This window comes from Nyctibius grandis, chromosome 2 (genome assembly GCF_013368605.1).
Source record: "Nyctibius grandis isolate bNycGra1 chromosome 2, bNycGra1.pri, whole genome shotgun sequence".
Lineage (NCBI taxonomy): Eukaryota > Metazoa > Chordata > Aves > Nyctibiiformes > Nyctibiidae > Nyctibius > Nyctibius grandis.
The window spans coordinates 96,352,777-96,424,865 of NC_090659.1; the positions used below are offsets into that span (position 1 = coordinate 96,352,777).

At 42.1% G+C, this 72,089-nt stretch overlaps 1 protein-coding gene across 2 annotated transcripts; it reads left to right on the forward strand.

Moving 5' to 3' along the window:
- The first annotated feature begins 15,329 nt into the window (after positions 1-15,329).
- RNASEH2B (ribonuclease H2 subunit B) lies at positions 15,330-55,473 on the forward strand. 2 transcript variants are annotated; one of them, XM_068425214.1, is made up of 11 exons: positions 15,330-15,462; positions 28,158-28,229; positions 31,191-31,298; positions 33,589-33,665; positions 36,265-36,385; positions 41,627-41,691; positions 44,399-44,504; positions 47,528-47,606; positions 48,564-48,606; positions 53,316-53,396; positions 55,350-55,473. In XM_068425214.1, the coding sequence occupies exons 1-11, from the start codon at positions 15,399-15,401 to the stop codon at positions 55,455-55,457; spliced, it is 924 nt and encodes a 307-aa protein (XP_068281315.1). In that variant the 5' UTR covers positions 15,330-15,398; the 3' UTR covers positions 55,458-55,473. The 2 variants fall into 2 exon arrangements, with proteins under 2 accessions (XP_068281315.1, XP_068281316.1); XM_068425215.1 differs by having other exon boundaries at positions 36,268-36,385.
- The last annotated feature ends 16,616 nt before the right edge of the window (positions 55,474-72,089 follow it).

Sequence of the window (72,089 nt, forward strand, 5' to 3'; positions counted from 1 at the left end):
TGACCAAAATGGCAATTTTTCTTGCCACAGAATGAAACTGTGCCAAGGCACGTGTAGTGAGATGATCCTGTGTCACGGTTTAAAGCTGGGCTGGCGATTAAACCTGCGGCAGATGCCCTCTGTTATCCCCCTCCCTCCCCCCAGAGGGAAAGGGAAAGGGAAAAGGGAGAGAGACTTCTGGGTTGGAAAATTAAAACAGTTTTAATAAACTATAATAATGAAAAAAAAGTATAATAATAATAATAAAAATAATCAAATATATACAAATATATATACAAAACCAAGATTGAGCTCCCCTGAAGTCAGCCACGTCACCACCGGCACTGCAGGGCAGGCTCCGGGAAGGCCCAGCCTGGGCCTAGCGATGGTCGAGAGCTGGATTCAGGAACGCACGGATCGGGATCGGGGGCAGCAGGAAAACAGACGGAGTCCTCCCTGGACACCGGCCATAGCAGAAAAGGGGCGAGACCCTCGTGATCCCCCCACTTTATACCGAGAATGACGTGTATGGGATGGAATACCCTCGTTGGTCAATTTTGGGTCACCTGCCCTGTCTGCTCCCCACTGCAGCTGCGACCCCCCCCTTCGGCTCTTCACTCGTAAGCAATGAGGAATTCAGCAGTGACCTTGGTTTCTCTCAAGAATAAGTACAGCAAGAGCCTTTCTGCACAACATCCCTACCAGTGCCTCAGTGATAACTACAAACTTCGAGCGTTATCAGTCCTGGAAGCAGACACTGTCTGCAAAAACATGCAGTTAGTTAGAGGAGACTTAGCTGAAAGTAAAAATCACTGAAAGGAAAATCGGTCTGGTTTAGGCCAAACCAGGACATTCCACCCCTTATTCCATACCATTCACGTCATACTCAGATCACCACTAACTTTTCATTTTAAAATATATACAGATAACATTAGTTTATGATTCATCTCTATACAAAAAAAAAAGTTCATCAAGTTCATTTAGTTCAGGATTGTGGGTTTCCATCTGGCTAGGAGTCTCCCAGGGTAGGAGAGATGATATGAGCTTTGTCACAGTTCGTGCCCACGGGTTGCAGGTTAAAGATGTCAGTCTCGAGGAGGTTACTGGACGCCACTTGCAGCTAGCTCCGGTCTCATCACCACTGCTTCAACCTGAAAGACACTTATGAACACTGTTAGTATTATGCAGCAATTAACATCATGCAGTTCAGAATTAAGTATTCTCACCCAAGATCAGATCACCTTCAGGGACACATCGGACTCCACCATCCTGCAGCATCACCCACCAAGTACATCCAGGTCCTTGAGCAAAAGCAATCCCATGAATGGGTTTACCTTTGCCCGTAGCAGGAAGAACCCAGACAGTTTTTCCCAACAGATTCCTTTCATGCACCACAGGGACTTTATCCCCTTCTATTGTATGTAAAAGGTCTGACTGAGCAGGGCCAGCTCGGTTGATAGATCCTCTGGTGTTAACTAGCCAGGTAGCTTGTGCCAAATGCTTATCCCAGTTTTTAAAGGTTCCACCCCCCATTGCTTTTAGGGTAGTTTTTAACAGCCCATTATACCGTTCAACTTTCCCAGAGGCTGGTGCATGATAGGGGATGTGATATACCCATTCGATGCCATGCTCTTTGGCCCAGTTATCTATGAGACTGTTTTTGAAATGAGTACCGTTATCCGACTCAATTCTCTCTGGTGTGCCGTGTCGCCACAAGATTTGCTTTTCGAGGCCCAGGATAGTGTTCCGGGCAGTGGCATGGGGCACAGAGTATGTTTCCAACCATCCGGTGGTCGCCTCCACCATGGTAAGTACATAACGTTTACCCTGGCGGGTCTGAGGGAGTGTGATGTAGTCAATTTGCCAGGCCTCCCCATATTTATATTTCAACCACCGCCCCCCATACCACAAAGGTTTTAACCGTTTGGCTTGCTTAATTGCGGCGCATGTTTCACAATCATGGATAACCTGTGCAATAGAGTCCATAGTTAAGTCCACCCCTCGGTCACGAGCCCATCTGTATGTTGCATCTCTCCCTTGATGACCTGAAGTGTCATGAGCCCACCGAGCTAAAAATAGTTCACCTTTATGTTCCCAGTCCAAATCTATTTGGAACACTTTAGCAGCCTGATCTGCTTGTTGGTTGTTTCGATGTTCCTCAGTTGCCCGACTTTTAGGTACGTGAGCATCTACATGACGTACCTTCACGACTAGTTTCTCTAGCCGAGCAGCAATATCTTGCCACAGTTCAACAGCCCAAATAGGTTTACCTTTACGCTGCCAGTTGCTTCGCTTCCACTGCTTTAACCACCCCCACAAGGCATTTGCCACCATCCATGAGTCAGTATAAAGATACAGCCTTGGCCACTTTTCTCGTTCAGCAATGTCTAAAGCCAGCTGGATGGCTTTTACCTCTGCAAATTGACTTGATTCACCTTGTCCTTCTGTGGCTTCTGTGACTCGTCGTATGGGACTCCATACAGCAGCTTTCCACTTCCGATGCTTTCCTACAAGACGGCAGGATCCATCGGTGAACAGGGCATACTGCTTCTCATCCTCTGGTAGTTCATTATATGGTGGGGCTTCTTCAGCACGTGTCACCTCCTTTTCTGGTGGCATTCCGAAGTCTTTGCCTTCTGGCCAGTCCATGATCACTTCTAAGATTCCTGGGCGATTAGGGTTTCCTATTCGAGCCCTCTGTGTAATTAATGCAATCCATTTACTCCATGTAGCATCAGTTGCATGATGAGTAGTAGGAACCTTACCCTTGAACATCCAGCCTAGTACTGGTAATCGGGGTGCCAGGAGAAGTTGTGCTTCAGTACCAATTACCTCTGAGGCAGCTCTAACTCCTTCATATGCTGCCAGTATCTCTTTTTCAGTTGGGGTGTAATTGGCCTCAGAGCCCTTGTATCCTCGACTCCAAAATCCTAGGGGTCGACCTCGAGTCTCCCCTGGCACTTTCTGCCAGAGGCTCCAGGTAGGACCATTGTCCCCAGCTGAGGTGTAGAGCACATTTTTAACATCTTGTCCCATACGGACTGGTCCAAGGGCTACTGCATGCACAATTTCTTGTTTAATCTGTTCAAAAGCCTGTTGTTGTTCAGGGCCCCACTGAAAATCATTTTTCTTTCTGGTCACCTGATAAAGAGGGCGTACAATCTGGCTGTAATCTGGAATATGCATTCTCCAGAAACCCACAACGCCTAAGAAGGCTTGTGTTTCCTTTTTGTTAGTTGGTGGGGACATGGCTGTTATTTTGTTGATCACCTCTATCGGGATCTGGCGACGCCCATCTTGCCATTTAATCCCTAAAAACTGGATCTCCCGGGCAGGCCCCTTGACCTTGCCTCTTTTTATGGCAAAACCAGCTTGCAGAAGAATTTGAATTATTTTCTCCCCTTTGTCAAAAACTTCTGCTGCTGTATCACCCCATACAATGATGTCATCAATATATTGCAAATGTTCTGGAGCTCCACCCTCTTCTAGTGCAGTCTGGATCAGTCCGTGGCAAATAGTAGGACTGTGTTTCCACCCCTGGGGCAGTCGATTCCAGGTGTACTGGATACCTCTCCAGGTAAAAGCAAACTGTGGCCTGCACTTTGGTGCCAAGGGAATAGAGAAAAATGCATTAGCAATGTCTATAGTGGCGTACCACTTGGCTGCCTTTGACTCCAGTTCGTATTGAAGTTCTAGCATGTCTGGCACAGCAGCACTCAGAGGTGGTGTAACTTCATTTAGGCCACGATAGTCCACAGTTAATCTCCATTCTCCATCAGACTTTCGCACTGGCCATATAGGACTATTAAAGGGTGAGCGAGTCTTGCTAATCACTCCTTGATTTTCTAATTGTCTAATCAGTTTATGAATGGGGATCAGGGAGTCTCGATTGGTGCGATATTGTCGTCGGTGCACCGTGGCAGTAGCAATTGGCACCTGTTGTTCTTCAACTTTCAGCAACCCCACAACAGAAGGATCCTCTGAGAGGCCAGGCAAGGTAGACAGCTGTTTAATGTCCTCAGTCTCTACAGCTGCTACACCAAAGGCCCATCTATATCCTTTTGGGTCCTTAAAATACCCTTTCTTAAGGTAGTCTATGCCAAGGATGCACGGAGCATCTGGACCAGTCACAATGGGGTGCTTTTTCCATTCATTTTCAGTTAGGCTCACTTCGGCCTCCAATACAGATAACTCTTGAGATCCCCCTGTTATTCCCGAGATACTGACAGATTCTGTCCCTTTATGATTCGATGGCATGAGGGTGCACTGTGCACCAGTGTCTACCAGGGCTCGATACTTTTGTGGTTCTAATGTGCCAGGCCATCGAATCCACACAGTCCAATAAATCCGGTTATCCCTCTCCTCCTCCTGGCTAGAGGCAGGGCCCCTCTAATTAAAGATTGGATTCGTGCTGCTCACGGGGATTGGACCTTCATTTCCTCTATTCACTCTTGGAAAAAAAGGATTTGAGGCCCATCTACCCTGACTGGAGTCCTGCTCATTGGTAACTGGAGCAGCCATCCTCCTAGAAAAATTCTCTCTGGTATTTCTGTTAGCTTGCAACTCACGTACTCGTGCCTGTAGGGTACTGGTAGGTTGTCCATGCCATCTGTTCATGTCCTCCCCATAATCACGCAGGGTAAACCACAGGATACCTCGTGACGTGTTCCGTTTCCTTTGAGCCGGTCCAGTAGGAGGGCGTTGCCTCCTAAAGGCTGCAACGCGGGCCTGTGTAGGTAGAGAGTCAAGTTTATTCTCGATCCTGGACAGTTTGTCTGACAGTTGTTTCAATGTGTCTTTGTTTTCCTTAGTCAGTTTTTCCACAGCCGAGACACGGGCCTGCAGTGGGGAAGAAATACTATCTTCATACTGTCGCATATAGTTAGCCATTTCGCCCACACTAGGTCGTGCCATAGCATCTTCTCCCCAGACTAATATTGACAATGTAGGGGCATGTGTTGGTGGAGCACTCTTCACAACCTTCCGGAACATGGATCGGTTGCATTCCACTTCATCAGGATTTACAGGATCTACAATGTCCTGAGGGTGTTTATAAATGATCTCTTGCACAGCTAGTTCTCTAAGGTAGTTAATACCTTTTTCTATAGTGGTCCATTTACTTAGGTGGCTCATAACATCATCTTTATAGGGATACCTGCTCTTTACAGCTGACAAGAGTCGCCTCCAGAGACTGATACTGTTCGACCTTCTTGGAAGCATCTTATCAATACCACCATCTCTGGACAGGGATCCCAACTGTCTGGCTTCTCTGCCATCCAATTCTATGCTATCTGCCCCATTATCCCAGCATCGGAGCAACCAGGTAATTATTGGCTCACCGTCATAACGACTAAAATCTTTTCTTATATTTCGCAGTTCTTTCAGGGATAAGGAGTGGTAGGTTATCTCTACTTCCGAGTCCGAGTCCTCCTGTGATTGTTCTGCTTTAGAAGGACCTTTCTTGTCCTTCTTGTGTAATGGGCCTTCTTTAAAAAGACGATCAAGGAAACCCCCCTCTGTGTCAGGCCCTGACTCTGACTGAGAAGGGCCCTCACCTGGGTCCCGTGCTGGCTCTGCCTTAGAAGCCTCTGAATCATCATCCTTCACTTTACTAGTTGATTTCTTTCGGTGTTTTCTCCTGGTTACAGGGGCAGCATGATACCTCCCGCTGTTGCTGCACCGACATCTAATCACATAGCACACCAGTAACACATTCAGGACACCCAAAAATAACAACATGCCCTGTTCGAATTTTGCAGGAATCAGCTTGGCAAAAAAGGAGCAGATACTATCAAAATCAGTTAAAAGACGCCCGGTGTGCGCAGCTACGGATTCGCGATCAAAGCTGCCCATCATTGTATCATAGAGATAAGAGATCGGAATAATAACTGCCCGGTTTATCATGACATAAATCAGTATCAAAACCCACACCAAAAAGACACATTTCGACCAGCACGCCCTGTTAAACCACATGAAAGCACTAACACACAGCGCATACGGCAAGTAAGGTATCATTACACATAACTCTAAAACAAGCTTTATAAAGAAAAGAGGTAACACAAGGCTCACAAATAACATTATCATCTTAGCTATCTGTTTTAATTTCCAACCCCTCGTAAATCTCAAAGGAAGAAATCTGATACTCTCTTGGCTGAGCTCTCCGGGTCTCCTCCCACGGGAGCTGGGATTCGACTTATCAGAGCAACCTGTCGGAGCTTCTCTCGAGCCCCACGTTGGGCGCCAATAAATCTGTCACGGTTTAAAGCTGGGCTGGCGATTAAACCTGCGGCAGATGCCCTCTGTTATCCCCCTCCCTCCCCCCAGAGGGAAAGGGAAAGGGAAAAGGGAGAGAGACTTCTGGGTTGGAAAATTAAAACAGTTTTAATAAACTATAATAATGAAAAAAAAGTATAATAATAATAATAAAAATAATCAAATATATACAAATATATATACAAAACCAAGATTGAGCTCCCCTGAAGTCAGCCACGTCACCACCGGCACTGCAGGGCAGGCTCCGGGAAGGCCCAGCCTGGGCCTAGCGATGGTCGAGAGCTGGATTCAGGAACGCACGGATCGGGATCGGGGGCAGCAGGAAAACAGACGGAGTCCTCCCTGGACACCGGCCATAGCAGAAAAGGGGCGAGACCCTCGTGATCCCCCCACTTTATACCGAGAATGACGTGTATGGGATGGAATACCCTCGTTGGTCAATTTTGGGTCACCTGCCCTGTCTGCTCCCCACTGCAGCTGCGACCCCCCCCTTCGGCTCTTCACTCGTAAGCAATGAGGAATTCAGCAGTGACCTTGGTTTCTCTCAAGAATAAGTACAGCAAGAGCCTTTCTGCACAACATCCCTACCAGTGCCTCAGTGATAACTACAAACTTCGAGCGTTATCAGTCCTGGAAGCAGACACTGTCTGCAAAAACATGCAGTTAGTTAGAGGAGACTTAGCTGAAAGTAAAAATCACTGAAAGGAAAATCGGTCTGGTTTAGGCCAAACCAGGACATCCTGTTACCTGAACAGAGGGAGGTGGATGTCACATTTCAGTCAAATCAGGGAATATTTTTGGTCACACAGTGCAGAAGCACTATGATTTGCTTTGGTGGATCAGAGCACAGATACTTCATCACTGGTTTATGCTCTGTTAAAGTATGCTAAGAATATACCATTTGTCATTTAAATGAGCTTATTTTAATGTATAATGAAGCATGATTCATGTTTCCTTATACAGTTTTACTAAGCTTTTCAGTTTTCACAGAATCACAGAATCAACCAGGTTGGAAGAGACCTCAGGGATCATTGAGTCCAACCGTTGCCCTGACACCACCCTGTCAACTAGACCATGGCACTAAGTGCCATGTCCAGTCTTTTCTTAAACACATCCAGAGATGGTGACTCCACCACCTCCCTGGGCAGCCCATTCCAATGTCTAATAACCCTTTCTGTAAAGAAATTCTTCCTAATGTCCAACCTGAACCTCCCCTGGCAAAGTTTGAGGCTGTGTCCTCTTGTCCTATCGCTAGTTGCCCGGGAGAAGAGGCCAGCTCCCACTTCACTACAACCTCCCTTCAGGTAGTTGTAGACAGCAATAAGGTCACCTCGGAGCCTCCTCTTCTCCAGGCTAAACAACCCCAGTTCCCTCAGCCGTTCCTCGTAGGTCAGACCCTCCAGACCCTTCACCAGCTTGGCTGCCCTCCTCTGGACTTGCTCCAACACCTCAACATCTTTCTTGAAGTGCGGGGCCCAGAACTGGACACAGTATTCAAGGTGCGGTCTCACCAGTGCCGAGTAGAGAGGGACGATCACTTCCCTAGACCGGCTGGCTACACTATTCCTAATAGAGGCCAGGATGCCATTGGCCTTCTTGACCACCTGGGCACACTGCTGGCTCATGTTTAGCCGGCTGTCGATCGGCACCCCCAGGTCTCTTTCCACCAGGCCGCTTTCTAACCACTCTTCCCCCAGCCTGTAGCGCTGCATGGGGTTGTTGTGGCCGAAGTGTAAGACCCGGCACTTGTTCTTGTTGAACCTCATGCCGTTGGTCTCGGCCCATCTATCTAACCTGTCCAGATCCCTCTGTAGGGCCTTCCTACCCTCCAGCAGATCGACACTTCCACCCACCTTGGTGTCATCTGCAAATTTGCTGAGGGTGCACTCAAGCCCTACGTCTAGATCATCTATAAAGATATTGAACAGCACCGGCCCCAGAACTGAGCCCTGGGGAACACCGCTAGTGACCGGCTGCCAGTTGGACTTTGCCCCATTCACCACCACTCTCTGGGCTCGGCCATCCAGCCAGTTTTTAACCCATTTAAGAGTCCACCCATCCAAGCCCCGGGCAGCCAGTTTGTCCAGGAGGATGCTGTGGGAGACAGTGTCGAATGCCTTACTGAAGTCTAGATAGACTACATCCACAGCCCTGCCCTCATCTACTAAGCGGGTCACTTGGTCATAGAAGGAGACCAGGCTGGTCAAGCAGGACCTGCCTTTCATGAAACCATGCTGGCTGGCCCCGATGCCCCGATTGTCCTGCATGTGCCGTGTAATGGCACTCAGGATGATCTGTTCCATCACCTTGCCTGGCACCGAGGTCAGGCTGACAGGCCTGTAGTTCCCTGGATCATCCTTCTGACCCTTCTTGTAGATGGGCGTTACGTTTGCTAATTTCCAGTCAGCTGGAACTTCTCCAGTTAACCAGGACTGCCGGTAGATAATCGAGAGTGGTTTGGCAAGTTCATTTGCCAGTTCCTTCATTACTCTGGGGGGAATCCCATCCGGGCCCATAGACTTGTGGGTGTCCAACTGGCACAGCAGGTCACTAACCGTCTCCTCCTGGATCATGGGAGGTTCACACAGCCCCCCGTCCCTAACTTCAGGCTCTGGGGGCCGAGTTTCCTGAGGACAACCGGTCTTGACATTAAAGACCGAGGCAAAGAAGGCATTGAGCACCTCTGCCTTTTCCTCATCCCCTGACACTACACTACCCTCCTCATTCAGCAAGTGGTGGAGGCTCTCCTTGACCCTCCTTTTGCTGTTGATGTATTTGTAAAAGCTTTTTTTGTTATCTTTGACTGTAGTAGCCAAATCAAGCTCTAATTGAGCCTTGGCCCTTCTAATCTTCTCCCTAAACGACCTGGCCACGTCCCTATAGACCTCCCAAGTTACCCAACCCTTCTTCCAGAGCAAGTAGGTTCTCTTTTTTTCCTTAAGTTCCAGCCTAAGTTCTCTGTTTAACCAGGCTGGTCTTTTTCCCCGACGGCTTGTCTTCCTACAGACTGGGACAGCCTGCTCCTGAATATTTAGCAATTCCCTTTTGAAGCATGTCCAGCCTTCCTGGACTCCTTTGCCCTTCAGGACCGATTCCCAAGGGACTCAGTCCACCAGCTTCTTAAACAGGCTAAAGTCAGCCCGCTGGAAATCTAAGGCAGAAGTTCTACTCTTGCCCCTCCTTACTTCCCCCACTATCGAAAACTCTAACATTTCGTGGTCGCTACTCCCAAGATGGCCACCGACCCTCACATCTCCCACTAGTCCTTCTCTGTTCACAAACAACAGGTCAAGCAGGGCCCCACCTCTAGTGGGCTCATTTACCACTTGCATGAGGAAGTTGTCCTCCACACATTCGAGGAACCTCCTAGATTGCTTCCTCTCTGCCATGTTGTATTTCCAGCAGACATCCGGCAAGTTGAAGTCACCCACGAGTACAAGGGCCGGGGACCGGGCGGCTTCTGACAGCCGCTTGTAAAACGCCTCGTCCGCCTGCTCATCCTGGTTGGGTGGTCTATAACAGACTCCCACCGTAATGTCCGCCCTGCCAACCTTCCCCCTGATCTTCACCCATAAACATTCAACCTTGTCATCCTCACCATCTTCCTCAATTTTGACACAGTCTAAGCACTCCCTAACATACAATGCTACCCCACCACCTCTCCTGCTTCGCCTGTCCCTCTTAAAGAGACTATAGCCATCCATAGCAGCACTCCAGTCATGAGAGTCATCCCACCACGTTTCTGTGATGGCAACCACATCATAACCTTCCTGCTGTACAGTGGCTTCTAGCTCTTCCTGTTTGTTGCCCTTACTGCGTGCATTGGTGTAAACACACTTCAGCTGGGCTAGCGGCCTTGCCCCTGACGCAGGCCTGTCACCCCTAGGTTCATTTGTGGCTGCCCTGGTCCTATCGCCCTCCCCCATCGAACCTAGTTTAAAGACCTCTTAACCAGCCCTGCCAACTTCTGGGCCATAACCCTTTTCCCCTTCTGATTCAGCTGTTCCCCATCCGGCATAAGCAGGCCTGGTGCCATGAAAGCCGACCCGTGGTCAACGAACCCAAAATCCCACCTACGGCACCAGTCTCTTAGCCACATATTAATCTGTTGTACTTTTCCCTATTTTCACCAAACACCGAAGGAATTGAAGAGAATATAACCTGCGCACCTAACCCCTTTACCAAACGCCCCAGGGCCCTGAAGACCCTTTTGATAGCCCTGGCACTTCTCTCTTCAGTCTCATCCCTACCCACCTGGAATACTAATAGTGGGTAGTAGTCAGAGGGCCTCACCAATTGAGGAATCCTCCTGGCAACATCCCTTACCCGAGCCCCAGGGAGGCAGCAGACTTCCCTGTGAGTCGGGTCTGGCCTGCATATGGGGCCCTCCGTTCCCCTTAGCAGTGAGTCGCCTATAACAATTACTTTTCTTTTCTCCTTTTTGGAGCTGGTTGCAACCCTCTTACTCGGTTGCTTCTGTTCACGTAGTCCCGTAGAGGGTCTTTCATCTAGATTCGTGTCTTCCTGACACTCAGGAAGACGCTCAGGCTCCAGCACCTCATACCTATTCTGCAGGGGGACATGGGGAGGGGAGGAAGGTCGGCATGGGATTCGCCTGCCACCCCGAGCAGGGGCCTGCCTCCATTCACCCCCCTCCCCTAGGTCTCCTCCTGCTCCTTGTGGAGGAGGAAGAGGATCCTCCACTACCCGGGGAGCATTAGGCCAGTCCGTTTTCCCCAGGACAGGCAGGGAACAGCACTGCCCGCCATCCTCTTCCTGGGATGCTCTTGTACAACCTTTCCACCTCCTCCTTGAGCTGGGCCACCAAGGAGATCAGGTCATCGACCTGTTCGCCCCTCACACAGGTGAGGTCTCCGTTACCCTCGAGTGCCAGGGCCAGGCTCTGGCACTCCCTGCAGCCTTCCACCTGCACCTCCGCATGCTTCCGCGGCAGGTCCGTTTGGGTTGCCATGTCTTTTCTGGCACCCGCAAGGGACTTAGGGCCCCGCCGAGTGGAAACCATACCTGCCTGCCCGCCTACCCTGCTCGCCCGCCCTGCCTGCGAGAACTGCTGCGCAAACTGCCATGCCCCTGGGGCTGTGCCCTCCCCCGTCCTGGGACACACCCAGTCACTGCTGACTCCCCCTGTACCCTCTGGGCAGGGACTCGTCCCTGTCCTCCAGGAGGCTCTTTATCACCCGATCACAGGGGGTGGTGCTACGCCCCCTCCTCTCCTGATTCGTTGCCGGGAACTTCCGGGTCTCGGGGCTGCTGCTCGGGGCGGGGCGGGCAGAGTACGGAAACCACCGCTACAGCCCGATCTCGCCTCCACTCACCTCAGTCGCTGCCGCCGCTGCCGCTGCTGCCGCTGTTGCCAGCTGACAATATTTATCTATTGCTTTTCTTTTTTTGTGTGTATCCACCACTAGTTGTGAGGATAAAGGGGTGTGATTCTTGCCTAACGGGAAGAAAAATAAGGAAAAAAAAAGACTGAATAAAATATCTTCAGTTTGTTTCAATGTCACACGTATTTTGTTTTGAATAAAACCAAACAAACCAATAATTTTACCTGTGATGAACAGAGAACAGTATTTCGAACTAGATAACTTAAAATTCATCATAATTATCCTGGTACCTCAGCTGAAGGTACGCATACCAATAGGCCTTTTACTGGAGTGGAATGTAACACTTGCATACACACAGCTCACCCTGCAATGTGCAGATGAATGGATTTAAAGTTATGCTTGTAAATGTTTGAACCACTGAAGCATAAAATAGACAAACTTGGCCTATAAGAGTAATTTGTTTGTTGAAACACTGTAAAATGAAACATAATCATAAGTGGAAACATTTTTGTCTTTTAAATGACAACCTGACTTCACAATGAATCACGCTTCTTTCTAAACATTGTTTCGTTTCTCACTCCAAGCAAGATTTAAAAGTTGCTTCACTTAAAGCTTGTGTAGGGGAGGAGGAAGGGGTAAATTCCGCAGCTGGAGGTGGACAAAGGTAGCATTTCTTTGGCAGCAGCAAGTAAGTCATTTTTGTTTGGCAAAAGGGGATGCTTGCATTTGCACAGACATTTGGATTATTAGAAGCAGCCCTAGCAGAAATGAACGAATGGACAGCGTGCAGGTAAAGTCCGAATGCATATCAAATGGCTCTGAAAAGTGTAAAATGATTGTCCTCAGATAGGATGCAGTCCCACATTGCATGCATTTAGCTCTCTGGATGTGGTGAGTCATACGGACCCAAATGAGAATACCCATGTGTGTAAAATTAAGACCCGAGTATTAACAATGATATCACCACAGCAGTTCAGGTCAGTCTAGTGTTTTAAACTTCACCATTTTCTTTCTGGGAGATATCACTAAGGTTTAAAAGTGTTGGCAAGCCTGGAGGGAAAGTATTTAATTCTTAAGCAAATAAGATTACAGCATCATCAGCTCCTGACAGAAATCTCTAATTAGTATATCTTTTGTTTATAATGATATAGTATATCCTCTGTTTATAAAGCAGATAGTATATCACAAGTGTGCATAACAATGGAAAGTTTTAAATATTTAATATGTATAAATTACTGCATTATTTTTATTCCAAACCTGATGTCATTCTAGAGCCTTTTTCAGGCCCATTTGAGAATTTCCATTTGGGGCATTTTGAAGTATCTGAGAAAACCATTTCTATCTGAAAGTTCCTGGAAAAGGACATTATAGATCCCAGGGCCAATATGCATCTAGAGATTATGGGAAATGCTCATAAATCAAAAGGAACGAACAGCTGGAACGTCCATTCAGTTCAATTGATGTTAGGAGTACTCAGCACCTCTGGAAATTAGCTTGCTTACCAGGTGCCTAAATAAGGATGGATCAGTGCTCTGAAAAATGTGAGTTTAATAAGTCGTTTTTGTAAATGTACAGCAATGTTTGCTATAACATTTCCATCACACATCACAGCCAGGGAGGAAATAGGATGTCTGGACCAACTGCAGATTATGCCTCCAGACTTGACCCTGACCCACACACACTGCACCTGAAGGCTTGCAGGTTGGATTCCTGGCTTTTCCAGAGCTTTGTTAAGCTCAGCGGTGTACAACAGCCTGCGACTCGTTGTCATTTTCAGGACTGGAGGCCAAATCGATGTTGTTATTTATGGAGAACCTTTTCTCCATATGGAAGGCTTTACTTCTAGGAAGGTTTCAAACACAGTAATCGGCTCTCTTCTGCTCTCCCAGTGCTCTTGTACAGATTACAGTGGAACACTCGGGAGCCTCTTTCTCTCTTTGCTAACACAAGTACTGAGGAGGGTTTTACAAGACCCATCAGTGAATGCTGCAATCCAGGCATATGCTACGGCAAATTGCAATCAGTTTGAAAGCAAGTGATTTCAGTGGGGACTTCTTCAAAACACATGGTGCGGTGTGGTCTTCGGCACTTGGTTCTTGCCCTCCTTCAAGCAGGGAAAAAAAATCAGGAAAATTAAAATAAAACAAATTTAGATTAAGGTAATCTCAGAGTTATGAATGTATATGCTTAAACTTCAGGAAATTCTTTTTTTCAGCCTTACATCAACTCAGCTGTTTTGCATATGGTGGCCTTGGTTAGTTCTGCTCTGTTTTGGGGCATAGATGTTAGTATGTTTTTGTATTTGTTTCATATCTCTGAGATTTACAACTGATATGTATACTTTTCATAACATATAATATTTGTCTCCTAAATATCTGGGATGGTGGCAATCAACCCATTATTGTGTTGGTAAAGCTAAGTTTATGTATGTATGTATGTATGTATGAAAATATGCATCGGTGTGGATCTTATTTTGTGACTATGGCTCCTTGGTGCGATCTGAAGGTATAGGACCTATTTAACAGGATCATATTATACACGGGGAGGATGACTGTTACGAAGGGACTCTGGCTCTACCCATGCCCAGCCTTGGAGGACCAAAGTTCCACAGAATGGCAGAGGCTGGCAGGTGCCTCTAGAGAGGGTCTAGTCCAGCTCCCTCCTCAGGGCTAGGCCAGCTACAGCGGGTGCTGAGGGCAATGTCCAGTCGGGTTTCTAACACCTCCACGGATGGCAACCTCGTGGTCATTCAGGACAACCTGCTCTATTGTTCGATCACCTGCACACTAAAGGCATTTCTTCTCATGTTTAAATGGAACTTCCTGCGTTTCAGCTTGTGCCCTTTGCCTCGAGCCCTGCCAGTCGGCACCGCTGAGAGGAGCCTGGCTCCATCCTCTTTACTCCCCCCATGAAGTATTTATGCATATGGATTAAGATCCCCCCCTGAGCCTTCCCTTCTCCGGGCTGAACAGCCCCAGCTTTCAGCCTTTCCTCACGTCAGATGTTCAAATCCGTTTATCACCGCCGTGGCCCTGCATTTCTGCCTTTAGGTCCAAACTCATCACGCCTAATCCTAGCTGTGCCCCGTCTCAAGACAAAGCTTTCCTCAGAGGTGCTGCCTCCTGCCAGGGTTTGGCGGCGATGGGGCAGTGGCAGGCACCGCTCAGCTATGGCCGCCCGAGCGCCTGCCACAGAGCCTTACAAAACGGTCACCCTCCGGCCTGCGATGGGACAGCGTTAAAAGGAAGCCTTTGCCTGCCAGTCCTCACGGTGTGAGGGAGAATGCGTGTATGGGAAAGCAGCCCTATTGCCTGTCCGCTCCTGGACCGAGAGGGGGAAGACGGGCGGGGATGCGAGCTCTGAAGCGCTCCCTCCCTGCCTGCCTGCCTGCCTGCCTGCCTCCCTCCCGCCCCGGCGCTTCCCGCCCCACACGCCCAGCCGCCCGCAGGCCCCTGACGGGGCGGGGGGACAGAAGAGGCTTTGACGCTCCTCGTCCCGCCCGCAGTGGCTTGTACCATTCCCTCCACGTAGGAGGGGGAGGCAGGAGGGAAGCGGCAGCGCAGCCCCAGCCATCTCAGCGCCCTGCTGCCGCCCCCTCCCCCCCTTCCGCCTGCGGGGTGGCGCCGTCCTGCAGCCGCGCCGGGGGCTGCGGGGCGCGCGGCCGCCAGGCGGGCAGCAGCGCGCGGCGCGTCTTCGCGCGTCTGCTGCCCATCCCGTGCGGCCCCGCCCCGGCCGCCATGTTGCGGCGGCGGCTGCGGGAGCGGCGGCGGGAGCGTGGGCGGCGGCCGGCGCGTACGGAGCATGCACAGCGCGAGGCGGCGTCCCGGGGACGCGCACCCTGGCCAGTGGGTGCTCATTGCACCAGGTAACCCAGCGGGGCCCCGAGGTGGGACAGGCTCTGCCGCAGCGCCGATCTCTCTCTCATTCTGCACCGCGCCCCGCTGACTGGCCCTGGCGGTGCTTGCCCGCACCGCGGCGGGGCTGGGCCGTCGCTCGGGCAGGTGCCTTTCTCCGGGGGCTGGGACAGGTCCCTGGGCTGCTGTGTGCAGCTAGCCCCAGCCGTGGTGTGGTAAGGACGTTTTGAGACAGCCTTTACACAAGGCCCTACAGAGTACCCCCCTCTCCTCTCCAGCGGCCCTGTTTCCCGCACTGCATCTGTGTGTTTTATTTTTGCGTGTCATTAGGGTTTTCCAAAGGTCAGCTTGCCCCTGCTTTGCAAGCAGCGTTGTGAGCCCTGGGGAGAGGAGTTGTAGAAGAGAGGTCTTGTCATCGAGGTCCCTGATGGAGCCTCACCATCATGTCCCTGCTGCTGGCAGCCCACCTTGCCTCCATCCCCTTAGTCCATTCCTGCATTTTTTGAAGGAGACAGTTTAGTGCCCTAAGCCTCAGCTTTAAAACAATCTCCTTGGAAACCATAAACCCTACACCAGAGTGAGATCTCAGTTCCTCCTCTCTATGGGCTAAAGAAGCAGACCTGCACATGGCAGCTCTGCAGATGCAATATGCACAAGGCCTTAAACACTGTATAGGCTTAGTTTCTGTCACTTAGTGCTGAATAAATGGAAGATGCCTTTTCCCCTTTACGTTTATTTCTGCCTAGTATCAGGTTTTAAAATTTTAAATTCACAGATCACAAAAGGTTTTTGTGTCGAAGAGGATGAGTAAACCAGGATGTGCGCAAACTCCAAGACACTAAGGAACGAGGCATTTCATAAGTGCTTTTTTTTTAGTTTCGTTTCCTAAGCAAATGCAACTTACACAATTATCTGTGGATCAGCTTTTGTACTGTCTGTTTCTTACCCCACCCAGAACTTTTGAGTGTTTAATTTCAACCAAACCTGATAAAAAGGAGGAGCTCATTGAAGTAATTTTATGAGCTTTGTGAAAATGTCTGTGATGATGTGAGAAATGCTATAAATGGCACCACTGAAGGAAAGATGTAGCAAGACCTTAGTTCAGCAATGGTTGAAAACAAGGCAGGAGCTCAGTCTTGAGACGTGCATCTATAAGAAACCAGGCTTCTCTAGTTACATGAGAATCAGAACCAATTGTTATGGTTTCACTGATTCCTCTCTTCCTCTGATTTTAACTTTTCAGTTCCACCCTTTGGTATCTGACATGCTTGATGCCTAAGAAAGGAATTTATAAGTGAGGAATTCTTTTTTTTTAATATTGACTCTCTGCAGACTAGGATTTAAAGCTGAATCTTGCATCAGATGACTGGCTATGCCAACAGATGTCCATACTGTGCAAATATTTACAAATATGCTTAACTTATGCATGAGTAGTCAGTTCTGTGCAGTAAGTTAAAATTCTTCAGTAAGTGTTTGCAGGATTGGAGCCAGAGCTTGTAACTTTCATGAAGCCAGACAGTTTGTATTACCAATTATGCCAGCACAGCTCTGACAAAATTTATGTAGTACTCCAGACCTGTAAGAAAGTTTATTAAGCCTTAGTAGAGCCTGAAAGCACATAGTGATTAAAAAAAAAAGTATGTGGCTGATAATTTCAGAACTCCATGGCTAATGAGACTTGCCAGTCATATGAATAGGAATGCTGAAATGAAATAGATTTAATTATTTTAACTTGGTTTTAACTTTTTTTTTTTCAGAAAAGAGATTTTTAAAGTCTATCACTTTTCAAAGTTTTGCATTTCTAAACTGCTTTCTTGAATGGATCTCAGAAGTTCTTCATTGGCAATTTAGCAGAATTTGTAGTAGGAAGACCTGATTACTTTTAGGAATGAAGATGGATGCAGTTGGATTTATAACAAAAATGCTTTTTCTTTGAATGTGTTAAATTTTATTCATATGGCAATCTATATCTTCATTATACCCACATGGCATTACACTACATACATGCATAAAAATGGCTGGTGTAAATAATCCCCGGATCTGGTTCTGAATGTGAGATTGATACCATTTGTTAGTAAGTCTACCAACACCTTCTAGGTGTAAATCTGTTTATCTTCTTGTATCTGTGGTCATTATCCTTTGCATAGTGGGAGGAAGGAGAAAAGTGTGTTTTAATGCTGTGCAAGAAGCTCCAAAACTTTTCTTGTAATAAAGGCACTTTCTAAGGTCCCAGTTTCAAGTGCTTAAGTTAGTTTGAACTGCTCACCTAGGTAGTCTGCCTCCTCGAACAGCTTGTAAGGTTAATAATGTATACCGTCCTACACAACCTAATAGCATCCCCACTTGGATATATGCCATTCATCTTGCTTTGACTGTGACATCTTAAAAGTTCCCGTAGGATGGAGATGGTGACTAGTTCTGCAAAGAGGCTAGATATCTTAGTGTAAAAAAGAATGAGGTCTGTCAGAAGTGTAGAATAAAAACAATGAGAGCTGAAATTTGCTTTCTTAAGTACCAGTATTTTTCAATCATTCAGACTGTTAGAGGTTCAACAGTAGCTTCCTAGAACAAGGCAAAGATGGCTGGAGTTCTGAACTATGGTGCATGTCTCTGATTCCTTAGTTATTACATTGTTCTGAGAATCTGTCAGATTTTGCGCAAGTCTCTGACCGTGGTTTTGCTGCTTATGTGATATGTAGAAACACTTAACTGTGTAAAAAGCACATGTAAGAGAAAGCTGAGATTCTTTCTGACTTAGACGTCAGCAACTGACAACATTGGATTGACATCTGGAGCACAGCAGCTGAAAAGCAGACAGATTTCATTTTCTAATTGCCGTAGAAAGTGAGCAAGAGTATGCTTGTCTGCTTTGGTATTGAAGGTTATAAAATTATTACTAATTTCCTTGTTTCAGTACACTTTGATACACTATGTTATATTGCATAGACAATAAATTGCTGCTTTGCTGTTCAGAGCATGTTTGATGACTGAGGAGATAAATTTCAATTTTGTTTCTGATTCCTTAATTTTTATATTGATTTCAGTGTTCTGGAAACAGCTGAGAAACAAGGAATCTCCTCTGTCGGCTAGAACTGCCCATGTTCTTTGTTAAAGTCATGATTATGGCTAGAAGAGTAATGCAGCTGAGTGATTGTTTCACCAATGATGCGTGTTATCCCAGCCCTCTTGAACTGTTCTAGGCCACAGTCTTTGTCACTTTCTGTTGCAAGTGGTTAACTCTATCATTATATTACCAGTACTGTAAAACTTTGATCATTAGTGTCCATCTCATGCCTACACGTCATAGAACAGAGCTGCAAACCACAGAGCTCAGCAGGTATTTTGCATGGATTATAGAGGTGGGTGAAAGTGGGAAGGGGGAGCAGAGTTGCCTGAGCTCCGAGGCAAAGTTGATATTCAGTCAGCAGGCCAGTCACCCTGTGCTTCATTTCAGTCAGTCTTTGCTTACCCTCATGCTTTCCTATGGCATTCTTTCCTTGTTCACTGTTCTTAGCAGCAGCCTGATGACAGTCTTTGCTCTCACCAGCCCTTTGCCACACCAAGACACTCAGGCTGTTTGACATGGGAGAGTCACATAAGGAAAGTCCTGAGGAGGAAGGGGAAAGGAGAGCCTCAGACAGTCATATCTGGGCTGGCTGGTAAGCACCTTCTAGGTGAGGTAGCAAATTTTACCTTCAGAAGTAGTAGCCTGCCCTTGTGCTGGTGAGAGCTCTTGTGATGGTGTTTCTGCTGATATTTATTTTTTTCCATGGAGACAGGGTGATTTGATTTGCTAATACAATCATCTTTTTGTTTCGTTTTTATAAGCATTATTGTTCCTGTGTTAGGGATTGAAACACCAAAGGCAGGACAAAGGCAGAAGCCAGAAGTCAGGAGGAGAGGAGTCAGAAAGTGTTGGTCTGATGGAGAAGGTAGGATGAGGAGAGAGTGGGAGCCATGTTAATTTCTCCTGAAAGGCTGGAAGTTGCTGGTGTACATTGTGCGGCCTTATCATGAACATTTAGAGGAAGGTTGATAAATGGATGTGAATAGTCGAGAGAGAAAATGATGAACAAACAGGAAGAGGGTAGATGGAGGGGTTGGTCACATGGAGGGAGGTGATGAAGAGAGAAAACTTGGGCATGTGGGTAGGGGTAGAGCTGTGCTTGCTGGGCTTGAAATAGTCTCAGCTCTTTGGACAGTTTCTCCAGTTGCAGATTAACTATGCTGTGGATATGCAGGCACCAGATTTGGCCTAGAGCAGACTCGGCTCAGCACTAACAGTTTATTAGTTCAAGTGCTGTGCCATGTTAGCACATCTCTGCTGTTTCCAGGACCAGCTTTGCAGTGCAGCTGCTTTCAGACGGTGTCTGAACTAATAAGTCCTGATGGACCCAAGCTGGCTCTGTGCAGAGCCACTTGGGTGTTTCTGTGCTGTGTTCCATGTTCCAGGGGATTTTATTAGCTTGGCTGGAAATCCAGATCTGAACTTGCTTTGTGCAGGCTAGTTGACGTCGATGGTTAAGAAGACCTCCTGAATCTGGACTTCTGGAGGAATTACAGTACAGAGACACCAAAGTGCTAATAAGTCCTAAAGGACTCACGTGGAGTTTGGTTGGTGGCTGAGTTTCCAGATTGTGCTTTTCTGCATTTCTCGTTGTAGTTGGATCATCAGGGATGTTGTATTACCCATGTATCCGAGCCCCCCTTTACCCTTGAGAATGTAGAGCTTCCTGTACAGGCTTCCTGTTGTATTAGCCTAGCTACTGAACAGTTACAAGGTAGAAGAAGTAGCTCCTGAGAATTAAAACCTGACCATCTCACAGCTAGAAAGTTGCTAATGTAGAGGAGATTCTGTCTGTGTTTACTGAGTATTCATGTACATTTTTTAAAAATCCTACTACCTTAACCAATGAGGTTTTTTTTTTATAATCTGCGTATAGGAAATTTCTACTTGCTTTGTGAGTTGGGCCCATGGAACTACCATTTTTAATGTTTTCTCTGAACATCGTAAGAACTAGACATTATTTTCTAGACAGAGAGATAATACCGATACCCCACCTAATTGTAGGGTTCTAAGGGCAGGGCTCTGGAAAGCCCTCAAATACTAAGATGAAGTTGCTGTGCATGACATAGATCTGATCTGGGCTCTGTATAACAAATAAGCATTCTTATGTAATGGGGTCAAACTGGTCTTACCAGTAGCAACCAAAATCACACTTGCTGCTTAACAGGATGGGTGTGAAGGGCAGTCTCTTTTCAGTACACTTTCTCAGGGATAGGTGTTATGTCAGAACTGGAACTTTTTATATCCTTCACTGGTTTTAGCAAACAGGTCAGGAATTGAAGGCAGTTTTCTGAGTCTAGTGTTCCACTCTACACCTAAAGTTAAGACTGCTGTATTTAGTTTGTTCTGTGTTTGTCTGTATTAGGAAAAGAAGTAGGGGTTAGCTGCAAGCTGAAAATTATTTTCAACCTTTATTTTTCTGAACTAGACAAGTTTAGTGGAGTACTTTTTTTCAGTCTGCTGTTTTCTTAAACAGTAAATTGATTAGCTTTTTTATTGTTTTATGGGAACTGACATATGAATAGCACTGGAAGGATTGCAAGGGGGGAGGGAACTTTAACAATCCTATTATTTTTAGGAATTACTTATTTAAAAATAAAAGGAGCAGTTTCACATTAGACTTGGCAAGTTGTTTGAACAAATCTCATATATGCCAAAAGTCAGATGGAGGCAGAAATAAATGCACTGTGATGCCAAACCATAGGGCATCAGCACACATTAAATTAATCCTTCATTTTTTTCAAATGAGACTAAGGAACTTTTGTCTCTGTGCAACAACAGAGGAGGCACTTGACTTGAAAATTTTGGGTCGTATTGAGAGAAGATGTCATAGCAAAAGAAGCTCTGGAATACTTAATGCCTAAGAGTAGTTTGCTTTAAAATCTGAAGTAGACAGGTTTTATTTTTTTTTTTTTTCCCGTTCTTGCACCTGGCACTTAAAGCTTTGATGCATGCTTTTATTTAGCATTTAAAAAACAGTTCAATTTATCTGCTACAAAATAGACCACACTGCTGGGCTGTTAGGTAGCTTGATTCAGAAGTTGTAATGAATGTCAAAATTGAGCAGGATACTTAACATTAATACATCCAGCATAATTTAGATAAAGAACTTGGAAATAATGTTTGCAATAAACAAATATGTATGTTTTTTAACAGCTGACTTAAAACATTAGAAAGATTACATAAAATATGTGGACATATTTATATTCCTTTTTAATCAGGTGAATGTGAATACGCTTATTTTAGAAGTTAGCACTCTGTGGGCATATTTTACTTAACCTCCCCCTAAATTGACATTTGCATCTCCTGAACAAAGCCTTTTGCCTGCAGGTAATTTGCACCATTTCTTATATGTCATCTCTTAAAAGGCATACTGAGCTCAGCTGTGTATAAAGCAGATATAACTGGCAAGCTAAGGAGCCAGAAGGAAGCATAGCAAATAAAATAACTAAAAAGAGATGTTTTAATGTGTAACACCATCTCCCTACTTCTGCTTTCTGCCATCTGGCTTGGAAAAGACCAAATTATGCCAACTTAGGCCTCTCTGCACATGGGAATAGGGCTGATTCAGCCAGTAATACAGCTGCACCAGTGTTGACCCTATAAATATTGAGAAGGGAAGTCTGAAGTTTTTATCCTTTAAAGTGATAACCTGTTCTTGAACTTCTCAAGATTGACCTCTTCTTCAGTCGTCTCCGCCCCCTGCATGATCTGCCTAGCATCTAGATTTCAGTTATGGATGAGTTAGTACTGTCCATTGCTGCCGCTGAGTCCATGAACATGTTTTTTTTGCCTAAGAAGTGAACTGTGCCAGCATAAGGGGAAGCCAAAAGATGCTCTCAGGTAGAAGTCTTAGTATTTAGCTCTATTGTATAGCTGTGTATTGGAGCAAAAGACTGCTCAAACCGTCTAGTAGCATTTCCATGTGAAGTTTTGCTCAAGATAGAAAACAGTGCCATTTTTAGATATCACTGTGTTTTATTGTAGGATTTTCAGGTGAAGTGGGAGCCAGAAAGACTTTAAGGGGTGTAAATTATGTCACATTAAACGTTATTTCCTTAGGACACCAAATAATAAATGCTGTGATTACCAAACCGATAACCATTCTGTCTTTTACAACAGGAGTGGCAAAAGTCCCCTCACTGAAGCTAGTACTATATATGGTCAAGGAGAGGGTAAGGTGGTGAGGTGACATCAAGTTAACATAACTGAGTAACAACTAAGATATTTCCAAAAATCAAGTGTGTGCAAGTGCAAAGCCATACCTTATATATAAGTACCTGCAAAAGAGGGTGTTTGCAAGGTAAATCGAGCTGTGTGCCATTTACTGCTCCCCTGAGAGTATTGTGAGCCAATGAAGAAACAATGTAGTCTTGTGGCTCGTCTCTTGCTTTCCCACCTCTGTAAAGTCACACCCGATCTAGTTTTCTCATCAGCTTACACTGGTCAAAGACCCCAGCGTCACATATAGGGTAGGTTGTATTCTATGCCATCTGCTCCTGCCACGGTTTCTGTCCCTGTGTTCTTGTGATCATGTAACCATATGGTGAGAGAGAATAGCTTACTGATCTGGGTAAAAATGGGTACTTCTTTGTTGTGACTGGTTATTTCTCAGCTGGACCAGTGAACTGAGCCAACTTGCTGTGTGGCCATGAGATTGCTAGGTTTGAGGGAAAGAAAGCAGCAGAGATGCACAAGGAGGGAGCGGAGGTCAGGACCTCAGGACTCTTGCTTTTCAGTGGCCTGTGATCTTTGTCATTCCAAGCCCTTCATGAAACTGTATCCTCAGTCTGTGCATACCTGAATTCATAAATTATGCTAGTAGTTAATTACCTTGTAGCTTATAAAAATTGTCAAAAGTTTGGGTGATACAAAGTACTGGATTTATTAGTTAATTTTCACTGGGCTTTTTTCATGGCATGCTGCAGGAAGAGGACACAAGCACTGAATCAAAACCATTTATTTCAGGAGTGACTGATTCTAAAAAGAACCTATATAAAATTATTATTAGATTTAACATATCTGTACCCTTAGGCTACATAGTTTTAAAGTCTTCCATAAAATGGGCTTCCATTTAATGGGCTTCATCATAATGTCTCCATCTGACACACCTTTTGTGCACGGTTAGAAGTTAAGAAGGGAATGGAAAAGGCTTGTATAGGTGACGTATGGTTTAATATCTGTTTTTAAATGAAATCTTAACTTTATATTTCCAGACTTTTAAATAATCCTGTTTTTTTTTCAGGGTGATGGTGGTAGGGAAATTTGTGCTCTCAGAGGGTTTTTTCCTCTTACGCAATTGACAGATATTTACAGCCTTTTTGCTTGCTTGGCTGGCAGCTTTTTGCATGGGAATTCCATATAACTTGATATTAGTCTGTTATATATAGTATTCTATAAGCAATTTTTTTTTTTTAAAAAGGTGAATAGACCTTGCATCATCCATAACAGTTTCATAGATCTTAGTGGAAGTTTTATGCTCTTTTCCAATTTACTATGTTGCTGTACCAGCTAACCCTTTTTTTTTTAATGGCCAGATTCATTAGTGCCTCATATCTATCCATTGTGGAAGAAATTATTGCCAGAAATCCTTTGACAGCTGGTTCATTTTCACTTTGTTCTGTTTATACATTTTATAGAATTTGCCTGGTTGTATGTCTGATCTCCACGAAATAGGATAGGGTTTTCTCCTTTCCTGTAATGGAAAGCTTTGTTTAAGCTTTTATAGTCTTTTTCACTCAGCTTCAGGATTCTGAGGTTCTGTCTGTAGACTCCAGTACAACTGATGGATATATCACACACATTTTTCGATGGACTTTGTGTGATGTGGTTCACAGTGAATGAACAGTAGCCTATAACTTAAGCAAAGTAGACTTACTTCTCAGCCCAGTGTTGGCATTTAATTGTCCTGCATTGTGCTTACCTCAGAACTGGCTCCTCTGGTATAGCTGTAGCGGTACTGCAGCTGGATTCATTCTGCATTGCTGGAGGTGTCTGTAAGCTCAGTGGAGACAGAGGCATATACTTGCAGGGGATGATACAGGTGGATTTAGGCTTTAGGTGGGTTCAGCTGCCTCCTGAAAGTGCCTGTCATCTGTCTTCCCTGGCAATTTAGAGAGTGGCTTGCTAATTGAGATGCCTCCCTGGGACGGGATTAATTGAGCCCCTCTGTACCCTTGTATCAGTTGTTTGCATCCTTGTAGTGAATGTTGTCCTAGGAGAATAGGTTGCTGTACTGGCACATCTGTTAGTAAGCTGACCTGTGCTGACTGTGTGTTGACTGCAGCTTACAGCTGCAAGACAGTTGGTAGAGAGTGTGATATTAACACAAAAAGGTCTTACCTCTCTCACTTGTTATTCTTGTAGATGAACAAGTTTCTCAGGACTGAGCTGTGGAAACTGTTGTAGTAAGCGTAGTGGCTATCATCTGATGTTTTCCTTCAGGATTTAACAAAAAAAAAAGCTCTTCCTGTAATGTCCCTTTTGTCTGCTTATTTTCTGTAAGATTATTTCTTATCTGGATGTGAATCGTAAAGCAAAAAACAACAACAAAAAAGACTTAGTTTAACTCTTAGTTTTGCTAGAAAGTTGCTATAGTACTGCTTTTTAAGAAGTCTTTATTTACTTGGCTATAAGAGATCCTTGCCCAAATACAAGGACTGATAAATGTAATGACATTAAAGAAAATCCAGTTACCTTTCTTGGCTAAAGGTCAGAACACACACAAATTAGGTTTCACAAATTAACTTCAAAAATCCCTTGCTCATCATTTTCCTAGGCATGAGGTGTTTAAATTCAGATGAATAGGCCTTCTTCACCCTTAAGGCCACATTAATATTGCATCCAGTTTTCCAAGCAGGCATTCTCCCAATTGCATCTTTTAATCTGCCAATTTAACATCTAGTAGAGCCAATCTGTAACAAAAATATACTTCAAATGCCCCTGGAAATGGAGCGGGGTATTGCCTACATTTTGGGGAAACTAAAGGTAAAAGAAACTCAGAGAAACCACTTTTGCCTTTGCCTGCTCCTTCCCTTCTTCTTGTGTATGTGCGCATGTGTGTGTCCCTTCTGGTAAACCATCTTCAGTGGCAGCTGCGTGGAGAATGTGATGTATACTCTGATCCCATCAGCACAAGATACTGGGACTGAAGGCTGCAACTCAGACTGTTCATTGGGATATGATCACTGCTGTCCTCTGTGCAGTGATGAACCCCATGGAGCCTGGGGAGGACCAAAGAACTAAATGGGCAGAGCTGTGCTTCTCTTCACAGGGGGAAGAGCTACTGGCTGAGCCAAGGCAGCTGCAGGGCCAGGCTGCATATACTGAGGAGCAGAGCAGAGGGTGCTGAGCCTGGGATAACATAGGGCAGGCCCTAGTGATGGGGAGTGGTTATCTGAATAGGGAAGGCAGAGGATGGATGAGGAAGAGATGGGACACTGTATCCCTTGGGTTTGTCACACTGAGTGCTCTCTACGTACAGGTGTCTCCCAGGCTTAGTGGGGATGGATGAATTCAGTGTGTTACTAGAAGGTTAGGAAGAGAACATACCAACTAAATAAAGATGTGAACTTCATTAAAAACAGCTACTTTGGGAAGGATTGTCTACTTAATTGTTCACGTTATACAAGATGCAACTTAGGGCTCAGCTGGACTCATTCACAGTGTTCATAAATTTATGCATGAAGAAAGCAGAGCAAGTGAGCGCTAAAAGTTCCTTTGGGTTTTTTTTTGTTTTGCTTTTTGTTTTAAATTTTCAAACTCATATTTAGTGTGTATATTTTAACATGTTCATGTGAAACACATCAAAGTAAACACATGCAGTGTGTTTCTTTCACTGTCATTAATCACTGCAGTGTTTTAAAAAGTAACAAAAAATACACTAATGTTAAACTGTGGTCAAGAATTGAAATACACACAGCTTGAGAAATTTGAAGTTTGCCATTGCCAGGGCAAATGTTGCTTGACAACTGTGTGTGTTTATGTTTCAGCATATGAAGCAAGTCTGGTTAGCAAATACAGACTTTTTCTGTGAAAAATCCTCAACTTATATTTAAACTTTTTAAAGCACTTTTTCAAGCCACCTGAAGACTCAGCTAAAAATTCAGGGGAGGAAAAAGACTGTAAATTCTCTGAACCACTCTGAGAACTATTATCCTCCAACACTTTATCACAAAACACACATGCTTTTTAAGCCCTGCTTATGTCTTTATCTGGGCAATTTCTGTTTGTGACACAACAATAACCAGGAATGGATGTGAAAGATGAGGGTTATTTGGGGCTTTTTTTGCCACTGAGGTGCCAGTGAACAGCCTGTGAGAAGTCCACCTGTCCTTTCCGGATGTGTTGGGGACAGGCTCTCAGCCAGTGTGGAGGACAGCTATTTTTGGTTGTACTTGAGGTTCCTACTTCCCTGTTTTCCATAGAAGAGAACTGTGCTATCTCCCTCTCTGCAAACCTCCTGCATGCTACTGAAAGGGAGAGGACAATGTTGCACTTCTGTTCCTTCCAGCAGCCTCCCTTGTGAATAGCTGTGCAGCCCACCTCTGCGGCTCCTCTCTGCTGTCCTCAGCAGCACCATAACGCGAACGTCAGCCTGATCCCTGTCAGTCCATTCTCTGGGGCGTGGGTACTGGTTATGTACGTGAAATGCTTTAGTAATTTTCCTTGCTCTGATGAATGCCTATATGAAAGGGATTGGGACAGAACTGGCAGTGTGCAAGCTAAGGGAGATGATGCTGTCATGTTGCTCTTCACTCAGATGTGAGAAGTTGTTTTCATAAATATAAGTTAGACTTTCCTTACAAAGAGAACTTGGATAGAATATAATTAACTGGGGATCCTTATAGATGTTTTTTCAGACTTGAATCAGCATCCTTGTGGAAGCTGTTTCATTTCTATTCTTTTTTTTAAAAAAAATTCACAGAGAAATTGTACTTTTGTGGCTTTGCTTTTCGTCTTTTTTTGCTTAGACACAGAAAAGGGAACAACTGTCAGAGGCTTAAGCCAGAGGTGCTGTATTCTCTCAGCTTCTTTTTCCTGTGGGGGGAATTAAATGCGCTCTTTATTTTTCAAGATTGTACATAACAGATAAACAAGTGTGCATGTTCTTCACAGAAGTAGCAACCACTCAGACAATTCCTGCCCCATATTCCTGCGTAATCTGACTTCCTGAAAGCTTTAGAGGACCACTGTTTCTTCCCACAAATATTTTACCTTTTGTACTTTTAACTTTTTAATGTCGGTGCTGTGCTTGGCCTAACTTACCAAAGCATTCTCATTGTCTTTGTGATTAATCATGGCAACATATCAGTTCATCTTACTTAACTGAGATGTAAAGCTTAGGAGCTCTCTTGCCTGAGGCTCTCTAGGGCGAAGTGGTTTTCAAAATCTAAATCATCCCCAAGTGCGTATCTTTCCTGTGGCAGATAGAGAATGCCAGGAACTCTGGAATCCAAAATTTAGGTGCTGTGATCAGGTAGGACGAATTTGGGCTGAGGCATATAACTTTTAGGCAGAAAATACGTGAGTTTTCAAAAAGCGTCAATCCAGTTAATTCTGAATGTCTTGGAGAAGCATGGCTGAACGTGAAATACTTCTCAATTTACAAGTTCATAACTTTTTCCTCTTTCCCTACAGAGGCTGCTACTGACCCCCCTAACACACCTGACAGCGAACCTTTGTTTACAAAACTCTGCAATCCAAGCACAGGCAAGTTTTGGAATTATGTCATGAACCTGTAAATGTTCTGGTTGATTCCCTCCACCACCAAAAGCTTCATATTTTTCAAGCTGAAATAATGATGATAGTATAAGTCTTACGAGCCAAAGATACTGCTGGTGATGCCAGATAGTTAATGCTGTGCAAACATTTAGGATTTCTTTTGTAATTTTAATTGGTAGGACTGTTTATTCATCAGGAATATTGGCAGCACAAAAAAAGAGGTGTAATTTAAGTTCTGTTTTTAAGTGCATTAATTTTGGGGAGCTTACAGTGTTGGGTGTTGAGCCTGGCCTTTTTTTAATCCAAATTTAGGCTTCGTAGCATTCATCTTATGCTATAAAATAAATAGTCAGAGTAAGAAGAAGTTATTCAGTTATACTTACCAAGCTTTTTGAGTCTTTTAATTTTTAAATCTAATTTTCTTCTTTGCCTGATCCAAGTGGTGGTGTCTCTTTTCTTGATGATAGATGATGAGGCACTTTGAATTCACAATACATTGTAAAGACCAGCAAATGCAGGTGATATAATGACACCACCATCCCACTGTTTCTTTCTTCTACTCAGATTGTTCTTTTTGTCAAGGGTTTGTTATTATTACATGAGTAATGTAATAATTGGAGTATGAGATACTGCAACAGAAACTTGCAGTAAGCCTTTGTTAGGATTAACATATTTTGTTTGAAAAACACGTTTCATGCTGTTTTTTTTTCTTTTCATAAGCTCATTTATTTCCTATAGATTTAAGTTGTATGTTTTTGTTTTGAAATTCACTGCTTATATTTTTATATGTTTGTAACTAGTGTCTTCAGGTACATTTTAATGTCACAATATAGTAACTGCTACTTGTTCTTGAAAGAGAAAAATAATTAAAACCAATAGATACGGGACGTAAAATCACTTACTCATCACGATACCTGTTTCTTGATTGCTCTCATTTACAGTGGGAATGAATAGACACTGATATTTTCCACCTGCTGTATTGTATTTGCTTTCTAATTTGTTATGTTTTTAAAAGCATAGATATTAACTTGCTTTTCTCTGTGGAAGAAGAGATCTGTTTACCTTGTAGAATCAGCGTTCTTGGGGAAGGTTTCTGGGGAAAACCTAAAGTACAATGATTGCCTGGGTGTGTTCCTTTAGAATTTACAGGAGCTTATTTATAGACCTGCATAGCCTTTCAGTTACGTAGCCTGTTATAAGTATAGGATCTGAAAATGGAAGGACTGAGAACACTCTATTAATGTATTTTCCTTACGTTTGGGTCTAACAGATGAATTGTTGATGCCAGATATTGTATAAATACTCACTGAAGGGCTCAGCACACTATAGAATTCATGCAAAGCAGTTTATTAAATAAAAATATGCGTGGTCCTTTTTATAGACAGGTAAAAAGGACAGGATTTCTATTCATTACAAAGACTATAAACTAGGGTTCAGCCTGAAATTCAGAAGCACCACAAGAAGCATTTTTCAAAGTGCTGAACTAAAAGAAGGGAAATAACTGTATCACAAGACTTAAGCAACTAATTGAAGTGGTAAAGTTGTGAGCAAAGCTGCCTAGGTTCTCTCTCCATCCCCTGGAGTTTCTGTCTAATAAGACTGTTGGTAACCTGTGGGGACTGTCCTTTTAACATAAGCAAATAAACTAGGGAGCTGGAGTTAGGCAACAGGAATGGTCTCTTTCCCAAGATTTCGTGGCTCATCACCGCATTTGGCTAGCGTGCTCACTGGTAGGAGTCTTAAGTTGTTCAGTGAGCACTTTTGTGGGTAGTTTGACGTTTGGCACTGATCAGACTATGGTATAGACCCTTGTTGAGAAGCACATGGTAATGACTAAAACCTCTGCTCCCCCTTATATCTATTCTTCACTCCTCCCCTTCCCAAAAGAAAAATTATCAGAGAGCTGAAACTATATCTTTAGGTGAGGTTAAACATCTGGTCAGCCTTTTGGATAGAGGGGGGAAAAATGCATTATCAGTCATTTTGGGGAAGAGATGTGTCTGCCCATTTTAGCTGACCTCCCTCCGCACCGAGGAATCTCTGCAGACTGAGAACAGCAGCGCTGACATCAGCTTGCAGGGGCTTACATTGAGACTTTCTTGAGCCAGCCCATGACCTGCAAGTCAGTGCAGCTTTGCAATTTATGTGTTTTGAGCAGGACGGCCATGTTGTAGTTGCTGTTGTCTCTTGTAGATGGATTGATAACCAAGACAGGACCAGTCCAGCCAACAGACTCAGCTGACCAAATTTCGGTGACTCCTTCTGTACTTCTGGCAACTTCCTGTTTTAGATATGGAAAATGCCGATCCTGTGCGCAGCATATTCATCACCCTTTCCTTATAGCCCAGAACTAATGTGAAATGGCAGAGCTAGGAGTGGGCTAAAATAAAGCTTTCCTTTTCCTTTCCAAACTATCAAGAGTCTAATGGGCACTTCAAAGCAACTTCTTTTAGCTTCCTTGTTCACCTTATTTGTCTACCTGTACTGAGTCATCAGCAATCCATTTTGATGCACAAAAAAAAAGTTACTTCAAATTGTCACTTGAAGGTTTGAGACTTTTGTTCCCCTAACCCAGAGCCTGATATCTTGGAGACAAACATGATGGCAGGCAAGGGAATTTTCTTGCTTTCCACCTTCCCCCTTCAGTACAGACAAAAGCTGATTTCTTGAGAGATTTTGATTTGGGTTTGCATCAATGCTTTGTGTAGTAAGATGAACTATTCACACATCTTATTTATTGATTCAAATTCAGTTTGGTTTATAGAGCTGGTAAATGAACATCTGTATATAATAGTTTTCTTTGTCTGAGCTTTCTTTGTAGTGAGTTTATGTAGAATGTGTGTATGTTTGTGTGTCTGTATGTATATAAGGCACATTCTTCAGATGTATTGGGTATTCTTTTGATTTTTGTGAAAGCTTACAAACACAAACCAGATTTCTTTTCAACAGGGGAAGCAACCCTTTACTTATTCAATAGTGGTGCACAGCAGCTGTTTGAAGTAAAAGCTTTTCATGAGGAATATCGTTCCTGGTTTATAGGTCAGACTGTTCAACAAGGTGAGTAATATAACCTGTCTTTCCCCCAACTGTAACTAATGTTCATACACAGACCTTCCTTCTCTCTTCTAGTAAATTTACAGGTGTTTTTCCTAGTGTTTGAGGCATGCTGCATCACATCCCTACCTTCTGACACACTCATTTGCCATCTGGATTTAACCAGGGCTGGGGGCTTTGTGGTCTCGCTTTAAAAGGCTGCCTTTGGCAGCCTCAATTAGACAGATGTTCATTTGTCTTTGAGGAAGGCGGGCGAGGGGGAAGTCATTCGATTGTATTTAAACTGAAGTGCCATAAAATACTTAGCCTACCTTGTCAATCAGACCAGCAAGTCCTCAGTGTAAGTAAAATATGTTTTATCCTACAGAAGGGAAAAAGGGCTGGAAGGCCTTAGCTAGCTAAGCAGAGTGGTGTGTTAGAGCTCCAAGCATTGGATTATATGTTCTTACTTTCTTTTAATTACGTCTGTAGTCCCCTGTGTGAGTGCTGGGATCTCAGGATAGACCTGCTGTCTGAAGATGCCATTTCTGTGTTTTGTCTGAGCTTGTCTATACCATCCCAGTCATCCTCTGATCCTAGCTCACCTTTGTGAAAATGAGGAGGAAACTTATGTAACTGCTTGAGACAGCTTTAACAATCCTTTATCAGTAAGGATGTCATTGGAGTAGTGTTTCTCTGCCAGCATATCCATAGACCAAGCAATAAGTATTAATTCAGGAGATGAAGGTATATTTATTTTGTCCTTTTTAAACTAGCAAAAAGACCATTTATAGTAATAAATAAATGCAACCCCACCAGACATATGCCTTCTTTAATGGTAATATCCCAAAGTGTGTTTAAACTTTTAAACATCCTCTGCAGGTGCATATAGCAATGCAAGCGGTATGTCTGTGAGCTTTTCCTTGCTCCATTTGGGGGTGAGCCAAAAGACTAGGTCTGCTCCCTGCTCCCAGTTAGGTCCATGTTGTATTCTCCCTCTCGCTTTCTAACCTCTGTTTTGGCCCTTGGGAAACAGTTGCCTTAAGGAATCATCGCCTCAGTTTTTTTTAAAAGATACAGGGGGAAAAATTGTTCCTCAGTGTTAGGGCTGCTGCATCTCTGAAATGATCAGGGGAAGAACAACACAAAAAAGCTGTGTGTTTGCAGTTAAAGCAAATTATTTTGTTATCTGCAGAGAAGGGCAGGGGTCTTTATACACCCATAGTGAGTCTGAACTCTTCAGAACAAATAAAAATATCTCTTCTTGGAGGTATAGTGGAAAGCATTTCAATGGAAGCTTTGAGAAAGTGGCTAGTGTTTTTTTTTTCCCTCCAGTATTATTATCAAAGCTTTCATGTTTGTAAGTAGTCCTGATGCTTGCTTTGCCTCACGCAATGCATCATGTTAGTAATGCAGATGTTAGATTGGGTATCAGCTTTGCCCAAACCATGTTCTTCCCGCCCCATTTTTTGTTAGTTTTAGGGCCATCACAGTAGGATTTCCTTTTCTTTAATTATCTTAATCATGTGATTTAAAACAGAAAAAAATACATTTATTTGCGTTTAGTTTGCTAATTAATGTCAAATTGTCATCAGTTATTGGGTCTCATTAGTGAATTTCCTTGATGTTACATTGTTTCCAATTATCTACTATTATACAAAAAGCCTGACTAAGCCATTGTCCTGCAATGAGCTCCAGATGGGCAGAGGTGTCTGTTTCAATGGGAGACCAAGTTGTTCCTTTGTGTGTAACTTTGAATACAACATACTGAGCCATATTTTCTGATCTATTTAAGTTTATTTTATTCTATTAGGAGACTGCATGCAGATTCTCCCCTTACAGATGAGAGGCAGCTCTAACTTAACTCGCTCTTGAAATTCTTTCTTGCCCTGCCTACCTCTTCTGCCAGCACAGTGTTGCCTTGCCCAGTGTTTCAGGTGGAGTATACTGGATATATCTGGTATCCCAGGACAAGTTTGTGTTACACCCCAATCTGCCAATAGAGGGCAGCTTCCATTTTGCTGTTTTTAATATAGTCTGGAAAAAGGCAAAACTAAGTGCCTGAAGCCAGCAGAGCTGCAGTGGAGCTTGTGCTTTGGTTTGGCAGGGTTGAGAATTGAGTTATCTCTGTATTTTTAATATACAATCACAAATACTATTTTCCTGCCCATTTTATAAAAATATTGGGATAGTTAACGGAAAAAAAAAATTCTCCTCTTCTTGCCCATACTCCTGAAAAATATCCTTAAAAAAAAAAAAGTCAATATATTGTGCCTCTTGGTACTAAGCTTACTTTTACATATCTGTTACTTAGATGGGCGCCTGCTGTTTGTTACACCAATGGACCCTTTATTTCTGATGCTTTACTACCTCATAAAGGCAGACAAGGAGGTAAGCCTGCTTTATTTTTTCACTGGAATTCTCAGGAGAAAGCATTCTGACTTCATTTTCTGCAGAAGTTATGTTAATTTTACAAAGAGAGGCTTCCATAATAATGGAAATTTAATTTGCATTTAAAGCAGAGATGTCCACCCTAGGAGTACTTTTGTTTGCGTCAAGTTTTTTGTCAGTAGAATATATTCCAGGAGTCAGCTTGCAATCTCAACAAACTCTAATCACCTCCTTTTTAAGAGAAGCAGAGAATCTCTTTTGTCCTTTTGTGAAAGCCTATCCCAGAACTATTGAATTTAAAATTATGAGGTGTAATTAGAGTAAAACAAAGTAGTGCCCTTTCTGAGGCATCAGTAGATGAGTCATTTGGGGAAAAAAGGGAAAAAGAAAGAAGAATTTGGATGCTATGGGGGAGGAAGAAGGAACATTTCTGTGTCAGTTTGAACTTGAAAGGAAGCATTGCCTTTTTAGAAGCAGTATTTGTAGAGATGCTGTGTCATAGAACAGCAAACGGATGACCACGTATCCAAAAGTTGGATAATTAATAAATGGCTTAATTGATTTATCATGGGTGTGGCAAAATCTCACTTAAATTTCCAAAGTGTATCAAAAGGCATAGGCAAAATTATTGATTTATGGTTTATAATCTGCCTGTGGAAAAAAGGGCATAAAATGAAATGTAAATGTTGATCCTTGTTTTTTGTTTCACGGAGGCAATAATTTCACTTTGTGTATCCTCGGAATTTTTGTTCTAAGAGCATTTCCTATAAGGTTGCTTGCTATTTTTCTGCTTTAGATTGCAAGTGGAGAATGCAGAACAATTTTTGTATGGTGAAGAAATAAAGTCCTACTAGACATTTGTAATAGTAACGTATTGTTCTGTAATTATTTTAAATTATTTATGTTATAGGATTTGCAATCGTATTCTGTATTTCTGTGGTCTGTTTCTGCTTCAGGGTGGCCCATCAGAAGAAGTAATTTCACAAGGAATAGTTTAGCTCATTCTCTAGGCACTGTGCTCTGTTTGAATTCAGCATCCCTTTGAAAGCTTTATACCAAACTTAAATTAGGGAATCTCCTCTGTCTATGTGGTAGAAAGTTGAGGTAGCATGAGTAGAGGACAACTACTGCTGCTGTTTCTGTGCATGGGAAGAGTCCTGTACTGCCCTTTACTTTCTCAATACATTGTTTTCTAGGTGTTCTGTTTTTCTAGGCCAGGCATGGTGCCAGATAAATGCATAAAGCTGTTCTGGGTCCTATATCAGGGCAAACGCATTCCTGCAGTGTCCTGCCTGAGTTAGCATGTTCTTCAGTAAAGGGAAGTCTTGAGGATCGTGTTGCAGATACCTCATGCAAGGCCAGCCTGAGTGCAGCACAATCACTTCTGGCTTGAACTAATGACTATCAAGGTACCCACTGGGTATCTTAGGATCATCCTTTGCACCATCCTTTGGTTTTGATAGTGTGATGTGGGGTTGCTTAATGTGTCTTCTGAGCAGAGCCATCTCCTATCCAGCAGGCTTTCTTGGCTTAGGCTTTGTGCCCCTGCACAATGTAAATGTGGCTGTCTTGCTTCAGGACACAAGCTGGTTTGTGCAGGTAAGTTATCTACAGGAAACAGTTTCTTGCATCTTTATTACTGCCTCTCATAACCTTCTTTTTGCCATTGTTGTTGTGCCTTTTCTTTTTCAGGAGAAAAAAAACTTCAAATCCTTTCTGGGTTTTTTTGTTTGGTTTTTTTTTTTTGCTTGTTTTTATTGTGATTTAACAATACATTATTACTTTTATTAAGCCTCTGACTGTCTAGCAAGAGGATTAATTAATAATGAAAGCAGTATACCCAAGTGCTTTTCTTCACACTGACCAGTATAATGACTTCAGCTTTGGCTCCTGAGACCATGCACTCCCTAAGGATGCAGAGCTCACTGAGTCTTTGTACTGATGCACTAAAGGATCTTTCCAACGGGAAGGCCGCCAGTTGTGCCAAACCGTGCTGAATGATTATGCATTGTTTGGCAACGGCAAAATCTGTTTGATGGTTCTGTCATGTGTGCGGCTATTTAAGTTGTGCCAAAATCACTTTATATGCATACTCTGGCCAAACTGGAATTGACTTTGCAGAGGTGAAAGGTTAATAGTGTGTTCCAGAAGCTGCCCTGCTCCTTTGAGATTTATCTTTATGGAAGGAAAAGCAAAATTTGAAAGGAAGTTATGACACTGGGTTTAATCCAACAGGTTTTTGTCTAAACCACTATTGGCACATATTGACTACTGTGTCTTATGTCATCTTCCAAAAAATCCCTCTGTACTTCACATTAGTTTCTCCCCATGTTGTTTTAAATTTGGTCTTTTAAGTGCAGTAATTGAAGAGTTCAGCATTTTGCAGGTATTTGCTAGTTTGAAATAAATATTTATATTTTGCTTTGTAATCAGTTTCTGAATGTGTCATGTATTACCATTGAAAATACAATCTTCTTTAAATCCTTAGTTTAAAGCTATGGCCATTGCATGCATATGTATTTCTATATATGTGGAGTGTGTATATGTGTCCTAACATTATAATAACACTCTTATGTATTTGCCTTTGGTGTATTTTCAGCAGCAAGGAAAGTTCCAGCCACTTGATCAAGTTGTGCTAGACTCAGACTACCCTAACTGCCCATTGCTGCTGAAGTGCGCAGATGTTAAACAGTACATACATCATGTAACAGAAGAAAAAGGTGAAAAAAAAGGGGCTGGGGGGGGCAAAAAAAGACTGGATTTGTTAGTGCCACTTCATTATAAGATAGATTTAAATATTGTTTTTTGCTTTACCAAACACCCAAGGTGCTGGATGAAGCTGTATTTTAAAAACAGAAGCTTAGGCTTAGAAGTCATTATTGCAGTATTGTGAATAGTAATGTGTGGATCTCGGATTATATGCTGTAACTCTAAAATACTTGTGCAGTCTTGTTGCTAGGTGTCATAAAAATTATAAACTGATCAGAGCTGGCTTCTTGACGTTATTGTTGTGAACTTTCTTTGCCTTTTGATGAAAGCTTTACATCTGTCAAAATTCTTTATTTAGTGTAGGATGGTCTGGTGTGGAAGAAAACTGTTGTCCATTTGGCTTTTTTTCTCCCTTTGTCACAAAGCATTCAAACAATGGGAAAAATCTCTAGAAGAGAGAATATGCTGCTGAGAAAGAAGAGCACAATTTTTCTAGCTTTGCATAATTTAGTGTTGTGGGTTAAAGTTCAAAGACTTAATTTTTTTAAAATAGAAACGTTGGTTGGGATGTGTAAAGTGTATGAGAGAGAAAACCTAAATGGGAAAAAAAGCAAAGTATCAGTTCTGTACATAGTGTCCTCAACCTTTGCCCAGAATTCCCTTTGGTATGGGGGCTTTTATTTTATTTGAGGCAATATATGCTTTCTAGGGAAGAGGAGGGAGGATTACATAATTTTCGCAGATTGGCAGACCTGCAAAAGATGCAAGACCTCAGTTTTTATATTCAGTCCCTTAAAGAGCATTGTCCTTATGCTTGCTGACTTCCTGATAGTGAATAGAGATTTACCTACACACAGATGGAGACCTACAGGAGGAGGTACAGGAGTCTGAGAACATGTAATCTACCACCAAGTGTGAAACAACTAAGCTGTCTGACCCTTATGCGTGTAGAGCTCCTCCCAGGAGTTGAGGTACACAGACTAAAAGCCAGAAACATTAGGGATTTGCTTTCAGTAAGCACTCTGCCCTTGTTGTTGATATATTTAAGAATAAATATTTAGGTGATCTAGAGATAACTGGAAATTGGGTAAGGAAAGGTGATGGAAGAATGAAAACCCTACTAAGAAGTAAAACACCAGACCTCTTTTATTGCTGCATAGAACATCAGTGTCAGGGAGGGGCTGTGAGTTTTTCCTGACAGATATAGATGGACAAGTTTAAGTATTTCCTGTATGATATGGTGCATACGCAGTAAAGTAGGGCAGTTGCTTCCCCCAGGAAATCTATTTGAACTTTAGGGCAGGACATGTTTCCATTGAAAATGATCACTTTAACAAGAGAGCAGGAACTCTGGGCAGCAAAACTGTTGTTACGTTCTTGCTGGGACTGGGGTAGTTGGAATTATGTGCTGTTGTGATACTCCTGGATTTCCAAAAGAAACTTCAGAAAACATTTAGTTACATTCAGTATCATTGGGAGCAGGTAACCTTTTTCTTTGAGTGAGTTCTGGATTATGAGAAGTCTTCTTTAAGACAGGCGCATCTAAACTGCAAAACTGCTTTTGCCTTCCCATGAAGTGATAAATACTTCCAGTAAAAACTATTATTAAGCTTTTAGGTAATTGCTGTGCCCTACAACTTGTCTAACACCAGCTAAGGAGCTTGGGGTGAGAGAAGGGGTACTAAACTTCTGTGCATCCATCTGAGAAGGTGAAAAATCATGCCAGATCCTCTTGACTGTCAAACTAAGAAGTCTGTATAGGAATGTAGGACAAGGTCTGGATTATTTTTCTGAAGGGACACTGCCTCCAAACAACAGTGCTGCCTTTGGGCAGTGTTTATGTTCCCTTATTAACAGCAAAATAAAAACAAAATAAAAGTCTTTGCTGTAGACAAGGTCTTATATCTTGGTCTAACCTCTGTATCCATTCTGAAATTGTATTTGCATCTGATGTTACCCATCAGAGCATCCTCTGATAAACTGTATTCTGTTAGACAGTAGTGAAGATGCTTTACTGCTTGTTTTTTTGCATTCATGTTTTTAATTATGTATTATGTACACCTATAAGTTTGTGTCATTTTGCCAGCAAATAATAGTAACTGTTAGAGAAGTTATGTTCACTTCCTGGGTTTTGTTCTGAAATGTAAGGTAAAAATTACTTTTGTCATTAAAGCAGTATACACGTGCACGCACCAGCTGTATGTGATGGTTTTGGATGTCCCCAGGCATGTACCTGCATGTACCTGCTGCTGCTTTTCTTGTTCAGGTTTGGGTTGGGTTGAAAGTAACACCTGGGGTTGTTCTTAGGATTTCTTTCTTTTTTTAGAACACCAAGCATATTGTTATGCAAGAAGCACATTGGCGCTTGCTTGCCTGTCATGCACAGATCATCTTGCTGTTCAATCCACTAAGCGTGTTTCATATTCTCGTCTTTTATTGCCTGTAAAAAATACCAATATTATGACTAAGGTACTCTTTTCTAGCTTTAAGACCTTTTGTGCACTTTGTAGCCCTTCTTGTTTAAGGAGTAGAGCTTTCGGGCAAGATGTATCAGTTGTGTTGAGTCTTCTGCAGCTCTGATCTGTTTGACAGAACCTAACAACATAATTATTTCACCCTTAATTTAATCTTAAGGCATTTAACATCTGTCTAACAAATTCTTACTCTAGAGAGCTCACAGTTCACACTGAATTAGCAGAAAGTCCACCTTCTCTGGCCTCAGTGTCGAAGGACACTGAAAATGCATTTTGCTGGAATAAATTTCTGGTTACCTGCCTTAGTAGTTGGAGAAAGGGTGTGTTACAGCTCGCTAAATCTGGGTGAGGCAGGCTGTTTGCTAATAAATTCAAACATCGGATAGAAAGTACAATAGAGAAGGTTTAAGAAAGGGTTATGAATTCCAGTTCTAGAGTGTTACTCTTTGTTTCATTTTGTAAGGCAAAAACTGCACTGTGATCTTGTCTGATGTGATTAACGTGAAGAGCCAAGAAAACTTACCTGATTAGGATAACTAAGTAATATTGCCAAGCTTGTATTCCCAGAAGATAGGAAAAAAGGGGCCATATGAATTTCAGAGTTATGGAAAACACTGAGAAAATGGATGTTAAAATGTGCTTTAGGCAGTTTGCTCAACAATACATCAGGGAAACTTCCAAGTCTACATAGCGATTACCCGATCACTGAACATAATATTTAATTGTAGAACCACTTATATTCCATCTGTATTTCTCAAACCCAATCTTTCCAGATGTCTCAGACCAGTTTTATAGGCACCAGACACATTAGGGAACAAAAGGCTTTCCAATACATACTCATATTATCAAACATAGTTGCTAACTCTCACCAATATCAAATGTGCATCACATGTTAAATCCACGTTCCAATATTGAATCCTTTTGTCAGCAGTTTGTGACTTTCATAGATCACTTTAATTCTTCAGAGGTCTCAAATATTGTCAGTTTCTAGAGCTTAATAGTCAAAACTGTCAAGAACACAAAATATTTTCAAACAAAGTGATCTCTGAAGGGTTCAGTGTAATTATTTTTCACATGTTTTAATGAAAATGGCTTCACAGTTCTACGTTTCCTTTCCCTAACTGAGTCACTCTGAATCATGCTGTTGTGGGGGAGTCTGCCTGGGAATCCAGACTAGAATTACTTTTCAGCATGGGTTGGGGGATGGTGGCCAGAGGATGTCCCTTCCTCGAACTTTCTTAGATAAGAGAGGAATTCACGAATCGTACTCACTGTACTTGGACCCAAACCATGTTAGCTCTTTGAGAAGCAGATTCAAGTAACCAGACTGTCTCCCCATTTTCTGCTTCTTTTCTTTCAGAGCCAGTTAGAAGCTTCTAAGTCCTTAAGGCAACAGTGCAATGTCACAGCTAATTACTTTACCTGCAAGTCATCAGCTTCATGATGCAGTGTATATTAGTGTTTTTTTCCCTTTTTGCTCTGAAGAATTTTTGCATTTTACTCTTCTACAACTGTTGAGATAGATTTAAACTTTATCATGTGAACAGCTTTCCTCGGCCTCTCCATACCCCCTACCATGCATACACACAGAGCACACAATAGTTAGTTATTTGTATGCAATTTGAAAGAGCCAAGATAAACCCCAAAGAAGGAAATGCTGAAGGAATCATAAATAATATGTTGCTGTTTGCAAGGGGAGAAGAAAACTCCATGAACTGAATGTTGGAATATGATACCGGATCAGTAAATGACATGAAACAGATGTACGTATTTATGGGAACGGTATACAGGAGATTAAAACTTGTTGCAATACCTGTTAAAGACTGAAACACAGTGGATTCTAAAATCTCCTGTGAAATCTTATTAAGCATTTAATTCCATTTCCAAAACGTAGCTTTCTGTGAATTAATACTGAATGGTTATACTGAAATTTCCATGAGCCTTTGTAGTTTTCTCTTTCCTTTGCCTCAGCATCGTGAACTCGCATATCTCCAGATAACTGATCACATGTGAGCAGCAAGTGTTCATGATACCCTAGTTGTCACAGGGGAAACACTTTCTGAAATTCTTATATCATTGAGTTAATTTATGTTTCTCAATAAATCATAAGTGAATCATGTACTTCCTCCCACAAGGAGTGTGTTTCACTATCTTGGATTCTGTATTTTCTTTTGACACTGTATTGAACTACGTAAAAGGGGGATAGAAGTAAAACTTTTTCTTTAGTCACCCTGTGAAGTGAGAGGGGAGAACTGATAGGGAAAGAGTTTATTGAAAGGGTGGATGGTTTGTCTTCACTAACCAGCTCTCTGTCCTGGCCCCTTACTAGGTGCTGGAATTCAGTAAGTAAAGATTTAAGATATTATGTTTAAAAAAAAAAAAAGCAGTCATGGAACCAACATTTCGTGTTGTGAACTATGTAGTTAAAATGACCAGTCTGATGACACAGGGCAGTGAAGGTTTGGCAAACTACAGGGGCTTGGGAAGAGTCTCAGTGAATTCAGGCAGCCCAAAATTACGCATAAATAAATAAAATATGTGCTTTGCTGGATTAGGGCCTAATTAAAGAATTGTCAAGTTTTTCAGACGTGCATATCAGCTCAGTCTGTTTATTTTTCCACATCTCCAATATTTTTGAAACTTATTGCCCTGATATCAAACACGTGCAAGCTGCAAATTAACTTTCATTCTGTATCTACAGCTTAAAAGATTTTAAATGTGTTGAAAATGCAATCTAAACCAGTCATGACTTTCTTCCCTTTACTTGTTTTTACTCAGAGATCGGCAGCCAGAAATTCCACAAATACAGCCAAGAGAAGACACTGAAGTGGTTAAAGAAAAAGGTATTGTGTTTCTCTTTTGGTTTCAAAACTGTCTTATGTTTAAAATGAAAATGCTTATTAGCTTGTCCATATCTGCATTTGAGTCATGTGGCGTGCCTCAGTTCAAGGTACGTGTCCTGTCCAAGGACAGCGATCACAGTAAAGTTGTTGCACTGGAGATTGTGATGAGGTATTAAGAGAAATTACAAGTTTATTATGTTTCTTTTTCTGACGGAGCTGGCATGAAAGGGATTCATGAAGTGTGGGTAGGCAGCAGAAGCAGCTGAAGTTCAACTTATCGCTGTGTTCTGTAGGCTTTGCGTAAGGTGAGGGACTTGTCTTTTGCTTCGTCAACTTCACAGATGGGCTAGAGGAGCACTTTGACTGTTGCAACTTTTAAATTCATACAATCATAGAATGGTTTAGGTTGGAAGGGACCTTAAAGTTCGTCTAGTTCCAACCCCCCTGCCACAGGCAGGGACGCCTTTCCACTAGACCAGCTTGCTCAAAGCCTCATCCAATCTGGCCTTAAACACTGCCAGGGAGGGAGCAGCCACAACTTCTCTGGACAACCTGTGCCAGTGTCTTACTACCCCCACAGTCAAGAATTTCTTCCTAATATCTAATCTAAATCTACCCTCTTTCAGTTTAAAACGATTCCCCCTCGTCCTATCACTACATGCCCTTGTAAAAAGTCCCTCTCCAGCTTTCCTGTAGGCCCCCTTCAGGTACTGGAAGGCTGCTAGAAGGTCCCTCTGGAGCCTTCTCTTCTCTTCTCCAGGCTGAAGAGCCCCAACTCTCTCAGCCTGTCTTCATAGGAGAGGTGCTCCAGCCCTCTCATCATCTTCGTGGCCCTCCTCTGGACTTGCTCCAACAGCTCCCTGTCCTTCTTATGTTGGGGTTTCCAGAGCTGGACGCAGTACTCCAGGTGGGGTCTCACAAGAGCGGAGTAGAGGGGCAGAATCACCTCCCTCGACCTGCTGGTCACGCTGCTTTTGATGCAGCCCAGGATACAGTTGGCCTTCTGGACTGTGAGTGCACATTGTCTGCTCATGTTGAGCTTCTCGTCAGCCATCACCCCCAGGTCCTTCTTCTCGGGGCTGCTCTCAATCCATTCTCTGCCCAGCCTGTATTTGTGCTTGGGATTGCCCCAACCCAAGTGCAGGACCTTGCACTTGGCCTTGTTGAACTTCATGCGGTTCGCACAGGCCCAGCTCTCAAGCCTGTCAAGATCCCTCTGGATGGCATCCCTTCCCTCCAGTGTGTCAACCGTACCACACAGCTTGGTGTCGTTGGCAAACTTGCTGAGGGCGCACTCAATGCCACTGTCCATGTCGCCAACAAAGATGTTAAACAGGACCGGTCCCAATATCGACCCCTGAGGAACGCCACTCGTCACTGGTGTCCGCTTGGACATCGAGCCGTTGCTTTAAAGCTGAACAGAAATGACTTCGTTTTGTGCTATGAATGAGTTTCCTCGTGAAGTTTTTGCGGAGTCTCTCAGGATGGTCCTGGTACGGTTGCTACTATCCTGATCCAATCATGCTGTTCAAGAGGTCTGTACAGTATGCAGAAAATAAACTAGTGTTATAGCTAAGCTTGATGTGGTCTGTGCTTTGGTATAAAGAAGGTGAGTATCATTTTACACATACACATGTGCCCCTCCTGTGGCCACTTTATGGAAAACATTGTATGCATCACGTGATACAAGGAAGCCTTGTCATTTAAATTAGTCAATACAAGCACAAAATCTGGTCTACTTTTTGCAGTGATGAGGCATGGGGATATCTTTTTTGCAATGAATACCTGAATATTTACATTTGAACAGGTACCTGTTTGTGTTGTTGAAAATATCTTCTTTTGCCAGTTCTCTCTCTCTTAGACCCAGTATAGCAGTGCCCTGTAAAGTCCTTAATCTTTGATTTCTATCAGGACTGCCTTTGCAATCCAGCTGAGCTCAGGCATTCTCTGTTCTCCAAGCAGGTGTATTTCTCACCTGTATAATCATGGCTATTGCATCTGAGTAGCTCAGTTCATCTCAGTCCAGCGCAGAGCCACGAAGATGATTAAGGGAGTGGAACATCTCCCTTATGAGGAGAGGCTGAGGGAGCTGGGTCTCTTTAGCTTAGAGAAGAGGAGACTGAGGGGTGACCTCATTAATGTTTATAAATATGTAAAGGGCAAGTGTCATGAGGATGGAGCCAGGCTCTTCTCAGTGACATCCCTTGACAGGACAAGGGGCAATGGGTGCAAGCTGGAACACAGGAGGTTCCGCATAAATATGAGGAAAAACTTCTTTATGGTGAGGGTGACCGAACACTGGAACAGGCTGCCCAGAGAGGCTGTGGAGTCTCCTTCTCTGGAGACATTCAAAACCCGCCTGGACGCGTTCCTGTGTGATATGGTCTAGGTAATCCTGCTCCATCAGGGGGATTGGACTAGATGATCTTTCGAGGTTCCTTCCAATCGCTGACATTCTGTGATTCTGTGATCTTAGGGTGCTGCAAAACTGGTACTGTGTTGCCAGGGCAACACGTTCAAAGACATGCTAGTTTCTTTGGGTTTTTTGAGCTCATATGCTAGTCATTACAAATGTATATTAAATTTCACCACAGTCCATAACTTGTGTGTTTTATATGCTTGAAACAAAATTATAAGAGCTTTGTCACTACATTGACATGTGCATAACAACACTGATACAGACATTTCATTCTGTGGTTTTCTATAGGTCAATCAAACAGTGAAAGCACTTAAAAGCAACAATATATGTGTAGGTGAAAGGGTATATGCAGCTACATTTATCAGCGATAAACAGATCACAGATACTAAAGAAGGTAAGAAAACTAAACATTGTAATGAATTCCATTTTCGTGAAATCGCATACGTGGTGAGAAAACACATGATTAGAATCTAAAATGTATTGAAATTGGCCTTTGCAGTAAATTTATTCCTTGTACAGAAAATTCCATATATGGACTGTATGCCTTGACTTTTCTGAGTTCTTTGGTATCTTCATCAGATGACTTCGTAATTAACAGTAGGTCTCAGCTGGGGTTCTTTTAGCTTCTCCTTAGTTCAAGAATACATTTTTTTCAGTGAAATACATGCTGAAGTGCTTTGCTGAACTGAGACTGTCTTGGACAATAGAACACATGCTTATAATATATATGAGTATCCACCCAATAAGTGTCTCTGTATTAGAACAGACTTCTTTTTTATTATTATTAGCATGCAAATGCTCTTTATAGAATTCTCCAAGAAGGGAAGGGATCTTAGGAAGTCATGGTCACAGAGTAAAAGCTCCTGATCCAAACATTACTTTATGTGACAAATGTATAGAATACACAAGTGTGTGCTTATTAAGAGCAAAAACTTTAATATGTGTATTAAATTGCCCTGAAATTGACAGTCCTGGTACCAAGAAGTCTGGAATGATCCTGTTTGCTTCTAGTCACCTTTTCCCTGGGGAGGGCAATGTCCTGAATGTTATTGGGATATGAAGTTGTATAGAGAAGCCTGAAAATATACTCAGAATAAATTCTTTGACTGTTAATTAAAATTAAGAAAAGTTTAGAACACGATAAACAAAAGCAAATTGTTTCTTATTACAAAGACATTCAGAAGTCTGCACGCTGTTGAAAAATAAGGAGAAACAAAGCAACTTGCTGACGAAGTGGAAAATGAGTTACCAAGTAATGATATCAAAGGAAACAACATAAATGAGATTTAAGAGGCAACTAGACAGTTTTATAGAACAGAGATTGTAATATATGGCTTTTAAAAAGAGGCAAAGCTGCAAAGCTTGTAAGTGACTTCAACTTACAGTAGCTTTTCATCCTTTTCACCATGCCCATTTTTTTAAAGAAAGGGAAAATTGTCCTGACAGCAACCATCCTGACTATGCTTAAATACTTTATCTCTGAAATTTGTAATTAAATAGTTCATCTGTAGTGCTTTTTCCACCTTCCTTCTTACTTATAGTAACATGGATATAATAGTCTTTTAAAAAGCCTTTTTTAGATTTAAAAGAGGAACATTGAAATAGGGAATACTGGGGGTTAAAAGTAGGTAAGTTTTGGACGCAGTCCCACTGTATGTAGCAAGGTGAATGACAGGAAGTCAAATGGACCTTACTCAACACTTATTTTTAATAAGACTAATTTTCTTGTCTGATCCTTTCACTGCCATGACAGTGCAATTTCTTTCTGTAGAGAATTGCTTTCATAGTGTTATTATGAAGTTTCGATACCTTGTAAATAGATGGGTATATGTAGTTAGCATCTACAGATGTTGTAGGGCAAAAATCTGGGAGGATATAATGAGTGTAAATGGGGAAGGAGGGGAGGTTTAACATGTAAGACCTGAATATTTCCTTCAGAAGACAAAGAAGGGAGGTGTGCAAGTATTCCTGATGTTTGACAGGAGGTTAATAACAAAGCAAGGCTAGGGTGAGAACACAGACTCCCTAGAAGGCAAACAGTGGTATTTTAAAATTGGTAAAGGAAGTCAGTGAAGATTGCTTCAAGGCAGAAGTGCAAAGAGAATGGATTTTGTATTTAGTACAAAATAAAAGCAGCTAACTTGCACTCACCATTCAGTGTCATAACGCGAAGAGTGAAATGATGGGAATATTTTTCTTAAGTGATAAATTGGACATATTAAGTACTGAGGTGAAATTGTCTTGGGTTGGAATTATTTCTTGTTCTCTCCTGACTCTAAAGTAGGCTTAGGGAGTGACAAATCCTTGATGAATCTAGGCAGTGGAGGAAGGAGAAGTGCAGATAGGAGATACTAAGAATTTGATGTCAGTACAGTTGAAATGCATATGCTGGTGTCAGTTTGTTAATGCTTTCTGCTTCAATGCCAGTTTGCATTGGGCTTTTTAGATTTAAAAAAAAAAAAAAAGTGGAGACTATCTCTGGCACAGAAGTAGTTCTTTACCACCCTGAGGCTAGTTTACCACGTGCTTCTGAACTCTTTACGTGTGTAGGCATATGAACAGATAGAGCCGGCCTGTTGTAGATGGAATTCAGAGGCAAGATTTTAGCTTAATGTCTGTCTGACAAATACTTCCTGTGCATGGGTGCAGTTACTCCCTAGCAGCCCCGATAACAGCAAGTTTAAAAGATCCAGCCCATGATCAGTAAGTGCTTGTGTAGAACGTGACCGGAAAAGATTTGGTTTAGGACTTCATGTTATAAAACGGTCACTTTTTTTTTTCCCAGTCTGTCAGAAAAACATTTATAGCAGGAGTGCCCTGTACCGAAAACAGCTTCTAGTAGTTCATATTTCCACAGATAATTATCCCGTCTTGCTAGTGATGTTTAGATAGGCCTTGGCATTTTCTGTAAAGTACTGAAATTAAGTACAAGACTTTGAAATAGACTCATTGTCTCATCTAATTGTTTTCAGTTGAAGCCAGAAAATGTACTTTAGTACTGAAGCCCTTGCCAAATAATTGTAAGATCCAGATGCTTTAAAATTAATGATTGCGTGTTCTGTTGAGTCAGCTTTTTACTTTTGCAGGTTTTTAAAATATAATTTCTTTGGAAAAATACATGATATCTAGTATTCTCAGAAAGTGAACAGCTTTTGTAAAGTACATACGGCAGATATTAATAACATGTGCTGACAAAGTGAGTGCAGTAAGTCTTTACGTTTTAAATAAACCTACAAGTGTCATATAACATAAACTATTCAACACAGAGAACCATCACAGTGTATCCATTAGGAGTCTCTTACTGTTAATTCAACCTTATGATTTATGGTAGCGCATGCAACATGGCTAAGGCGACGTGACTATATAATGTGAATGTTCTTTTTCTTCTCCTTCCCACTCCCTGCCCTGTTCTTGAAGACTATGTACGGTATGCCCATGGGTTAATATCAGAATATATTCCTGAAGATCTGAGTAAGGAGTTGTTAAAATACTTAGGGTAAGTATTGTTCCAGCTAGCTGCTAGTTTTATATGGCATGCATTAATGTCCTTTTGGTCATTTCTATTGAATACTGAGATTTGTTCATCAAGGTTGTAGTGAATGACATGATGAGATTATATTTGCCATGCTTTAAATGTGTTTTTTTTCAAATGTAGATTATGCCTTTCAGTTGTTCCTATGATGCTAAGCTCCATGGGCTGGAGGAGAGATGTGATATAAGTGTGATATAAGTGTGATATGTTTGTTATCACAGTTTCCTCATGAAAACCTGAGCAATGTATCCCATTTTAAAGCAAGGTGGGGAAGGAAATCCAAAGAGTTAAAGCAATTTGTCCATCATTGTCAAGCACGAGCAGCAGAGTAGAATCCTCATCCCCACTCCTCTTTCCTTTTCCCTACTCGCTCAGTGCTGCTGGGGTTTGACTTCACATATCTAGCCTGTGTTAGTTTATATATAAATCTGGAAGGTGAGCCTGCATCCTTATCCTGGTGTTCCCAGCCAGCAGCAGACTTTGCTTGGAGCGTCACTGGGACCCTGCACCTGCCCCTCAGTTCAGTTCTGTTCAAAGGGTTTTGTTATGGTGGCCTATGGAAAAACATTGCAATTTGCAGCTTGAAGTCCCATAGTTTAACAGTTGCATTGAAGGGATCTTATGTGCTTTATAATATCATTTTACTAATAGCCAAGGTTTTAAAAAGTAAAGTGGAGTTCTCCTCTTTTGATTGCCAGATATAAGAACTTTCAAAAGAGCCCATGTTGCTATATAGTGCCTGGGTCTGTTTTATTTAACCAAGTTAGAAATACAGAGTCCATGAGCTGCTTTCTTTTTGCAAACGCATGTCGTGTGTGAGCAGCTAATAACCAAAGCAGCCTTTGTGGGGAAGGAATTATAAGCTTTAGGTTGTGCAATCCAGCTGTCTTAATTTATAACTTAAAATCTTTTGTTCTACAGGCTCCCAGACCTTAAAAGCCCAGCACCAGAGCCACCATTGAAGGTAGGAGAACATGAATATATTGACAAATACGTTGTGTTGTAAGCTAATTTCTCTGAATTATTATTAAAACTAGATGAGGTGGAGTACTGGGTACAATACAATAAGTAAGTTGGCCTTGTGAAAAGCCAGTCTGAAATAATGCAAGAAATTTACCAGGTACTTCATATTTTTTAATAAGGAGTATTTTGGTTGGTTTTCCTGTTTAAAAAAGGGGAGGGAAAGAGAGAGACATACTTTATGGTTTTGGTCAGCAGCCTTTTCATACGTGTTTTGCTTATTTAGTTTTATTGAGGTTGATGGGACAATATGACCTCATAGGTTTTCTTTCATATGTAATTTATGAGGACCCTGAAAGGGACCTCCTGGGTCATGGATTCCCAGACAACCAGGTTGGATAGTCTCGCATACATTGACCATTCTTCATTGTAAGTCTCATTAGGAATTTTTATTTCCATTACTTCTCTTGGAAGACTGTTCTATAACCTCATTCCTCTGACGCTCAGAAACCTTCCTGTAAATTCCACCTTGAATTTATTCATGGCCAATTTGTTCCCCTGCACTTTTGTACTAACATTATAATTGTTTGTTTTTTTTTTAATTGAGGCTCTTTTCCCTCCCTAACATTAGTTCTCTCAATGTGTAAAAGGAAAACATATATCTTTTCTGTTTTCATTTTGTGAAGCCAAACTTGGTTGTGTAAGATGGGTTCTCCATTCCCTCATCATCACAGGAACATTTCTTTACACCTATTCGAAGATGAATTCAATTGTTTCAGAGCAGGTGACCAGAATAATATATAATGATTCATGATAAAACCTTAACTGTTACAATATGATGGCATTCTTCCCTTCTTGTCTTAACTGGAAGTAATTTATCTCATTACATCTTAGAATCCCATTTGCTTCTATTACTGTGTGATGTACCAGATAGCTCACAGTCATGCTGTGAACGGTTAAGACACACAGTTGTTTTTTTTTCTCCACTGCAATTTTTAGTTGATCAGCATTCAGATTTACGAGAAATTTATGCAGTTAGCTGCTGTGTACATGACCTTGTACTTCTTTACATTTCATCCTTTTTTAACGTTTCCAGTCTTGAAGGTTCTCTGGCTTTTCCGTCACAGTGTTAAAAGCTCTTTAGGTATTCATAGTGCTACTCAGTGGTGCACATTCAGCAAATGTTAGCATGCTGTTATGTTTAATTAACAATTAATGGACATTTTGAATAGATACTGTTCATGGCACTCCACCAGTGATCTCCATCTGATCTAATGACATCCCTTTCTGCATTATTTGCCTTTGTTTCCCTTTTACCCAGTTTCTTACGTACCTTAAAATTCTTTTGCAATCTTAGTTTTCTGTAATTTCAGTTGCTTAAGTGACACCATGTCAAGTCCTCTGGCAATCCTTCACGTTTTCTGGTGACAGAAAATGTTATCTTTGAGAAAAAAAAGATAAGTCGGTAGGCACTACCTACGTTTAGTTTTCATTTACTCTATATCTTTAATTATTCTTCCTTCTTTCACTTTTTCTCCCCTCTCCGTTCTGCTGAGGCCTACTGTCACTTTTTCCTCCACTTTACATGTAGATGGGTGTTTGGCTATTCTGCAGCACTGTGGTCCCTACCTGATTTCTGAGGCAGTCTCCCAACAGTGTCAGCATATTGAGTTTTACTTCTTTCTTGAATACAGTGATTTCTATTCTCTTTTCTGCCCCTGTGTTTAACCTCTTCATCTTTATTGAAAACAATTTATGGAGGCAAAGGATTTATTCCATTTTGGGGCTACAGATAGATTAGCTTTAATATCTATCCAGTCCTTACTGTATAGCTGCTTCACTTTTTCTTTTTTGATTCCCTTTTTGCCTCTGTGACTAAACAACCTTCTACTATTTGTTTTAATTTCCTTTCCAAGGTCTAACTCAGCCTGACTTTTTGGCAGTTCTCAGTTTATCCCAGTATTACCTGACCCCTAAAACAAATCTCTTTTTTTTGGCAGTCTTTTCTTCCCCGTTCATTGTAGAATTCTGCTTACTCCTAGTATCTTTTTTTTGGGGGGGTGAGAGTGTATGTGTATCTGTGTGAGCAAGGGGGAGCATTCATATAATTTAGTCTGAGAAGCTCTTTCCTTCAAGATTTTTTCACCTTGTTTGAAGCAAAAGATCCAAAATCACTTCTTCCATCTTTTTCTTTTACATTCCAAGTGTCCACCTCACACATGAAGTCCCTTTGCTTTGGCTTAGAGAAGGCACATGGTTTACAAAGTTTGCCCCTCTAGAATCAAGAACCCCACTTTTGATTATCCTTTCCATTTAATTTGAACTGAGGCACCCTATGTCTACTGAGACTAGGTTACTTACTACACCGACCTTTCCTGCAATGTCCCTGCTACTAGCCGAAACATAGTCTAAAATAACATCATTTCTGGCTGGTTCAGTGGCTGTTCTGTTAAGCAGTATGTCAGCTAGCACATGTAGGAATAATTGGGCCCTACTGTTATTAATAGCATTTGTTCTTCAATGTATATCCATGGATATAAGTTATTTCCATGTGGTTGGACAGTTGTTCTGGCTGCACAGTTACTTGGCCCTTTGATTCAGTTAAGAATTATCTTTATGCGTTGTAAGAAATATTAAACGCATCAGGAGCCAACTGATATTCATTAACCATATAAGCATGTTACAACAACTATATTAAACTACATGTGATGTACATTACATATTATGTACGCATAGCTTTTATACCATTGGGATAGTTCTGAGAATCTATTTTTAAAAATAGTTCTATTTCAGCAGTTTGGTTACAGAGGAAATGAGGCTTAGAACTGTTCAGTTGTTGGGCAGTGAAATCTTTCTGAGGATCTGATTAATTTCCAGAGCACTGACCAGGGTGTGCATGATGCTTCTGTGTTTAAGTCTTTGCAACTTCAGAGATTAAAACACTCCTTTATTTCACAGTCTCAGAGGAGCAAGGCAGGGTTGTATACTGGAACCTATAGTCTCCTTCAGACCATTTTTATTCACTTGCATTGACATTTCTCCTCATGAGGGCAAAGTGTATTGACAGACATAGTATAGGATTATTGCAAATAAAGAAGGGTCTAACATGAGTATAGGATTATTGCAAATAAAGAAGGGTCTAACATGTATTTCCTATTATCATAAAAGTAATTGCATGTTTAGAAATGATGTTAAAATAAATTCTGAATGGAAGCGAGATTTAGAAACTTCAGTGGTTAAACAGAAAACTACGACAGATTCTCTCTCTTGTAGTACAAGAGTAAACTGAGTACAGGCTGGACTCTGTAATTTAATGTTTAAATCAAAATTACATGTTCTTTATATTATTTGTAAGCCATTGATCTTGTGTTGTAATCGTCATACTGTCCAGTTTGTCAGCATAGGGAGTCTGGCCATTGGCAGGTGATGACAGACATCTACAAAGAATATGTAGGCTCTGCTACAACTAAACAGCAAATGTTTTGCTGAAATGCAAACATTTTGTTGTAAGTTTTAAAAACTTGTTTATCAGATTCCAAAAAGAGAAGAATAGTAATTATTCATTAGAATGTAATTTGAAAATGTAATCACAGCACAATAAACAGCCTCCTAGAGAGGCTGATCCAGATCCCATTGAAATCAAAAGAAAAGGCTGCTGTTGGATCTGGTTCTAAGAGCTGAGAAATCTAAGCTGCAGACCTGGCTTCTGTGCCAAAGAGAGAGAGGTGGGAGCACGGGCAGAGAGAGAGAGATCACAAGCACCATAAACAGAATGAATAAAACAGGATCTTAAAATGTATGATACCATCCAAGTTGCTTGCAAAATCACTCTCTCTGGCACAGAAACCAGGAAGGCCACAGTTTAGATTTCACAGGATATTAAGGACAGGGTAGTAATACCAGATATATAATAATAATAAAAATACAGTGTTGTAAAATACTGTATACTTTTTTTTCCCTTTTGGAAACATACCAGGAAGTTTTCGTCTTTAAACTAAACACATGATTACAGTTTCTGGAAAGAAATATTCATTCTTACGGCCTGATCATGTGAAATGCTGAGAACTGTTCACTTCCATTATTCCTGAAGTTAGAAGGCACCCAGCACATGCAGAGTCAAGCTTCTTAATATACGGTTGGATTCAAGCGATGAAGCAGTCAGCAGAACTATGTCAGTGTTTCACTGTTGCCAAACTGTAGAAACTAATTACTTCTAAAGGTTGTGCACAAATCGATAGTAGAGTAGATGATGATCCACTTGTGTTGGCAGATAGCAATAACACTGGAGTTGCTGCACAGTTACGTGAGACCATGGGGACCAGAGTCTAAGTTCCCTGGCTGTTAGACACTAACTTCCAACAGCTGCTCCATAAAGGTTCTCTAAATAGACTCGTGACACCAAAGTCACGATCATGGAAGTTAAAAACGAGTTTCAAGTGATTTCTAGAAGTCATTCTTGAGAAGGCTAGGAAGAAGAAAATCCTTCCTATGACACTGACCAGTCTCTTCTGAATACTGCAGAGATGGTATATATTCACGTGTAAAGAAGACAATTACAAAAAGAAATCTTCCACCGTTACTGCAGGTTCTTCAGTTGATTGACAGTCCTATTTTGGTGCTGTGGTTACGTTATAAAGCCAAAGCTTTAAACTTCCATGTGTGTACATCATAAAAGTGGTTGACAAAGCAACTTCCTCACTCTTAACATTTCAGAAAAGGAAATTTTCAGATGTCCCTGTGGAAGCAGAACAAGACTATACTAAGTTTAACAGCAGCAATCTGAAAACCAAAAAGGTAAGCAAGCCTTACATTCATGCATGTTTTGCTAAAGCATAGATTAATATCCAACAGTAGCACAGGGTGCCTATTTTTCTCCTCCAAAACACATCAGAAAAACAAATAAAAAATGTCAGATGTCTGTAGTTATATCTCCTTGAACTTTTCATTCATGTTTAATTCGACTTTGATAGTCTTCATGTCCCATTCTGAACTCTTCTATACTGTTACTGTTTGACTGTATTTTATCAGTGAACATTCCAGTGAACCTCACAGACTTTGACACGTGTTAAGGTGCGCAGCTAATGCTTGCAAAGCTCTTTGAGATCTTTAGATGAGAAACCCTATGGCTTAGTGATAGCAACTGTTAAATTTCAGTTATTTGAGAAAGAAACAAAGATGGCTGCATTCACTTAAATTCCAAGAGATGCTAAGACAGGCTTTATTTTTACCTAGAAATATTGCTTGTGCACTTACTTATGTCAGCTTAATGAAGTTAAATCAACACAGATCTTGCTGCTGCCAACTCCAACACAAGTTTGGAGGCCAGTTCAAATCTGAGTCCAGTGGTGCCTGCCACTGTACTATTCCTAGGAGAGCAAGAGAGATGTGAAAAGAAATAGATTCTGTCTGTGTGTGCCAAAGTTGTGAGGCTTGCACTGGCTTATTTCTCTGAACATTAAAAGGAAGTGAATACTTCTCCAGTCCATCAAGAACCAAAAAGGCCCTCTGTGCTGGTCTGGTGACCTTCAGACTAATGCTGACTACTCTTTATCCCTTTGCAAAGAGAAGCAGCTGGTGACAGATGCAGTCCTTCCTCCCCTCAAAACCCCCAGAATTTTTTGTATTCAGGGCATTTGCTAGTTTTGAAGTAAGAAGAGGATTGCCCCCTAAGTGAAGGTGATAAATAATTTGAAATATGCATGTTTTCCCCCTTCCCCAATTATGTACCTATAGCTTTTGAACTGAGCATAAAGATAAAAATAGACTGAGGAGAGATAATTCATTTTAACATTAAATATGATTTACTTCTGAAATAATGAAGCACATTGATGAGAGAATCTGGGAAAGAAGAGATAGCTCTTGGACTCTGTACAGTATACTACTTTTTTTTAAATACTTTGGCAGTGTTTTTGTTTGTGTAGTAACACAAACGATCGTACTGTTGTTGCATATCTCCATCCTATCCATAACCTTCTAACTGATCCCAAGTATTGTAATTGTGAAGTCCTGCAGACTAAGGAGTACCATAAAGAAAGGTCAATGCAAAGTTTTCTTAATAGGGAAAACAGCTAGAGATTTAAAACATAACATTTTAAAATGTAAGAAAGAAAAGAGGTCAGCTCTATAAAACGTGGCTCATAAAATGTGTTTTAGGTGTAAAAGTCTGGGAAGTTGTCCCAGTGGCCTCAAAGTGCTTTGCAAATGTTAGTTACCTTCTTCACTCTTAGTTCTTCCATCTCTTATCCCTTTATTTCACTGTGCATAGTCTCTTTGATAATAAATCAGTGTGAATTATTCATCATCTGTAATGCAAGGCTGTAATTCAGCCTGCTGACAGCATAATCATGAGATTGAGTCGGAGGGTACAGTATGCATCTGTTATATTGCATGCAGTATTCCTCTTAATGTACACTCAGGGATTATCCCAAAGTAAACGTTTGAGTTGGGATTCCTCATTCTGCAGACAGGAAAGATGTTTCACCTCCTTGTCCTTGTAACTGATTCTCTGTCTTTGTCTGAGGTAAAGTAATTCGTGATAAGGTTTTTTTATGTTTGAATAATCTCAAATTTGTTTAGTAAGGTTTTTCTCCCTACAATTTAAAGCCTGCAATAACATTATCTCTACTGCTGTATACTAAAAAAGCAATTCAATGTCTTGCTTGACTTCTGTATTTAGGAGTTTGTAGCTTACACTCCCCTTCTGTGGAGATGCTGCTTAACTGCTTCTATTTATCATTTCATTAACAGGCAAACAGCAAGATGTCTGCGGCACAGAAGGCTCTGGCCAAAGTTGATAAGAGTGGAATGAAATCTATTTCTACTTTCTTCAGCTCCAAACCTAAAGCATCAAAATAAAGACTTGTTCTGGAAAGAGTTTTATACAGTGGTTATTTTTATGTTAAGCTTAAAGATGTCTCCTGGGCTTTTTTGTTAGTATAGTATATGCAGGGCATGTCTGTGTACACGGTGGAGTGTGATGAAGAGACCTGTGAGCTAGTGTGTGACAGAGCTGTTATGCCTCAGTGGGGCAAGGCAGTACCATGTAGATGTTCCATCCTGGGTCAGGGAGACAGCCTAGCTGCATTAGCACATCCCATGAGCTGAGAAGCAAGGTTTAGCATGGTACCATACTGTACTGCTGCTCAGTCGAGGCCACCACAGAGTTTTCTCCATTGCACTGCATTCTGGGCTGGAAACATGCCCTCCTTTGATGAGTTTTTAAGAAGAATTTTTTTCGTTCATAAGGAGTATTATTTTTTGAGACTTTCTGGAGATTTTACCCAGTATAACACCAGAGTGGGATGGCACCGTTAGATTTTTATATTGACACAAACCTAAGTGCTGATATAAGCATTGCCGATGGTGGCAATTTATCAAGGCAAAGATAGTGTCTGTATTGGGATTTTGGTTGTTTTGAATACGCTAGAAACAAATTGCAATAAATGTCAACGTGCCTGTAATGCAATAAAGTACTTTGTGTAACAAATTTGTGCTTGTTTTATTTGCTGTACATTTCAAGAGTTAGATGAGGCTTCAGGACATTTCTTAAGGGGTTTTGATATTTTTCTGTGTATAAATTTTAATCCTTAAAAGAATTACAACATCACTTTGGGCTTACATGATAAATCTCTTAACGCATAGCAATATAGGGGTATTTTAATGTTCAGTTCCAAGGTCAATAGGTCCTTACAAAAATAATTAGGGAAAGGTTTATTTAAAGGCAAAACTGGGGATTTAAAGAAGTCTATTTGGAGCTGGATGCGTAATTCAAAAGCGTAACGATGAGTGTCTTGGATAAGGTTTAGTTTTATGAAGTTTTGCACAAGGTAGGACTGTTAGTTAAAACACACTACTCACTCTTGGGTGTGTTTTTTCCTCATTACAGAGTATTCTTATATATTCAGAGGTATAGCTGTCTGCTATGTTGCAACTTCCCTGATTCACGGAATTGAAAAAGAGATGGCGTCACTGGGATCATTTGTATAGGTCTAACCCGTTCTGCAGGACACTAACTCACAGTTCCATCTACCAGTTCTTGCACTGAGCTATTACTGTGGATCAACCACAATGTGTGTTTTAGAAAGACACTCTTTCATTCTCTCGTCATTCTTTGCTACTTCAGCTCAGTAGAGAATCTGCCTGTATCCCTTGATAAGGGGGAGTTTCTTCATTTGTAGTAACTATGCCATTTTTCCACTTCAGACTTACTTGCTGCCGTTTACAACCCATGGATTACAGTGGTGTCTGTTAGGTGAAAGAGCTCTGTGGCATTCTCTTCCAACCAGAAATGAATGAGAAGCCTTGCTGTGTGTTGTGTGCAGTTTTGCCGTTGTTGGGGTCTGTATGCCTTTCAAACCAGTGTTGTTTTAAAGTTTCGGGCATAGTTTGTAAATGGGGAAGTCAGTATGGTTGGGATTCCAGATAGAGGAAAATACTTGGAAATCTATGGAATTATTATCTCTGATTACAGAGAGATTTACTTGACGAATGTGGGTGGCGTCCCGCTAGCGTACAGTTAATGTTCCCAGTTATAAGAATTTTGTCTGAAGTGGATTATCTGGAACCAAAATGAAGTTCCTTAGAAAAAAATGCTTTTCAAGCATTCTAAGGAATCGCTACTGTAAGTCTTCCTTATCTCTGAAAATGAGCCTGTAGTACTAGTGTTTGAACATAGGTTGAGAAGTGTGTTATTCAGATGCAGAGACTTTATTGATTTTTCAGTTAGAATCATTATCCTGAGCCATTTGGTGCTTTAATAAAATTCCAGTCATGAATGTCAGCTTTCTGAAACAGTAGAAGGGGGTAGGGAGCAGTAGGGGACACAAAAAAAAACAGGAATAGAGAAATTCCTGTTATACCACACTGCCTTGTTGTTCAGGTGTCTTCAGCAGAATTCCCCAGCCCCATCAGTAAAGTTTCCTTTTCTGACATTAACTATCCAGATGAGTTTAAAAATTAAAAGTAGGTGTCAATGTATGTGACAATTTCTATGTGCACCACCTTTAGAATTGCCATCTTGCTTTTTTCCTACCTTACTTGTCTAGGCAGTAAGTGAAGACCATCCCTGTAGCAGCACGTATTGGTTTATCCAAAGGGTCCTTGCTATGACTGGAAAGAACTAGCATTTGGTGAGCCGAGAAGGAGCAATTGCGATCATGAACTGGAAGGGTTAGATTTTGAAAAACATTCAGCCTAGCCCAGCAGTTTATTTGACAGTCAAAGAAACCCCCCAACTTCATATCAGTAGGAGAAAGGATGCACGAGTGATGACAACTTTTGAAAACTACTACTCAAAGTGCAGGATAATATTATGGAAAAAAAAAAAAAAGAACAAGCACATGCTGGCATGTTAATGGAGAAGTTTTGTGCAGTAGGCAACATCTAGGGAGTATTTTGGTAAATGAGAGGAAAGAAATTGTATAACTATTAATGGAAAGCCAATTCCAAGCACTAGAAGATGTTGAGAAGGCAGACAAGCATGGGATGGATGTTTGAGTGGAAAACCAAGAGTGGGAGAGAGTTAGATTAGAAACAGGAACTATGAGGTAGGACAGATACATGGTAGAGGCTCTTCTGGATATTTAAATGTGCTAGTTTTAGGGATTTGGTTTTTAATAGTTCAAAAGTTTTGTGAAATAAATTTTGGAAATGTGTCTTTTCATCAATTGAACAGTTCAAGAACCTTTCTTCTAAGAAAAAAGTCACAGTTTCTCTGGTCAGAATTTAGGCCAGAAGGAGGACAATTCTGATAGACATGGGAGGCCTTTGTGATGACTTCTGACCTGGGGTACCGATTTTTTTTTTTTCTTTCTCTGTACATGACTTTCACATCTGCCCCTGCACTCAAGGACTAAGTCTAGAGTTCTTCCTCTGTGTATAGATGCATTGTGCTTTAGTGTGTCACATCTCGACTTCAGCTGTCAGCTATTACGTAACTTACAACAATAGTAATTTTATTAGTGACTGTGCTTTTGGTTGAGCAGGAATTTGTGCATGACAAAAAAAAATAAGCCATTTCCAAAAGCCATTAGAGCTTTCACGTGAGAACAAAAACTCTTTTCCCTTTAGGAGAGAATGAAATACATTTAGTAACTTTGAAACTTCCTCAACATGTAGCTGTAAGAAGTTATGAAGAGCATGTGGTGCCAAATATATAAAATAATATTTCCTACCACAATGAGGATTTAAATAAAGTTACTATGCCTGGCTGGCAGTAGCCATAGGTCATTATGAAGTGCTGCTTTGCTATTTCTTCTTTGGTTAGCTTAGCATGAAACAATATGCCAGCACCATTATAGAAATGTGGTCTTGCTTTATTTCTTTTTGGCATTAACATGCCATCTCTACATGTTCATGTAAATATCTGAGGAGTTGTGATGCTTTTATCGTTGTTTTGGGATTAAGCAGCTTTTACATTCCCACTTTTTTAGACTTCACATTGCAAATGGATTGACATCAGTAGGCATGGAAAACTTCATATGGAAATAGCAGCACTGACATGGGGATAGGTAAGGGTTGGAATTGCACATCATTTTCAGTCTTAAGTAATAAACTTAGTTCTATTTGTAGAAGTGACAATTGGTGATTTGAATGTTTTCATTGGAAAAGGCGGCATAGTTGGCAGAATTTGCATTCAGATAGAAGAGTCCAGTGATGCTTATTTTCAGGTGTTCAGTTGCATCTGACTTGATGCTTTTTAGAGGGAAACTAAATGCATGGATGCTTATTTTAAGAGATTAATGTTTACGACTAGGGTTTTCTCTTTGCTTTTTAGATGCCTGCGGAAAGACGTGCAAAGAAGAAATGAAAGGAGCATAAGGAGACTCGCTAATAGTATTTTAACTTGCCATAATCTCAAAGCAGCTTTTAAAGGCTTTTTTTACGCACTTTCTGAAAGTAAATGCTTGAAGTTAGACATGCCCTGTTCCAAGAAAAAGCAAATCTCAGCAGATTAACATTGTTAAATATGCGGTGTGTTAAACATACACTGCTTCAAATTTTATAGCTTATACACTATTGGTCTATCGGGCCCTTCCAGGAAAGCACTTACGAGCATGCCTAATGTTAAGCACATGAGCAGTGATCTTAAAGTCAGCAGTGTTGTTCGTGTGGGTAAGTGCTTTGCTGGACCAGCGCCTAAAGTCCTGTTAGGTGCTGAGCATCCTGATCCACATCCAGCAAAGCACTTACGTCCATGCTTATCTTGAAGTGGAAGAGCCAGTCTAACTAATATTTGTGCATTAGTGTTCACCATAAAATCTCTCTTGGCACAATGACTCGCATGCTTAAAATTAAGCACCTGCCTAAGTATTTTGCAAGGTCAGACCAACAACATCCTTGAGCAAGTCTTAAATAATTTCTTGATTTTGTATGCATTTTCTTTTTTTTTGTACTATTTTTTTTAAGAAAGTATATGATTTTAGTGGCCATAATTACAAGTTTTAGAAGCTGCATAGCAAAATATGCAATTTTCTCCTTTCTTTTTTCAAAATGTAGCCAAATTCACCAAGATAGCCTTTTTTGGACTAAAAGTCCAATGTTGAGACTTAGAATCATCCAAAATGAAAAAAATTAACTCTATTTTTTAGAACATTTACATTTTTTGAAATTATTTCACTGAGTTTGATTTAAATGGTTTTGTCCAACCCTGACCTTTTATCCAGAAGATGTCACCTAGCTCTGCTCGTGTGGATGGTCTGAGTCTTGAAGTGCTAAAGCTTGAGGTAGGATGTGTGTTCAGAAGGGCAGATGGAGAAGTTGTATTTTGATTTTACTTCTTTTTTTCTAAGGGACTGAAACCTTAGAAACATGTATAAAATAACGTGTACATTTTGTGTTGAGAACTAAACCAAAACCTATGTAATCCTCCAGGTAAAAAAAAAGACCTAATTATTTATTATTTTTTTTAATCATGTGAGAGACACTTTCTGTGGAGTGAACTTCAGCTAAAACGTCAATTTGAGCCTACATAAAACATGCAGAAAATGGATGCTAATGAGATCCTTAAGTGATCTGTGTCAGATGCAGTCTGATGTTTTTAACTTAAATACCTGTTTGTCAAACTACCATTAATATCTAACTCTTGGCTACAAAACTTTTTAAAAGTAATAATTGATAGGATATGGAACATAATGAATGTGTACTTCTGTAAATTTTAACTATGACCTCAGTTCACAGACACCTACAGCAAATGGCCAAAATGTTCTGTAAAGCTTGAATATGTTTGAAGCATTCTAGGTAAGAAGTAAAAAAATATTTTACTTCCACTCTGGTAAATTCTGCCTACCTTCAAGTCAAACGAGAACTCCAAGAAGAGTTTATTAGGACATTGCTGAAAACTAAATTCCTAGACAAAGAGGCAATAGCTTTTTCAGTTTTCTTTTCAACTGACTCTGATCAACTCTGTTTCAGAATATGAAAAACCTGAACCGTTAACCATGTAGAAATCATGTATGAAAGGAAATGTAATCTGAATGCTTATTTTAGAAATTTGCACCGAATTCTTTTTGTTACTTTTACGCTTGTCTGATTAGGCAATGTGTACTGTCCCTTTTCAAGGAAAAAATATTTATTTTAACATAGTTTTCTAGGCACTACTGCAAGAATATTATATGGGTCCAAGATGAAATTTCTATTTTCTAGCTTATATTAAAAAAAAATGCTTGATGTATGAATATATTTCAGTAAAGTGTGGTTGCATTTTTTTGTAAGATTTTATTTTTAATTCATGTACATGAAACAAATAAAAACATTTGGAATAATTTGTTGATTATTACTTCATTAATTTCACAAAGAAATGCAAAGTGCAACCAGTGCAATCAGTCTACTAATACTGCTAGCCTCCACAAGCTGATCAGTAATCCTTAGACTGAGTTGAAGGAAATAATGAATCCTGAGATAGATAGGAACCTAAAAGTTCATTAAGTCGGATTCAGTGAAGCAATTAGGTTAATCCTTGAGGACCTTACTGTACAGATGTTCTAGTGAAACCCCATTTCTGTGTACATATAGTTGTTGGCCTAAGTACTCTGGCCATTTTGATTTTCATGAACGTGGTGGTGAATCTCTGAGCGATGGTGGGATGAGGAGAGTCGAGGTGAAGAGAATCATGTGATATTTGTGTCATTTTTTACGTATTTTGCATTCTTTGCTGTCACATATGTACTATACAGGTGCTCCATCACAGACTTACACAGAGCTGACTGATAGACAATTCTTTTCCGTGTTTTTTGGAGCAGGCAGTTAATCAAACACAAGGCAAAAGCTATTCCTCTGCCAGAACATTATACTGGTATCACCATGATGCTGTGCTAAGTGCTGACATGAAGCTTCAAGGCTCTAAGGAGAGTGATTGCCATTTCATTTGTGAAATCCCGAGAACAAGGGGCAAAGCAAAGGTGGTGGGTTTTTTATTTATTTGGTGGTCAGGTTGGTCGATTTGTATTAATAAGAACCAAGCAAGAAAAGCAGTAAGATTTGTACCATTTCATAAACCCATCACTCACCAGCACTTATCTATAGAAACAGAATTACCAGTGCTAAGGACAAAGCAGTAAGGCAGCTTCTATTTAAATGGGAAATAGCATTTACACTGCTTAGCTCAATAAAGTCCATTTGCAAAGTAAGGCAAAAACTAAAGAAAATGGCACATTGCTTTATGTCTTTAAAGAACTGCCATAGCTCAAGTGTCTAAGCTTAGCTCTCTAGTACCCTCTGTGTGCCCAACTTTTATGTCTCCTAGGGTCTGTCACATTGCAAATTGCCCTAATTTTTCCAAAGCTCCCTTTGAAAATGCATTTGGTACCGAGATAGTTGCAAAGCAAGCAGTGTTATCACAGGTAAAACAATGCCCCAGTGAGGCTCATCCGTTTTAAAAAAGGGAAGCTAAGAGAAAAGCGAAAAGCTGTGCTTTAAAATCTGGCTTCTGATTTGGGGTTATGTTCATTGTTGTGTTCACCCTTTGTCTTTTCACTCTGAGGGCCTGATTCTTTTTCAAAAGATCTTTTTCAAAAGATGCTCACTTGGTACAGCCCCACGTCCCCTTGACTTCAGGCCAACCAAGCAAACTGTTTCAGAACAGGCACCCACATTCATGAAGACAGCCAAACTCAAAGCTTTCTGTAACCCTACAAATGAATGAAGCTGGTCCTGGTTGTGAATGGAACCACCAGCCACTTCCTCCTGAATTACCTGTGGAGTTGGCATTGCTAGAGGTTCTTCATAAACAGTTCAAACTTGATTTAGTAGGAGTGAAAGTAAAAAAAAAAAAAAAAAAAAGCTGATATGCTTTCTGATCTTGTAGTCAGTCCTACATCAGAGAAACTGAGCAGAATGTCTAGAGAGGTTGGTAGCCAGGGATAACTGAAGCTTCATTGAAGAAAGTCAGTAAGGAGTCATTCCACCTCATTTTAACCACCCTGAAAGTTAGGTCTCTACACACCTCTACGTAGCTTCTCTGTTATGTATAGAGAGCATCCTGAATCACAGAATCCCAGCCTGGCTGGGGTCGGAAGGGATCTCAGGAGATCATCCAGTCCAACCCCCTGTCAAAGCAGGTTCCCCTAGAGCATGTTGCACAGGGTCAGGTCCAGGTGGGTTTTGAATATCTCCAGAGAAGGAGACTCCACAACCTCCCTGGGCAGCCTGTTCCAGTGCTCTGTCACCCTCAAAGTAAAGAAGTTTTCTATCATATTGAGATGGAACTTCCTGTGTTTCAGTTTGTGCTCATTGCCCCTTGTCCTGTCACTGGGCACCACTGAGAAGAGTCTAGCCCCATCCTCTTGACACCCGCCCCTAAGATATTTGTAAGCATTGATAAGATCCCCCCTCAGTCTTCTCCAGGCTAAACAGATCCAGCTCTCAGCCTTTCTTCATAAGGGAGATGCTCCAGTCCTCTGATCATCTTCGTAGCTCTCCGCTGGACTCTCTCCAGTAGTTCCTTGTCTTTCTTGAACTGGGGGGCCCAGAATTGGACACAGCACTCCAGGTGTGGCCTCACCAGGGCAGTGTAGAGAGGGAGGACAACTTCCCTTGAGCTGCTGGCCACACTTCCTAATGCACCCCAGGATACCGTTGGCCTTCTTGGCCACAAGGGCACATTGCTGGCTCATGGTGAACTTGTTGCCCACCAGAACTCCCAGGTCGTTCTCCGCAGAGCTGCTTTCCAGCAGGCGAACCCCCAGCCTGTACTGGTGCATGGGGTTATTCCTCCCTAGGTGCAGGACCCTACACTTGCCTTTGTTGAACTTCATGAGGTTCCTCTCCGCCCAGCTCTCTAGCCTGTCCAGGTCTCGCTGAATGGCAGCACAGCCTTCTGGTGTATCAGCCACTTCTCCCAGTTTTGTGTCATCAGCAAACTTGCTGAGAGTCCACTCTGTCCCTTCATCCAGGTCATTGATGAATAAGTTAAACAGGACTGGACCCAGTACTGACACTGGGGAGCATCCTGATAGAGAGCATCCTGAAAAGGTGACTTCTGTATTCCAGGAAGAATCATCCACTGGAGCTGTGGCTTTTTCTCATGCACAGTGAGATGAGCCTAGACACTGTGTGTGCCTGCACACAAAATTTGTAGATGGCTATCTTCAGTATGACTATAGTGCCTTCAAGAACTGGAGGCAGTCCTGTATTTGAGGAATTGAATTTAGCCTCCAGGCTAGACAGGATAAGTCAGGCTCTCAAGATCTCTTTAGCTTTCCATTAAGTATTGTTTCTCCTTCTCCTTCTTCTCTCTCCTCATTTTATAAATACATAATAAACTTAATTTTTAACCTGTTCTGTTGGGAGGGAAACCTCCCCTCTCCACCCTACAGATTATATTCTGCAGTGTTGCCATATAGTTTTCCCTTACAGCCCACTAAAACAATCATTGAAATTTTGCCCCATTATTCCCTCCTCCCAAATTACTGTTCTCTGTTTGAGAGGGCACACTTTGTAATAATTTTTCAGTCCACTCTCTGGTGCCTAAAACATTCCCATCGGCCCACAACGACGCACTGAGGAATTGGACTAGACTATCTGCTTTATCTGCAAGCAATGAAGGTAGGTAAGTTGAGCTAGGCCTCTCTCCCCCTTTCCAGAGGTGCTCTTGTGACTGATCTTAAGGAGTTTTAGCCCCTTAATTTCCAGTTATTGTTTCTCAGCTGTTAACTGCCCCCTGCCCCTTTGGCTGCGATGTTGTGACTTATTGTGTGAAGCACATTCAGCCTTTCAGTGTGAATTAAAACAGCAACCAACAGCCAGAGGGTCATAACTGTTTAAGCTGTTAAGGCTCAACTGAAAGTGTATATCCAAGTGCACTTCAACTCTCTGTCCCTCAGCCTTCGATCTATAAACCGTGAATTATGTCTCCATGCCTCATCACGGTAAACTGTGACAGTTACTAGCTCAGAGGATTACAGTTTAAATAAAAATACATTTAAAACTGAATCCGGTGAACTCAGCCTGAACTTCTTTGAATTCCCATATGCCTGCCACAGGCAGGAATACCTCTTTGGAGACCAGAGCTACACAGACACACTGATTTGCTCGGATTTCAGGAAAAGCAATGTAAGATTACCACTTGGTTCGTAACATGGTGTGAAGCAGACAACCTGCTGCAGAGTAACTGGGCTCTGACCCAGGCTCCCAAATCTTGATGGAGGGAAGTTTTTCTCTAGATCCAGGTCATGAGTTGTTGGTTTAGGCTGGGCTCTGTGGAATAGAAGCTTTGTGGAGGAGTGAATGCTGCTATTTGTTCCCACCGACAAAAGCCCCTACAGTTTTTGTGCTGCTTTGGTATGATTTTGCCCTTAGTAAGCACAAATTGTAAATTCTGGCCTTCCTGGAGTCTGGTTATACCATAAACCTAGCAAAAAAAAAACATGTTCATGGGATTTTAGCAGGATAGTTGCTCCCAGGATAACTTACTGAATGACAGGTTATTTGAGCAACTTGCAAGATCTGTGAAGATCAGGAGAGATGCCCCATTCACACTCTTCCCTAACAGGACAGGATTTTAACCATTGCAAGTGCTCCACACCCAGCACAGGCATAAGCATGTGCTCTGCTCCAGCTCTAAGCAGATGGAGAGTGGCAGAACTAGAGTGAGATTGAAATGAGGAAATAAGTTTGAACATAGTGGGGAAATCTAGCAGAGAGAGAGACAAGATCATCCCACTCTGATCAGCGATTGTCAGGTTGCACCTGGAGAGCTGTGTCCAGTTCTGGTCCCCACAATTCAACAAAGATGTGGACAGACAGGAGAGGGTCCAAAGGAGGGCCATGAAGATGATCGAAGGGCTGAAGAACCTGCCTTATAAGGAAAGACTGAAGGAGTTGAGTCTTTTCTCCCTGGAGAAGAGAAGGCGCAGGGGAGACCTCATCACAGTGTTCCAGTAGTTAAAGGGCAGCTACAAAGAGAAATGAGGCTCTCTCTTCATGAAGAGTCACATGGAGAAGACAAGGGCCAACAGGCATAAGTTGCACTGGGAGAGGTTTTATCTCAACAGCAGAAAAAAAAAATTTTTACAGTAGAAACAATCATTCACTGGAACAACCTCTCCAGCGATGTGGTAGAGTCTGCATCGCTGGAGGTTTTTAAGATGCAATTGGACAGGGTGCTGGATAATCTCATCTAGGCTCCCTTTCTCACAAAAATTTGGACCAGATGATCTTTCGAGGTCACTTCCAACCTGGGCTGTTCTATAATTCCATGAATCTGTAATGGATGTGCTGCCACAGAACTGCAGCAAGTGTGCTATGTCCTTTTTTCCCAGCCAGTTGGTTAGAGAGGGCAGCTTCAGCAGAGGGAAGACCTTCAGGGAGGATTGTTTGCTGGTTTTTTTTTTTTATTTCAAAGGCAAGTTGTCCCTGTGTGCATATGTTGGGCTCAAAGAGATTGACATTTCCCTTCCAGGGCTACTGCTTAGTGACCAGCAGCATGGGCCAAATGCTCTCCTACAGGGATCAGAGTATTTTTTTTGCAGGAAGTTATGGAGGAAAAAAGGCTTGAGATGGGAAATAAAGGAGCAGAAGTAGGAAAGGCAGAGAGGAGAGAAAGAGCTTGGACAGCACAGGGGAGCAAAGAGGACCATGGTTCAGCACTTTTCCATCCTCTCATTTCATCTGGGAGTTGTGCAGTAAATGTTCTTCTTTACTTGTGCCAGTGGTATGTGAAAACCACTAGGTAGCAGGCAACTACTAAAAAGCAGTAACTCATTAGAAAGGACATGCTACTCCATGTTAAGAAGAAAACGTTACTGGACCTTTTTAAGAGAAAACCACCACAGAAATGAGTTTGCCAGTAGCACTTACAAGGATCAGAGAGATTCTGGGTCCAGAGTTTTCCAGGGCCTTTTTCAGCAGTTCTTTATAGAAAACTGTTTATTTTTACAGTGTACAAAGGAGTCCTACTTGGCTTTGAAAACCTCTGAACGATGAGGTATCTGTCCCAGAGGACTTGCAGAATAACTACAGTGACATTCTCAGATGTCCTCATACTTGTGTCCATGTGTTCTGCTCTATGTGTGTGTGAGTATTTTCAACTCTGCCAAAGTTTAACCACACAAATCCTATTGAGCAGAGTGGGAGTTGTGTAGCTAGATTCTGTCCTGGGGTTTGGAAGCATTGCATTTAAAAGAACAGTGTGTATTAACATGTTTATAGGTTGGCAGAGCCTAAGCCATTATGCTCACAATACCTGGTCTCCATGAGTGAAGGGAAAGGCTTGGGGAGGAACAGGTAGCTCCAGTGGGTCAACACCTGGTTGCACACCTGGTGTCAACAGGAATCGGGCATTTACAACCATGTGACCCACTCTGAGGATTGAGGCCTGCTAGGGAGACATGGGATCCACCTGACAAAGTGGAGCAAAAGCATCTTTGCCAATAGGCTGACCAACCTGGGACCAACCTGGTAAGGAGAGCTGAACTAGGAGGGACAAGGGAGGGAGGCCCTGATGATGACCCAGTTAAGTAAGGCAGCAGTGTACAAAGTCAAAAGCAGAGCCTGCAGCGTGTTGGATGAAGGAAAGACTTCATAAATGACAAAGCAGGGCAAAGCAACACTTGTACTCAAGTATAATTAGACAAATACAGTCATTCTGGGAAACAAGCAGGAGGAACTAGAGCTCTGCAAGCAGCCACAACACTGCAACACCACTGGTATAACAGAGATAGTGGGACAGTTTGCCCAAGTGGAGAGTTGTGATGGACTGATACAAGCTCAAGAAAGAGGCAGGGAAGATAAAGAGGGGGACTATTGTCTAGATGAAGGAGTGGTTTGGATGTATGGTGGAGCTCCTCTACAGGAGCAACAGCCTGGTTGAGAGCTTGTGGGATGAGACCAGAAGAGAAGACAGTGAGTGTGATATCATGGTGGGAGTGTGTCACAGACCAGGGTGAGGAAGCATATAAAATCTTTAAATAGTTTGAGGAAGTCTCTGAATCACAGACCCTGGTTCTCACAGGAGACTTTAACCTACCTAACATCTGCTGGAAGGGCAACTCAGCTGGACACAAGCAGCCAAGAAGATTTCCGGATGGTGTCAGAGATAATTCCTTCACTCAGGTGACTGGACGCACCAACCAGGAGTGAAGCATAGCTGGATCTTCTATTCTCTAACAAGGAAGACCTGGCTAGGGATGTGATAATGGCAGCCTTAGCTATAATGACCGTGAAATGGTGGAGTTTAAGATCCTGATGGGAGTGAGGAAGGAGAGCAGCAGAATGCACACCCTGGACTTCAGATGAGCAGAATTCAGCTTAGTCAGGGAACTGGTAGTTGAGATCCCATTGTGGCTGCTCTGGAGGGCAAAAGACCTCATGAAAGCTGACATGTCTGTGAGGGCAGCATCCTCCAAGCACAGGAACAGGTCACCCCAAAATTCATGAAAACAAGTAAACCAGGAGACCGGCTTGGTAAAGCAGAGGACTTGTGGTAGAGCACCAGTGCAAAAAGGCAGCATACAGGAGGTGGAAGCACGACCAGACTGCAGAGAAGGAATTTAGAGACATTTCCCAGGCATGAAGGGATGGTGTCAGGAAACCTGAAGCACAACTGGGATTGAGGTTTGCAAGGGATATGAAGGACTACATGAAGGGCTTCTATATTAGCAGTGAAAGGCTGAATAAGAAATACATGGGCCTGTTGCTGAAAAGGGCAGGTGACATATTGACAGTGGACACCTACAGGGCTGAGGTGCTCAATGCCTTAATTTGCTTCAGTCTTCACCAAAAAAGGTGTCCCAGACCTCTGTGCACATCGAAAGGGTTCAAGGAGAACAACCAGCAGTGCAGGACTGCGTCAGGGACTACATGAGTGAATCCACCGTGTACAAGTCCATGGGACTGACAGACTGCATTCAAGGTTGATGAGAGTTCAGGCCAACGCTCTTGCTAGGTTGCTCTCTATCGTTTTTGAAAGGTTGTGGAGCCTGAAGGAGGTTCTGATGATTGAAGAAAGGTGAATGTTGCATCCATCTGCAAAAAAAAAAGCTAAAAGAGTAATCTAGGGAACTAAAGGCCAGTTGGCCTCACTGCAGTCCCTGAGAAAAGCATGGAACAAGTCCTTTTGGAGCACATTTCCAGGCACATGAAGGAGCAAAACAGCACAGATCTATGAGAAGGTAAATCACACCTGACCTACTTGATGGGTTTCTATGATAAAATGACTGGATTTGTGGTTGAGGCAAGAGCGGTGGATGTAATTTGCAATGATTTTAGTAAGGCTTTTGACATACTTTCCCACAGTATTCTTGTACCCAGGTTGGGACATTACACTCAGAGTGTATCATTAGAAGTGTAACATTACAAGAAAGACATTTATAAACTGGAGGGAGCTCAGGGGAAGCCGCTGAGATGGGTGTGGTCTGGAGCACTTACCCTGTGAGGAGAGGGTGGGAGAGCTGGAATTTTTCAGCCTGGAGGAGAAACATCCTCAGGGTGACCCACCAGCAGCCCCCCAGTGCCTATAGGAAGGTCACAGAGAAGATGCAGCCAAGCTCTTCACAGCAGTGCAATATAAGAGAAAACACATCAAAGTGGAAATGAGAGAGATTCTGACTGCAAATAGGGAAAAACTTTTTCCCCATGAGAACAGTCCAGCAGTGTAACAGTAAAGAGGTTGTGCTGTCTCCATTACTGAAGGTTTCAAGACCTGACCGACTAAAGCCCTGAACAACCAGATCTCATATCTGAACCTGCTTTGAGCAGGAGGTTGCATAGAGACCTCCTGAGGTCTCTTCCAACCCTAAATATTCTACTGTCCTATGATTATAGAGGACCTAGATGAACTCCCATATAAAGCAGACCACCATTCTTAGGAAAATAAGAAACACTCAACGTTGATTTGCTCATCCAGACCTCTGTAAGGTGTTTGTGCTTAAGTATCCTCCTGATAGAATGTACTTTATTTTTGTCCAAAGCATGTTGGGCTTTACCTTCTAGCCACTGGTTTTCTTCTTCCTTTGTGGGGTGGAGAACATAACCACCCACCCTCTGTACCCTGAGTTGTCACCCTTCAGCTTTTTGGGGGGAAGCTGAATAGATTGGAGTCTTTCATCATAAGATTTACTTCCCCGTTCTCTTGGTTCAAGTATGAATTCTTCAAAATCTGGATCCTCCTTGGGATGTTGCAATTTAATATCCAAGGATCCCATTCTCCCTTTCGACCACAATGTTGCACATGGTGTGGCTGGTCCATTAGGCCCACACCATGCTTTTTTCTCAGATTCATTGCTTCCTGGGATGGCCTGTGCTCTTTACCCCTAGGCATGGCAGCGCTGCCATACATATGGATTGCTTGTAGCCCACTGTCCTGACAGTGTCACTAACTTGTTTTTCTCCTTTAGCACCCTATAAGCTGCAAATATTCCTAGGAAAGCTTTTGTTCATTTTGCCAAGCTGTTGTAAAATATGTATTTGCAGAGGCCCAAAAAAGGTCATCTCCCTCCACCCAAGCCTTGCCTGACAGAAGCCCAGCTGATACTGATACTGATACCCCTTCTGCACCTACAGGGAGCTCTATCATTTGGGCTTGTTTGTTTGTTCATTTTAGCCACCTAATCTGTGGGGCATTGATTTTTGTCTCTTGTTGAAGAAGCCACGTGGTGCTGGCCTGCTGGTGTTACAGCAGCACTTGTTTGTCCAGTGATCTTTAATCTCCTCAAGGACTGCTTTCAGGTTTCATGTGGTTTATCTTCTGCAAGCGGCCGAGAATGAAATAAATGAGACAGAAGGAAGGATCAGGATGGGACTGCCTTAATGAACAAGTGATGCCTTCCCTGGGGGACCAGCAAAAGAATTAAAACCAGAGCCTGCAACCAGGGTCAGTGAGTAGGTAGCAAAAGTGAGCAGGGAGCTGCAGAAGACAGGGACAGAAGGGTTCATGTCCTGAAGCCAATGATATCAACACTGGTTCCCAGCCTGAAGCTATGGGTGGCAGTAGGCACAGTTCCCCAGCGAGGCTCCTTGGGCTGTGGGGATGGGGTAGGGTATCCTCACATTCAGCAGATGTGTCCATGTGCCAACAAGTGCTTCTGCTCTGCATCTCTAAGAGCAGCAGACCTTGGACATCTGCACCCAGCTGGACCCAAGCCAGCAGCTGTGGGTTTTATTCCCCTCTCACACAAGTAAAGGTGACCTGACTGACCAGAGGAGGAGCTTAAAAGCCCAGACTGGCATCTGAGCGGTCTGGGTTCAGTTCTTGTCTTGCTCCAAAACTCCAGTGAGACCTGGGGTGAGAAATATACCTTTCTTTGCATCATGGAGGGGAGGAAGGATAGAAATCTCTGCTTTCCCCACCCTGCCCCATCAGTGGGTTTGTGATGCCTTGTATTTTTAATATGATCTCCTTGAAGCGAGGCCCATTTCCTCAGTCATGTTCATGCAGGTCTTGGCTTACAGGAGTCCTGATCTTCAGTTGTCCCTCTGTAATCTCAATCGTAAGAATTTTGCCTTAGTGAAGACTACAGGATTTACCCATCTAAAATATCCATTAAACAAATAAATTCTGTCTGAATGGTGCTAAGGTGCTTTTGATCTTGTCTAGAAATCCATTTTACTGAATACTTAGTTTTCAGTGTACACCGCTGTACTTCTTTACAGCCCTTGCTGTAAAACATGTATGTTTACTAGTGAATATTTGATTGAAACATTTTAAAAAGACTTCAGTTTTTAAGATACTCTTTTCCTTGGGCCCCAGATGCCTGTTGATTTCAACTGGGCACAAGTACAGCCTGCACTCACTGGCTGCCGACTTTGGACTGCTGTTGGTCTATTATAGCCGGGGGAATAGTATGAAGCTAATGACCAAGGGCAGAGGAGAGTTGCACAAAGGACTGCTGAATAAAGCCTGTAACATACCAAAAATAACTGGGAGGAGGCAAGGAGGAGGGAAGGTGGGTTGTGCTGCATGAGGCTCTAGACCAGTGCTGTGTGCTGCATTATGACGATGGAGCCATGGGGGTCGAGCAGAAGGTCCCCGTCCCTATTTCATGTGCAACACCA

What these genes read in the sequence shown, in the direction of transcription:
- RNASEH2B (XM_068425214.1), top strand. Translation starts at nt 15,399, where the DNA reads ATGCACAGCGCGAGGCGGCGTCCCGGGGACGCGCACCCTGGCCAGTGG. An exon ending in CACCAGAGCCACCATTGAAG is followed by an intron (nt 48,607 to 53,315) that starts GTAGGAGAACAT and finishes TTAACATTTCAG; the next exon opens with AAAAGGAAATTTTCAGATGT. An exon ending in GCAATCTGAAAACCAAAAAG is followed by an intron (nt 53,397 to 55,349) that starts GTAAGCAAGCCT and finishes TTTCATTAACAG; the next exon opens with GCAAACAGCAAGATGTCTGC.